The sequence below is a fragment of the Canis lupus genome, chromosome 13 (assembly GCF_011100685.1).
Source record: "Canis lupus familiaris isolate Mischka breed German Shepherd chromosome 13, alternate assembly UU_Cfam_GSD_1.0, whole genome shotgun sequence".
NCBI classification, from domain to species: Eukaryota; Metazoa; Chordata; class Mammalia; order Carnivora; family Canidae; genus Canis; species Canis lupus.
Window position 1 is genome coordinate 60022672 of NC_049234.1, and position 72089 is coordinate 60094760.

General features: G+C 37.3%; 1 protein-coding gene and 2 pseudogenes across 5 annotated transcripts in view; 2 read left to right on the forward strand and 1 right to left on the reverse strand.

Moving 5' to 3' along the window:
* LOC119876947 overlaps positions 1–1615 on the forward strand; it is a 13861-nt pseudogene extending 12246 nt beyond the window's left edge. The window contains exon 6 of the transcript XR_005369071.1: positions 942–1615. The product of XR_005369071.1 is annotated as a UDP-glucuronosyltransferase 2B31-like (transcript). The remainder of the gene's footprint in view (positions 1–941) is intronic.
* A 15194-nt stretch (positions 1616–16809) lies between these two features.
* LOC119874464 (UDP-glucuronosyltransferase 2A3-like) lies at positions 16810–51496 on the forward strand. 4 transcript variants are annotated; one of them, XM_038556232.1, is made up of 7 exons: positions 16810–17494; positions 30238–30778; positions 37508–37656; positions 40325–40456; positions 42797–42884; positions 44219–44438; positions 49975–51496. In XM_038556232.1, the coding sequence occupies exons 2-7, from the start codon at positions 30292–30294 to the stop codon at positions 50252–50254; spliced, it is 1356 nt and encodes a 451-aa protein (XP_038412160.1). In that variant the 5' UTR covers positions 16810–17494; positions 30238–30291; the 3' UTR covers positions 50255–51496. The 4 variants fall into 4 exon arrangements, with proteins under 4 accessions (XP_038412160.1, XP_038412161.1, XP_038412159.1 ...); XM_038556231.1 differs by lacking the exon at positions 16810–17494 and having other exon boundaries at positions 29912–30570; positions 30721–30778; XM_038556230.1 differs by lacking the exon at positions 16810–17494 and having other exon boundaries at positions 29912–30778.
* LOC119874475 lies at positions 44857–49148 on the reverse strand (annotated as a pseudogene).
* Positions 51497–72089: the final 20593 nt, after the last annotated feature.

Below are 72089 nucleotides of genomic sequence, written 5' to 3' on the forward strand. Positions count from 1 at the left end.
AAAATGCAGTAGAAGGGGGCCAAAGAACAAACATTCAAATTTACAGTTATAATATTGAATTTTTAAACATCTCTCTCAGTAACATAGAAAAATAAGATCAAAACAAGGGAAAAACGATAACAAGATAATGGAAGGGAGAAATACCTAAGTGTCTTGAAGGACACAATTTAAAAATGCAACCCATTGAATATATATATATGTATATCAACAGAGAATACCCATTTTTCAAGAATGGAATAGATACTGGAATTAACCATACGTGGACCATAAACCAAAAGGAATTTTGAAAAATATAAATCATCAAGAGCACACTGTTCAGCTCTACTGGGATTCACTTAGAATCATCAAAATGAAAGACAACTGAAACCTCTCTACATTTTGGAAATTCAGCAATATACTTCTACATAACTCAGCCAATAAAGAAATCCTACTCATAAATACACCTCTTCTCAGCAATTCCACTTCTACATATATACAAACACATGTACAAACATGTAAACCAAAAGATACAAGATTTTTATGGCAGCATTGGTAGTAATGGCCAAACGGTTAGTAACACAAATGGCTATTGACCGTTAAATGATGAAATCACCTGCGGTATTGCCAAACAATGGAATACCATACAGTGCGAGAAGTAACCAACAACTCTGACACAAAAGACAAAAGGAAATGAGTGCTCACTTCATATTCTAACACATAAATAATAAAAACTAATGTATGATGACTAAAAGGATCAGGGCAGACGGGGTGCTTCTGGGTAGCTTGTGACACCCCATACCAACATCTTAGTAGTAGGTACATTATTACATCCACTTCACAATAATATTCTAGCTGATTTTGAATGTATGGGTATTCCGTGAAGACTATTCCTCTCATGGGAATTCTTTGGTTTGGCAAATTAACTTCCTTTCAATGTCGGCATCTTTACGTTTCTCCCTTAGGTACAAAGAGAATGCTATGAAGTTATCAGGAATTCACCACGATCAGCCTATAAAGCCCCTGGACCGGGCAGTCTTCTGGATCGAGTATGTCATGCGCCACCAAGGAGCCAAGCACCTGCGGCCAGCCTCCCATGACCTCACCTGGTTCCAGTACCACTCCTTGGATGTGATTGGGTTTCTGCTGGCCTGTGTGGCAACTGCTATATTTGTCACCACACAATGTTGTCTGTTTTGTTGTCGGAAGGTCGCAAAAACTGGGAAGAAGATAAAAAAGGAGTAGTCGTATCTGAGGCCTCCAGCTGGTCGGCCTCCTAGACGGGCTCCTCCGGTTTCTGCCAGCAAGGAGTTATGATGCAAAGTTCCCCTCCCTGTGAAGAAACAACTCCTCAACTTAGCTTCTGAGATCAACATCTGCTCTCAAGGGATTTATTGCCTGTTTAAGAGTCAGAAATATGTCATGCCAAGAGAAAAACTGGCAAATTAAAATTAAATTTAAATAAAACTCTACGGGAATTTACAGAAACTTCTTATTCTAAATGAAAAGTCATCCCCCTCCAGAAATTACTGAGCTTACCTGTGTTTCCAACATTGGGCATGAATATAAGAACATTAAGTAGGCTATTCACAATATCACTGTTACTGTGCAAATAAATACTCAGAATATTTTCACTTCATTTTGGTGCAAAATTTGTCGTTTCTTCCTTTGCTAGAGAAACTACAGATAGTTAAAGTTGTATAAAATGACTTTTCCATCCATTTTGTTTTGGGTGACCACTAATTCTCCTGGGCTTTTATGGTGTACCCAGCCTGAGCATCACTCCTTACCCTAGGACATGGCAAGTTGATGGCCTTCAACCACCTTGTCAGTATCCTGTGCAATGTCAGTGAATTTAGAAATATAGCAGCTGTTTCCTATTATAAAACTGAGCTATTGGGCATCTCAGTCCATTAAGCTACTCACTCTCCGTTTGAGCAGAGGTCATGGTCTCAGAGTTGTGGGATCAAGCCCAGCACGCCTCTGGCAGGCCTGCCACAGCTTCCTCTTCCCTGGTCCCCTCCCACCGGGATGGTGACCAGCCTGCAGATGGATGTCGGGTGCTGGGGTCCCCTGGGGTCCTCAGCCTCTGAAGACTGTCCAAGTACCGGGGACCCCGGGGCCTGGGCCTCTCTCCAGGGAGCGGCCGGGCCGGCCCGTGGCCCTGGGAGCCTCCCCTGGCTCCTGGCCTGGAGCAGTGACAGACGCTGAAGGGCAGCGGCTTCACTCCACGAAGACATTCTTTGGCTTTTCTTTCTGCTTCAAGTGGTAGACGAAGTCCTACAGAAGTAAGCACTTAGAATGGGAATTGTTTCAGTTCTCCGGGAAGTGGTCCTTCTAGTGAATATTTTGAATTAATGCCAAAGAGAGAAAAGGGAACCGCGTCAACATTCTGTAGCTTCTCTATAAACGGCTGATTGTTTTCCTTCAAGTTAGCTTCAGGGTCCACTGTATGTTGTACACATGCAGCATTTTCTAAACTTTCCACTAGGTTTGGCTTGCTTTGCAAGTTTCCAGTCCAAGTCCCGACCTTCTGCCTCCCAGGGACCTGTTCTCCTAACACAATCTGTGGCCTTTATTTTGGCTTCCCTGTATGCTCAGAACCCCACATGCAATTTTGAGCTGAAGTGCAATTGTCACCACTCTTGTCTCCTTCCCAATCTCAGGTGAAAAACTTTGACTATTTCACCAATATTGCCTGTTATTGCCTCACGATAGATAAATACGCTTTAGCAAATTAAGAAATTTCCTTCTGCTAAAAGAGGGGGAGAAAGAATCTGAGAACACTATTTTTATGAAGTACAATGTAGTATGATGCTTTCCGATAAGATTTAAACACGCTATTTAACCCTGCAATTCCACATCTAGGAATCAGCCATCTAGAAATGCACACATACACATTGATGTACAGCATATTCCCTTAAGTACCTAAATATTTACCAAAAACACATTCGATGAGAGATGTAATGTATACAGTAATTACGGCGAAGATATGGTGACAGGCAGCATTTTTGCATGATCTCCATGTCACATTGCTACATGAACAAGTTCCAGGAAAACTATACAAGCACGATACTCTCTTTTGGAAATAAAATAAAATGTATGTAAGTTTCTATATACACAAAACAGACAGGATTTCATATTATGATAATTTAAATATTTACGTATGTCTTCATTTCTTGACATTTCACAACATGATTTTCATATGCCTATTATATGGAATAATAAATTTGTTAACAAAATAAACATATTGATGCAAGATGTCAAGTTCCAGCACTTTGATATTGTGCTATCGGCTCAGTAGTGTCATTCAGAATATTTAATTGACCAAAATCTGATGGACCATCTTCTATTACAAATTCGGGCCCTTCTTCCTTCTTTCCTGTTTAAGAAATCTTTCCTCTAAAATAACTAGTGATAAATATATGAGAGTATTTATTAAAAGTTTCAATACATGTGAAGATCTAAGTTCAACAATTCTTAACTGTTTTACCGTGTTTTTCACGTCAGTATTTCATGAATTTTATAGTAGCTTAGTAACCTCTGTTGGCTGGCTTCAAAAGATTATATTCATGGTGATTTTGAAATATGACTACCAATACCATGACAATGCTCCCATCGTGTCTCCTCCCCTTGACCTTCGGCAGGCCTCGCAGTAGTCTCAACAAAAAGAATGCAGTGTAGTGATACAGCTTAACTTCCCAGGCTCTCATAAAAAAGGCAATACATTCTTTACCTCTCACTTTCTCATTCACGCTTTTTCCCTCCATCCCCCCTCCTCTCTCTCTCAGTCCACTCACTTTAGAACCCTGTGCCAAACCCCAAGAACCCATGATGAAGGCTAAGTGGTGGAGACATTACAAAGTTGTGCCTTAGAAACTCTGTTGCTCCAGCTCCACAGCAATTTGACTATTCCCAAAGTATCACTAGAGGTGTGAATGAACATCCTCCAGTGATTACACCTCATCTACCCTATGCCTGTAACCATCTGAGAAACCCAAGAACCAACCCGAAGAACCACCTACTGGCTGAGGCCAGCTGACACCCAGAATTATGAGAGATAATAACTAAAAGATTATTGATGTTGTAGGCCTCTATACGTGAAGGCAGTTTGTTATGCAGTGAAAGAACTCTGAAATGACATTTCTACACTTTCTAAAAATTATACATTAGTAACAAAATTACAATTAAGAAATAGACTAAAAACTGGGAACTTACAAATGTTACATTTTGAAAATAACTGGAACTTAGGAATGCACACAGCATACACCTGAAACGTTCCCCAAAGCACCGGGCCCTGGACAGTATGTGACCTCTTCTTAATACAGTCATTATTCTCAGGAGTAGGAAACAAAATGGGCTTTCCTAACACAAAGATGGAGACCTAGACAAAATGCCAAGATGGAGAGATTCATCCCAAAAGAAAAAACAAGACGACATCACAGCCAGGGATCTAACAAACAGAGATATAAGTAATATGCCTGGGCAAGATTTTAAACCAACAATCACAAAGAGATGAGCTGGCCTTGGGAAAAACTTAGAAGATACCAGAAAGTCCCTTACCACAGAGATAAAAGACCTAAAAACTAGTCAAGCTGAAGTGAAAAATGCTATAAACGAGATGCAAAACCCACTGCATGGGCTTGACCACAAGGATGGAAGAAGCAGAAAAAATGAATAAGTGATACAGAAGATAAAATAATGGAAAATAATGAAGCTGAAAAGAAGAGGGGAAGAAAAATATTGGGTCAGGAAGGTAGACTTAGGGAACTCAGTGACTCCATAAAGTGTAATAATGTGCATAATGTAGGAGTCCCAGAAAAAAGAGATAGAAAAAGAGGCAGAGGTTTATCTGAGCAAATTATAGCTGAAAACTCCCCTAATATGGGAAAAGATGCAGACACCCAAATCCAGGAGACACAGAGAACTCCCATCTAAATCAGCAAAAGCAGGGAAACACTAAGGCATATTGTAATACAATTTGCAAAACACAAAAATAAAGAAAGAATCTTGAAAGCACCAAGGGAAAAGAAATCCCTAACCTCTAACAGAAGAGGAAACTGGTTAGCAACCGATTTCTCTACAGAAATTTAGCAGGTCAGAGGAGAGTGGCATGGTATATTCAACGTGCTGAATGAGAAAAATATGTAGCCAAGAATACTCTATCCAGCAAAGCCTCCATTCAGAATAGAAGAAGAAATGAAAAGTTTCCAGGACAAAAAAACAAAACAAACAAACAAAAAACCTAGAGGAGTTCATGACCACTAAACCAGTCCCACAATAAATATTAAATGGGACTCTTTTCAGTGGGAAAAAAATTCTAAAACTGTCAAAGACTAGCAACAAACAGATAGAATCTCAGGAATCAGTGAAAAAAAAAACAAGCAAAAAAATAGCACTAAGTACATATCTATGAATAATTACTCTGAATGTAAATGAACTAAATTGTAAAAAAAAAAAAAAAAGACCCAACTGTAGACTGACTACAAGAGACTCATTTTAGGCTTAACATCACCTGAAGATTAAAGTGAGGGGTTGGAGGAACATTTAACATGCAAATGAATATTTCAAAAAATAAAAGCCAGAGTAGCAATACTTCCGTCAGACAAACGAGATCTTAAAGACTGTAAAAAGAGATAAAGAAGGGCAGTATATCATAATAAAGGAGACTACCCAACATGAAGATCTAACAATTGTATATATTTATGCCCCCAACTTGGGAGCACCCAAATATATAAAACAATTAATAACAACCATAAAGGAACTCAGTGATAACAAAGCAATAACAATAGGGGACTTTAACATCACATTCCGAGCAATGGACAGATCACCTAACACAGAACATCAACAAGGAAATAATGGCCTCGAATGACACACTGGCCGAGATGGACTTCACAAATATCCTCAGATCGTTTCACCCTAAAGCAGCAGAGTACACATTCTTTGCAAGTGCACATGGGACCTTCCCCAGAATAGATCACATACTGGGTGGGAGAGGAATGGGTAAATAAGTGATGGGTATGAAGAGAGCACTTGCTGTGATGGTCTCTGGGTGTTGTGTTTAAGAACTGAATCACTAAATCGTACACCTAAAAATAATATCACAATGTATGTTAACTAGGATTTAAATAAAACTAGAAAAGAAAAGAAAAAGAATTATTGAATCCCTATATAGCACACCTGAAGCTAATATACATTAATTATACCGGAATTTAACATTTTTAAATGAATTTTACCATAAAAAGTAAAGTCTCTAGGAATTCTTGTAAGAACCTACACCAAATAAAGAAATATTTATACTATTTGCTAATACATGGTAATAAAACAGTGAGAATGGGATTCAAAGAGCTGAAAACCAAGAAACAGACACTTAAAAAAAAAAAAGAGAGAGAAAGGAGTGGGGGAGGGGGGAGGGGCAGAGAAAGGAAAAGAGAGAGAGAACCTTGAGCAGGCTCCATGCTAGCTTCAAGCCTGACACAGGGCTTGATCTCAAGAGTCTGAGATCATGACCTGAGCTGAAATCAGAAGGTGGATGCTTAAATATCTGAGCTACGCAGGTATCCCCCACCCCCCCACCCCCCGCCAAGAAACACACTCATAACCATAGAGAACCAACTGATGGTTACCAGAGGGGAAGTGGCTGAGGAATAGGTTAAATGGGAGCTGTTAAATGGCCTCCTGATGTGATGAGCACCAGATGTTCTATGGAACTGTGGAATCACTAAATTCTATACCTGAAACTAATATTACACTGTATGTTACCTAACTGGAATTTCAATAAAAACTTAGATAGGAAAAAAGATCAACAAGAACCTATAACATTTGAAATATGAGCCACTTTTTTGTCACCCACTCAACTCATTGCAACAGAAACTCCAATGCTAGTAGGTGCAGAAAATATGAACTATTGAGTAGACTCAAGATGAAAAAGAAAATCTGCATAGGTAAGTAGAAGACCTGTTTCATCTGATCCTAGGAATTCAGCTAGATAGCTATCAAATCATTCTGAACACCTGATAACTCATCTGGTGATCTAAGAAAATAGCTGCAACTCTACAAAAGTGACAACTTTCTGCAACGCCGAAGGTGCAGAGAGGTGAATCTGAGGTGATACATGAGAAGATAAACCCCAGGGGTAGGCAGCTTCTGGCAGCCAGCTGCTGAAAAGTGGTAGGGTAGCAGAGCACAAAATCAGAACTTTTTGAAGTCTGCTCTGGGGAGGGATCTCCTGGCCTGAGAGCTGCTCAGGTGGTGAAGCAGGGGCGGAATCCTAGGTGGGGTCATAGGCTCCTTGGGGGTCACAGGAAGACTGGGGTGCCCTAGTGTGAAGGAGTTCCGGGGCATAGGTGTGGGGGATACTGGGCACAATCAGCAAGTCCAGGAGCGGGCCGGCAGCTCAGGGTGGCCATAAACCACGAACCCTGCACAGAATGCATGCCCAATCTCCAAGCAGGGGCCCAACAAGTAGCAGAACCAGTGAGATGCCCTTCCCTCCCCCAGGAGGAGTAGCATGTATGGGAGCGCCATGGGAGCCTGCGTCGTTTGGAGACTCAAAACAGGGGTCATGTGCCTGAGATAGAAACAGTCACAGTCTGGGTGAACACGGAGTGTGGACGGGGACCAGGGAGACAGGAGTGAGTGTATGCTTTTCCCTGAGGGCGCACTGAACAGTGGGCTCATGAGCTCTTGGCTCCAGGGCTGGAGACTGGGAGGCCACCATTTGCAAGTCCATCCCCTGAAGCTGTGCAGAGAGCCTTCAGGGAACAAAAGCCACCTAGAGCAATCCTGAGCACATGACTTAGCCTGGCCCCCTGGCAAGGGTTCTGGGCCAAAGACACCTGAGAATCAGTGCAACGAGCCCCTCCCCCCAGAAGTTCAGCAGGAACATCCAGCCGAGATCAAGTCTACCAAACACTGAGACCTGCAAAACGCAGGCACTAGGGGAATACAGCATATAGAATGCATGGTTGTATTTTTATCTCCCCCCTACTATTATTTAGTCTTTCAATTTTATTTTTCCTCTATTTTTCTCAACCAATTTGTTATTTTATCAACTTTTTAAAAATCTTTTTTTAATTTTCATTTTTACGGTTAGTTCCATTCTACCCTTTCATTGTATTTAATTTTATCCTGTATATATATATATATATATATATGTATATATATATACACACACATATATACGTATACATATATATCCTTTGTGTGTTTGTGTGTGTGTATATATATATATATATATATATATATATATATATACAGGATTTTTTTTCCTTTCTTTAAAATTTTGGGATGCACTTTCTTCTAATAGACAGAAATACACCCAGACTCTAGTGTATGGCTGTATTCTCTTCACCTGTCTGATCATATTCACTCTTCTTGTTTTGTTTCGTTATTCTTTTATTTTATTTTTCCTGTTTTGTTAAAGTCTTCCTTAAGTTTCATTTTTACACTTACATGTTCAAGGGATTAACTTTATTTTTCATTCCCTTGCAATTTTGAGATACAAAACCCAACCAAAATATAGTTAGGATACCCTGCATTGCTCCTTTCTGTTCACCTTTCTGTTTATTCCTTCCCTTTCTTTGTCTTTTAATTTTTATTGTTACATTCTATCCTTTCATTGTATTTAATTCTTTTCGTGATATGTTTTCCTTTCCTTAGAAGTCTGGGATCTAGTTTTCTAACAAATGGACCAATATACACAGAGGATCTAGTGCTTTTTTCTATTCTGTTCACCTCTGTGATTATTTTCTCTCTCTCTCTCTCTCTCTCTCTCTCTCGGTTCAGGGTCTCTTCTGATTTGTTTTGTGTCTATTTCTCTGAGGTTGTTCTTGCCATTTTAGTATTTTAACCCTCATGTATCTATTCTTCTCTGGGTAGAACAAGAACATGGAAAAACTCACCTCAAAAAAGAGAACAAGAGGGGCACCTGGGTGGCTCAGTTGGTTTAGCATCTGCTTTTGGCCCAGGTCATGATCCCAGAGTCCAAGGATCGAGACCTGTGTCAGGCTCCCTGCTCAGTAGAGAGCCTGCTTCAACTTCTCCCCACTGCTCATGCTCTCTGTCACTATCTCTGTCTCTCTCTCTTTCTCTCTCTCTCTCTCAAGTAAATACATAAAATCTCTTTAAAAAAAAAAAGGAAGAGGAAGAAAAAAGAGAATAAGAAGCAGCACTGACTGTCAGGCCCTAATCAATATGAACATAAGTAAGATATTGGACCTAAAGTTCAGAATGATGTTTATAAAGATACTAGTGGGGCTTGCAAAAGCATGCAAGACACTACAGAACCCCTTTCTGGAGAAATAAAAGAACTGAGATCCAATCAAGTCGAAATTAAAAAGGCTATTAATGAGATGCAATAAAAAATGGAGTCTTCAACTGCTAGGATAAATGAGGCAGAAGAGAGAAATACTGATCTAGGAGATAAAATGATGGAGAATAGAGTCCCTGAGGAAAAGAGAGATAAACAAGTACTGGATCAGCAGGGGAGAGTTCGAGAGATAAGTGATGCCACAAAGCAAAACAGTATTAGAAACACTGGAATCCCAGAAGAGCCGGAAAGAGAGAGGGGCAAAAGGTATATTGGAGAAAATTATAGCAGAGAACCTCCCTAATGTGGAGAAAGAATGAGGTATCTAAGTTCAAGAGTCATAGAGAATCCCCTCAAAATCAATAAAAATAGGTCAACAGCCTGACCTATAATAGAGAAACTTACGAATCTCAGAGACCAAGAGAAAACCCTGAAAGCAGCTCAGGACAAGAGGTCTGTAACCTGCAAGGGTAGAAACATTAGACCGGCAACAGACCTATGCACAGAGACCTGTGAGGCCAGAAAGAACTGGCATGATATATTCAAGGTGTGAGATGAGAAAAATATGCAGCAGTTAAGATCTCGATCAAAATAAAAGGAGAGAGAAAAAGTTTCCAGAAACTAAAAGCTTTTGTGATCACCAAACTTGCCCTACAAGAAGTATTTTAAAAGATCCTTTAAGCAAAGAACAAGCCCCAAAGTCACGTAGGCCAAAAGGGAACAGAAACCATATACAGAAACAGTAACGTTACAAGTAACACTATGGCACTAATTTCATATCTTTCAACAGTTGCCCTGAATGTGAAGGGACTAAATGCCCCAATCAAAAGAAACAGGTATCAGACTGGACAAAAGAGCAAGCCTCATTGATATGCTGTCAACAAGAGCCTCATTTTAGACCTAAAAGTACCTCCGGATTGAAAATGAGGGGGTGGAGAACTATTTATCATGCTAATGGACATCAAAAGAAAAACGAGGTAGCAATCTTTATAGCTGACAAATTAGATTTTAAACCAAAGATGTTAATAGGAGATGAGAAAGGACAGTAATATCCTAATTTTTTATACCACATCACGATTAAAAAGTCTATGCAATAAGATCTAACAACTGTAATATTGATATCCCTAACACGGCAGCAGCCAGTTGCACAAGCCAATTAATAGCAAAGTTAAGGAAACACAACACCTATAATCACAATAATAGTAGAGGACTTTAACACCCCCCTCACTGCAACAGACAGATGGATCATCTAAGCAGAAGACCAACAAGGAAACAAGGGCTTTAAATGACACGTTGGACCAGATAGACTTAACAGATCTATTTAGAACATTTCATCCTAAAGGAACAGAATACATTCTTCTCAAGTGCACATGAAACATTCTCCAAAATAGATCACATAAAGGGTCACAAATGAGGTCTCAACCAGTACCAAAAGATTGGGATCATTCCCTGGATATTTTCACAAAACAATGCTTTGAAACTGGACCTCAGTCACAAGAGGAAACTTGAACTCAAATACGTGAAGGCTAAAGAGCATCCTACTAAAATAACGATTGGGCCAATCAGGAAATTAGAGATTAAAAAAAACTCCGTGGAAATAAACGCAAAAGAAAACACAACTGTTCAAAGCCTGTGAGATGTGGCAAAGGGCGGCTCTTAGAGGGAAGTATAGAGCAATACAAGCCTTTCTCAAGAAACTAGAAGTTTCAAATACACAACCGAATCTTACCCTGAAAAGGGAAATAACACAAATCAAACCTAAACCCAGCAGAAGAAGAATAACAAAGATTAGAGCAGAAATCAATGTACTAGAAACCTAAGAACAGTAGAACAGATCAACAAAACCAAGCTGGTACTTCGAATGAACTAATCAGATCAATAAACCCCTGGCCAGACTTATCCAAAAGAAAAGAGAATGGACCCATATGAAAAAAAAAAAAAATCAAGAATGAAAGCGGAGGGATCACAACCAACACCAAAGAAACACACACAATTATAACAGCATATTATGAGGAACTATATGCCAACAAATTGGGCAATCTGAAAGAAATGGATGCATCCCTCGAGAAGTATAAACGACCAAAACTGAAAAAGGAAGAAATAGAAAAACTGAAGAGCCATAACCACAAAGGAAATAAAAAACCCCCCAACAATCAAGAGTCCAGGGCCAGATGGCTTCCCAGAGGAATTCTACCAAACATTTAAAGAAAAATTAATATCTATTCTTCTGAAGCTATTTCCAAAAATAGAAATGGAAGGAAAACTTCTAAACTCTTTCTATGAGGGATCCCAAAACCAGACAAAGACCACACTAAAAAGGAGAATTCTAGAACAATATCCTGATGGAACATGGATGCCAAAAATCTCACCAAGATACTAGGATCCAATAGTACATTAAAAGGATTATTCCCCACGACCAAGTGCGATTTATTCCTCGCCTACAGGGATGGCTCAACATCTGCAAATCAATCAAAGTGATACACCACATTAATAAAAGAAAGAACAAGAATCATATGATCCTCTCAATAGATGCAGAAAAAGCATTTGACAAAGTACAGTCTTCCTTCTGATTACACTGTTCACAGTGTAGGGATAGAGGGAACAGACCTCAGTATTATAAAAGCCATGCATAAAACCCAAAGGCAACCATCATTCTCCATGGGGAAGAACCGAGAGCTTTTTCCCTAAGGTCAGGAACACGGCAGGGATGCCCGCTATCACCACTGCTGTTCAACATAGTACTAGAAGTCCTAGCCTCAGCAATCAGACAACAAAAAGAAATATAAGGCATCTAAATCAGCAAGGAAAATGTCAAAGTTTCAGTCTTTGCAGACAACATGATACTGTATGTGGAAAGCCCAAAAGACCTCACCCCAACATTGCTAGAACTCATACAGGAATTGGGCAAAGTGGCAGGATATAATACCAATGCACAGAAATCAGTTGCATTTTTAGACACTAACAATGAGACAGCAAAAAAGAGGAAAAGAGGATTTAAGGAGTCAATCCCATTTGTAATTGCGCTAGAAATCATGAGATGCCTCGGAATAAACCTAGCCAAAGAGGCAAAAGACCTGTACTCAGAGGACTAGAGAACTCCCATGAAAGAAACTGAGGAAGACAGAGAAATGGAAAAAGGTTCCACGCTCATAGGCTGGAAGAACAAATATTGTTAAAATGTCTATGCTACCTAGAGTAATCTATACATTCCATGCAGTCCCTATCAAAATACCATCCACTTTTTTCACAGAGCTGGGACCAATAATCCTAAAATTTGGATGGAACCAGCAAAGACCCCAAATAGCCAAACGACTATTGAAAAGGAAAACCAAAGCTGGGGCCATCACAATTTCAGACTTTAAGCTCTGTTACAGAGCTGTAATCATCAAGACAATATGGTGATCAGACACAGAGATCAAAAGAACAGAATAGAGAACCCAGAAATGGACCCTTGACTCTATGGTTAACTAATCTTTGACAGAGCAGGAAAGGATATCCAATGGTAACAATCTCTTCAACAAGTGGTTTTGAGAATATTGGACAGCCACATGCAAAAGAATGAAACTGGGCCATTTTCTTACACCACACACACAAATAGAAAGACCTAAATGCGAGACAGGAAACCATCAAAATCCTGGAGGAAAAATGCATGCAGAAATCTCTTTGACCATGGCTGCAGCTCTGGCCAGAGCCCGCTCTCCAAGGGCAAGGGAAACAAAGGCAAAAATGAACTATTGGGACTTCATCAAGATAGAAACAAACAAACAAAACTTTTGCACAGCAAAGGACTCCGTGGACAAAACCCAAAAGACAGCCTACAGGATGGGACAAGATATTTGCAAATGTCTTATCAGATAAAGGGCTAGTATCCAAAATCTATAAAGAATGTATCAAACTCAAGGCCCAAAGAATAAAGAATCCAATCAAGAAATGGGCAGAAGACAGGAACAGACATTTCTCCAAAGAAGACATACAAATGGCCAACGGACACATGACAAATGCTCCACATCACCAGCCATCAGGGAGATTCACGTCAAAATCACAATGAGATACCACTTCACACGGGTCAGAAGTCCTAATTAAAAGTCAAGAAACAACACATGTTGGCGAGGATGCAGAAGAAGGAGAACCCTCCTCTTGTGGTGGGAATGCAAGCCAGTGCAGCCACTCTCGAAAACGGTTGGAGGTTCCTCAAAAAGGTGAAAATAGAGCCACTCTATGACCCAGCAATTGCAATACTGGGTATTTACCCAAAAGTTACAAATGTAGTGAATAAAGGGACACTTGTACTCGGATATTTATAGCAGTGATGGCCACAATAGCCAAACTATAGAAAGAGCTGAGACGTTCACCAAGATGGATGGAATAAGATGTGGTGTATATATACAATGGACTATACCACTCAGCCATCAGAAAAATGCAATCTTGCCATTTGCAATGATGTGGATAGAACTAGAGGATATTATACTAAGTGAAATATGTCCATTAGAGAAAGGTAATTATCTTATGACCTCACTCATATGTGTTATTTAAGAAACAAAACAGAGGAACATAGGAGAAGAGCGGAAAAAAAATTATTAAACAAGACAAAATCAGAGAGGGAGAAAAGCCATGAGACTTTTCATCATAGGAAACAAACTGCAGGTCACTGGAGGGGAAGTGTGTGGGGGAATGGGGTGCCTGGGTGATGGACATTGAGGAGGGCATGTGGTATAATGAGCACTGGGTATTGTGTGAGACTGATGAATCACAGACTTCTTCCTCTGAAACCAATAATACATTAGATGTTAATTAATTGGACTTAGATAAAATTAACATCAAAAACAAAAGTTCTTGGGCAGCCCGGGTGTTGAGCGGTTTAGTGCCGCCTAGCCCAGGGCGTGATCCTGGAGACCTGGGATCAAGTCCCACATCTGGTTCCCTTCATGGAGCCTGTTTCTCCCTCTGCCTGTGTCTCTGCCTCTCTCTGTCCCCTCTCTGTGTCTCTCATGAATAAATAAAATCTTAAAAAAAAAAAACAAAAGTCCTCAACAAAATGCAAGGAAGCCAAGCCAAATGCAAGGTGTATGCAAAAGAAATCATACACCAAGGAAAACTGGGATTTATCCCAGGAATGCAAAAGGTGCTTTAACAGTTCAAAACCAATTATTACTACACCCTATACCAAGAGTTTGAAAAACAAAGACCGCATGATTATCTCAATAAATGCAGAAAATCATTACAAAGTCCAATACCCTTGTGATAAAAATACTCAGTAAACTACTAATAGAAATGAACCTCCTCAAATGGATAAAAGGCATCTGCAAAAACCCCACTGCTGACAGCATACTTTATGGTTAAGACTAAATGCTTTCTTTGTAAGACAACAAAGGAGAATAGGACATCGATTAGGACATGCACCCTCAACGCGTCTCTTCAACAGTTGTACTGGAGGTTCAAACCAAATGACTAGCCAAGAAAATAAGATAAAGAAGTCCACGTTGGAAAGGAAGACATCGCACTATTTCAATGGAGAGGTGACAGGATCCTATGTAGAGAAAAACCCTGGGAATTCACTAGAAAATATACAATACACAAGTGCAATAAACAATCCAGAATGAAATAAAGAAAACAATCCCCACTATAGCACCATCAAAAGAACAAAATGCCTCATCAATTTCACAAGGAAAGGGTAAAGTCTGTACTGGGGAAACTACAAAACATTGCAGGAAGATACTTTAAAATTTCTAAAAGGAAGACACCTCATATTCATGGATCTAAACAACATTGTTGTAATAGTAATTCTCCACAAATTGATACACAGTCCAACACCATCTCCTTCGCTATCACAATCCCAGCGGACCCTTTTACAATGGATTGACAAGCCAGTCTCAAATTTGTATAGATATTTCAAGGGACCTAAAAGTAGTCCAACAACCTTTATATAACTTTGAATAAAAATGGAGGAATTACACTGATTGATTTTAAAAATAACTACACTGCACCGGGTGTTGTCTGTAAGTGATGAGTCACTACGTCCTACACGTGAAACTAATATTACACTGTATGTTGACTAACTGGAATTTAAATAAAAAGCCGGAAGAGGAAAACTAATGATAAATTACAGTAACACAGGCACAGAGATAAGCATATGGAGCCACAGAATAGATTTCAGAACCCAGGAATATTCTCACACACTGATGGCTGATTCATTTTTTTTAAATTTTTTATTTATTTATGATAGTCACAGAGAGAGAGAGAGAGAGAGAGAGAGAGAGGCAGAGACACAGGTAGAGGGAGAAGCAGGCTCCATGCACCGGGAGCCCGATGTGGGATTCGATCCCGGGTCTCCAGGATCGAGCCCTGGGCCAAAGGCAGGCGCCAAACCACTGTGCCACCCAGGGATCCCTGATGCATTTTTGACAAGGAAATGAACACTCTTTTTAATCTCTCAAGCCATATGCAAAAACTACTCAAAATGGACCAAACATCTAAATGAAGAAGGAAGGCACAAGTAATGACAACAGGGAACAGCAATTTGAAAAGAAGCAAAACGTCTGTGAAACGGGTTTCAGTTTTGCTGCTGCTCCAGCTGAGCTGTTCCTTCAGCTCCGGGAGTCGTCCCGGAAAGGTGCTGCTGTGGCCACGGAATACAGCCACGGGATCAGTATAAAGGCCTTCCTGGATGAACTTGTCCAGAGGGGTCGTGAAGTGACTGTGCTGACATCTCAGCTTCCATTCTTCTTGGTCCCGACAAACAACCTGCTAGTAAGTTGGAGACATACCCTACATCTTTGGCGACAAAGGATACTGAGGTTACTATGACGCAACTGGCCAATAGATGGACACGTGATCTCCCCAAACATACATTTTGGCCCCCTTTTGCACTAATGCCAGAAACCCTTTGGAAATGTGCTGGTTGTCTTGATAAACTGTACAGATGCGTCTTTAAACGAGAACCTCATGACAAAACGACAAGGATCAGAGTTCAAGGTCATTCCTGCCGACGCTGTCGGACCCTGCGTGAGCTGTGGCTGAGCTCCTGAGAATACCTCTAGTGTACAGGCTCCGGTTCTCTGCAGGCCACGCGTTTGAGAAACACCGTGGAGGACTTCCTCTCCCTCCCTCCTAGTAGCTCTTATTCGGTCAGAATTAACTGATCAAATGACATTCATGGAGAGAGTGAAAATACGTGCTCTACGTGCTTTATTTTGACTTTTGTTTCCAAACATTTAATGAGAGGAGTTGGGATCAACCTAAGACAGTGAAGTCTTAGGGAAGTCATGGTTTTTATTCTTTTTCTATTTAAATATTTTACTTATTTATTTGAGAGAGAGAGAGAGAGAGAGAGAGAGAGAGCGCGCCCAAGCATGGGGAGCAGCAGGCCAAGGGAGAGGGAGAAGCAGGCTCCCTGCTGAGCAAGGAGCCTGATGCTGGACTCAATCCCAGGAGCCTGGGATTATGACCTGAGCCAAAGGCAGACGCTTAACCCATTGAGCCACCCAGGCTCTCCTCAGTCATGTCTTTAATTGGTAGCATGAAATCTTAATTCTCCCTGTGCCTAGGAAGGTGACTTTGTACAACCTCAACGGAAATTGTCTTTTATAAGTCAAATGATGGAATGAAAATATGAAGTGATCTCTCAAGCTCACAAATACTATGGAATGCTTAAATTATAAGGTCAGGTAGAATCCTGTGGTCCGTTGCTAATACAAAACGCTCCCAAGAAGTATAACCTACAAATGGAAACTAATGTGAATCTAATATCATTAGGGTGGAATTATACTTTTTAAAACGATTGTATGTATGTATGTGTGTATTTAAGCAGGGGGTGGGCAGAGACACAATGAGGAAGAGAGAATCCCAATCAGACTTCCTGCTGAGGGTAGGATCCTACTGGGGGGAATGACCTCACAACACTGAGATCATGACCTGTGCTGAAATTGGGACTGGAACACTTAAATGACTGAACCACCCAGGCACCCCTGGGTAGAATTTTACTTTTGAAGAAGTCTCTGGACACCATACAGTCCACAAGGTCAACATTTGAAAACTTTTTCTTTATTCTATTTTTTTAAAAAGCTTTTAGAGAAGCTATAGAACAATGAGAAAGAATGAGAAAGCATACTCTTTGTATTGGAAGGATTAATCATTATTTTCCAGAGAGAAAATAAGAAATAATGAATTTAAAACAGAGAGACCAAAAGGAAACGAAACGAAACCAAAAAGGTAAGTGTAGTTTTGATAAGATATCCAGGAAATTTTGGCTCCTTTCTATTTCTTTCTCTTCTTTCTTTGTTTCTTCTTTCCCTCTTTTGGTAGGAGAGTGCGTTGAGCAATGAGGAATTATTCTAGCATACAAAGTAGTAAATATTCTTAAATTGGCAAGGATCCGGGACTACAAGCCAGAATAATTACAAAACAATTCCAGTAGAACACGGCTTTGCCAAGAGCTTTATATAGTCTGAATTGAGCTACTCAGGAGGGTGACCACATCTCTGCTAAGCCCTGCTGTACCTCTGCCACTGTGGTGCAAGTGCTACCCTGGGCACTCACTGTGGGGATGACCAGGGCCCCTCCCCTCACTGCCACTAATGCATAGCACATTCTAATGAGACACCAATTACATAATATGATTTCAGGGCAAAAGATGTCATACTTAAGGAAGACAAAAATATGGTCATTGAAGTAAGTTACTATATATTTCTGGAGTATCAGTAGGAATCCAGAGCTACTTTATGCAAATTCCAAAAGTAGAACCAGATTCATGTACGACAGCACATCTTAACCTCTAATCCTTAAAGAGCGTTTTAAGAGGAGAGCTTGGGAAATGCTGACAAAGTTTAAGGTTAGGTATAGATGATGAAGCTAAGAGAAAAAGGATATAACGTCATCTCAATCACAATATGATTTTTTTTGGTGCTCACAGTCAAAGAGATAAAATACCAATGACTAAAGAAAAGCAACTTTTCAGAAAACCTGCCTAGACTAAACACAAGTAGTTTAATAGGACTATAATAATAAAGAAGTAAAGGTGAGTTCATATCCTGCTGTGTGGCCTCCTTTCAGGAATCTATGTTAGTCATGATAACATTATAAAGAATCCAGGTATAATCCAACACATCTAAGAGCATTTCCTCCTTGACACTGCATACTGGCTCTCCTTTGTTTCTTGCTTGTACATACAAACACACACATCCACATAGAAACGCACACTCATTTGTACAAATATACTGATAAAGGAAATCAATCTCATATCAATTGTATACTCCAAAGGAAAGAGGGATTAGATCTATTATAAATAACACTGATGAAAAGGGGATGGAGGCTCCTGAAAAGGTATAAATAGAATTACCATTTGGTCCAGCAATAAGACTTATAGGTCCATATCAAAAAAGAATTGAAATTAGGACACCCATCTTCCTGACATCGCTATTCACAAGAGCCACAAGGTAGAAACAACCCAAGTGTCCGTTGATGAAGAGATCAGTCGATGAAATGCCGTATATGCACACAATGGAATAATACTCAGAAGAAAATTTTAACATGTGCCATCATGAATGAACCTTAAGACATTATGCTGAGTGAAATGGGCCATTTACAAAAAGACAAATACTGTATGATACCAGTTCTAGAGGAATCTAGACTGGTCAGATTCATAGAAATATTATTTTTGGCGGTGTAATACTTCCTTTTTAAAATTTTTTTGTATATTTTTTATTGTAGTTCAGTTTGCCAACATATTCTATAACACCCAGTACTCATCCTGTCAAGTGTCTCCCTCACCTACTTTCACCCAGTCACCCCCCACCCACCACCCCTTCCACTTCCCCTTGATCATTTCCCAGAATTTGGAGTCTCTCATGTTCTGTCACCATCTCTGATTTTTCCCACTCATTTTATCTCTTTTCTCCTTTAATCCCTTTCACTATTTTTATATTCCCCAAATGAATGAAACCATATAATGATTGTCCTTCTCTGATTGACTTACTTTACTCAGCATAATAACCTCCATTTCCATCCTTGTTGAAATAAATCATGGGTATTTATCATTTCTAATGGCTGAGGAATATTCCATTGTATATATAGACTATGTCTTCTTTATCCATTCATCTTTTGGAGGACAGCAAGGCTCCATGGTTTGGCTATTGTGGCCATTGCTGCTATAAACATCGGGGTGCAGGTGTCCGGGCATTTCACTGCATCTTTATCTTTGGGGTAAATCCCCAGCAGGGCAATTGCTGGGTCGTAGGGCAGGTCTATTTTTAACTCTTTGAGGAACCTCCACACAGTTTTCCAGAGTGGCTGCACCAGTCCACATTCCTACCAACAGTGCAAGAGGGTTCCCCTTCTCCACATCTTCTCCAACATTTGTTGTTTCCTGTCTTGTTAATTTTCCCCATTCTCACTGGTGTGAGGTAGTATCTCATTGTGGTTTTGATTTGTGTTTCCCTGATGGCAAGTGATGCAGAGCATTTTCTAATGTGCTTGTTGGCCATGTCTATGGCTTCTTTGGTGAAATTTCTGTTCATGTCTTCTGGCCATTTCATTATTGGGTTGACATTTCTTGGATGTTGAGTTTGATAAGTTCTTTGTAGATCTTGGATACTAGCCCTTTGTCTGGTATGTCATTTGCAAATGTCTTTTCACATTTTGTAGGTTGTCTTTTAGTTTTGTTGATTGTTTCTGTTGCTGTGCAGAAGCTTTTTATCCTTATTAAGTCCCTATAGTTCATTTTGTTTGTTGCTTTTGTTTCCCTTGCCTTCGTAGAGGTATCTTGCAAGAAGTTGCTGTGGCCAAGTTCAAAGAGTGTATTGCCTGTGTTCTCCTCCAGGATTTTGATGGATTCTTGTCTCACATTTAGATATTTCATCCATTTTGAGTTTATCTTTGTGTGTGGTGTAAGAGAATTGTCTAGTTTCATTCTTCTGCACGTGGCTGTCCAATTTTCCCAGCACCATGTATTGAAGAGACTGTCCTTTTTCCAGTGGATAGTCTTTCCTGCTTTGTCGAATAGTAGTTGACAATAGAGTTGAGGGCCCATTTCTGGATTCTCTATTCTGTTCCATTGATATATGTCTGTTTTTGTGCCAGTACCACACTGTCTTGAGGATCACAGCTTGAAAACCGGCATTGTGATACCCCTGGCTCCGGTTTTCTTTCTCAATATTCCCCTGGCTATTCAGGGTCTTTTCTGATTCCACACAAATTTAAGATTTTTTTGTTCCAACTCTGAAAAAAGTCCATGGTATTTTGATAGGGATTGCATTAAATGTGTAAATTTCCCTGGGTAGCATAGACATTTTCACAATATTAATTCTTCAAATCTATAAGCATTGAATATTTTTCCATTTCTTTGTGTCTTCCTCAATTTCTTTCATAAGTGTTCTGTAGTTTTTCAGGTACAGATCCTTTATCTTTTTGGATAGGCTTATTTCTATGTATCCTAAGCTTTTGGATGCAATTGTAAATGGGATTGATTCCTTAATTTCTCTTTCTTCAATCAGTGTATAGAAATGCCACTAATTTCTGGGCATTTATTTTGTATCTTGCCACACTACCAAATTGCTATATGAGTTCTCGCAATCTTGGGGTGGAGTCTTTTGGGTTTTTTATGTGCAGTATCATGTCATCTGCGAAGAGGGAGAGTATGGCTTCTTCTTTGCCAATTTGAATGCCTTTGATGTCTTTTTGTTGTCTGATTGCTGAGGCTAGGATTTCAGTACTATGTTGAATAGCAGTGGTGAGAGTGGACATCCCCGTCTTGTTCCTGATATTAGGGGAAAGGCTTCCAGTGTTTCCCTATTCAGAATGATATTTGCTGTGGGCTTTTTGTAGATGGCTTTTAAGATGCTGAGGAATGTTCCCTCTATCCCTACATTCTGAAGACTTTTGATCAGGAATGGATGCTGTATTTTGTCAAATGCTTTCTCTGCATCTATTGAGAGGATCATATGGTTCTTGTTTTTTTTTTTTTTCCTCATTGATATGGTCTATCATGTTGATTGTTTTATGAATGTTCAACCAGCCTTGCATCCTGGGGATAAATCCTACTTGGTCATGGTGAATAATCTTCTTAATGTATTGTTGGATCCTATTGGCTAGTATCTTGGTGAGAATTTTTGCATCTATGTTCATCAGGAATATTGGTCTATAATTCTCCTTTTTGGTGGGGTCTTTGGTTTTGGAATTAAGGTAATGCTGTCCTCATAAAACAAGTTTGGAAGTATTCCATCCCTTTCCATCTTTCCAGAACTTTAGTAGAATAGGTATTGTTTCTTATTTAAACGTTTGATAGTATTCCTCTGAGAAGCCATCTGGCCCTGGACTTTTGTGTCTTGGGAGGTTTTTGATGACTGCTTCAATTTCCTTCTTGGTTATCAGCCTCTTCAGGTTTTTATTTCTTCCTATTACAGTTTAAGTAGTTTGTGGTTTTTCAGAAATGTGTCTATTTCTTCTAGATCACTTAATTTATTGGCGTATAGCTACTCATCATATGTTTTGTATTTCCTTGGTATTTGTTGTGATTTCTCCTAATTCATTCATGATTTTATTAATTTGAGTCTTTTCTCTTTTGTTTTTAATAAGGTTGGCTAAGGGTTTATCTATCTTATTAATTTTTTTTATAATAAATTTATTTTTTCTTGGTGTTCATTGGTGTTCAATTTGCCAACATACAGAATAATACCCAGTGCTCATCCCGTCAAGTGCCCTCCTCAGTGCCCATCACCCATTCACCCCCACCCCCCGCCCTCCTCCTCTTCCACCACCCCTAGTTCGTTTCCCAGAGTTAGGAGTCTTTATGTTCTGTCTCCCTTTCTCATATTAATTCTTACAAAGAACCAACTCCTGGTTTTGTTGATCTGTTCTACAGTTCTTCTGGTCTCTATTTTATTGAGTTCTTCTTGAATCTTTATTAACTCTCTTCTGCTGGGTGTAGGTTTTATTTGCTGTTCTTTCTCCAGTTCCTTTAGGTGTGATGGTAGTTTGTGTGTTTGAGTTTTTTTCCCAACTTTTTAAGGAATGCTTGTATTGCATGTATTTACCTATTAGGACTGCTTTTGCTCTATCCCGGAGATTTTGAATGGTTGTATCTTCATTTTCATTAGTTTCCATGAATCTTTTTAATTCTTCTTTAATTTCCTGGTTGACCCATTCATCTTTTAGCAGGATATTCTTTAACCTGCACGTGTGTGAGTTTCTTCCAAATTTCTTTTTGTGATTGAGTTCAAGTTTCAAAGCATTGTGGTCTGAAAATATGCAGGGGCGATCCCAATCTTTTGGTATCGGTTGAGACTTGATTTGTGACCCAACATGTGGTCTATTCTGGAGAAAATTCCATGTGCACTTGAGAAGAATGTGTATTCAGTTGCGTTCAGATGCAAAGCTTTGTAAATATCTGTAAAATTCATCTGGCCCAGTATATCATTTAAAGCCCTTGTTTCTTTGGAGATGTTGTGTTAGAATATCTGTCATTTGCAGAAAGCAATGTGTTGAAGTCTCCCAATATTAGTGTATTATTATCTAAGTATGTCTTTACTTTGGTTATTAATTGATTGATATACTTTGCAGCTCCTACATTAGCGGCATAAATATTCATGATTGTTAGATCCTCTTGTTGGATAGATCCTTTACATGTGATATAGTATCCCTCTTTCTCTCTTACTACAGTCTTTGGAATAAACTTTCACTTATCTGATATGAGGATTGCTACCCCAGCTTTCTTTTGAGGACCATTTGAATGGTAAATGGTAAATGGTTCTCCAACCTTTCATTTTTAGGCTGCAGGTGTCCTTAGGTCTAAAATGAGTCTCTTATAGACAGCAAGATGGGTCTTGCTTTTTTATCCAGTCTGACACCCTGTGTCTTCTGATGGAATCATTTAGCCATTCACGTTCACAGTTACTATTGAAAGATATGAATTTAGTGTCATCATAATACCTATTCAGTGCCTGTTTTTGTGGGTTATTTCTTTGGGCTTCCTCTTTCTTTTACTGAGTCCCCATTAATATTTCTTGCAGAGCCAGTTTGGTGTCATATTCTTTCAGTTTCTGCCTATCTTGGAAGCTCTTTATCTCTCCTTCTATTCTGAATGAGAGCCTTGCTGGATAAAGTATTCTTGGCTGCAGGTTCTTCTCATTTAGGACCCTAACTATATCCTGCCAGCCCTTTCTGGCCTGCCAGGTCTCTGTGGAGAGGTCTGCTGTTAATCTAATAGTTCTCCCCATATAAGTTAGGGATCTCTTGTCTCTTGCTGCTTTAAGGATTTTATCTTTATCTTTGGAATTTGCAAGTTTCACTATTAAATGTCGAGGTGTTGAACGGTTTTTATTGATATTAGGGGGGGACCTCTCTATCTCTGGGATCTGATTGCCTGTTTCCCTACCGAATTAGGGAAGTTCTCAGCTATGATTTGTTCAAATATGCTTTATGTCCCTCTGTCCCTCTCGGCACTTTCTGGAATCCCAATTATATGTAGATTTTTCCTTCTGAGGTTATCATTTATTTCCCTTAACTTTTTTCATGGTCTTTTAATTGTCAGCTTCTCCCTTGCCATCAATTTGTCTTCTATGTCATTCACTCATTCTTCTACCTCATTAACCCTTGTCGTTAGGACCTCCAGTTTGGATTGCATCTCATTTAATTTGTTGTTAATTTTGGCCTTATTAGATCTAAATTCTGCAGTCATGAATCTCTTGATTCCTTTATGTTTTTTTTTTTTCCAGAGCTACCAGTAGTTTTATAATTGTGCTTCTGAATTGCTTTCTGACATCGAATTATAATCCAAATTCTGTAACTCTGTGGCAGATAGTACTGTTTCTGATTCTTCCTTTTGTGGTGGGTTTTTCTTTTTAGTCATTTTGCTTATTGCAGAGTGGTGGTATGAGCGGGGTGCGTTAAGAATATCAACCACGATGTAAGTAAATTTCATCCTAGATGATTCTGCCGAGGTCAGAGACCAGAAATTGAAAACAAAGATCAGAACAAAATAAGAACAGGAGCACTAAAGTGAAAAACAAATTTTAAAACAAAGTAGTAAAAAATAAAAGACCAAGTAATCCCAAAGAAGAAGAGAAAAAAAAAAAGAAAGAAGAAAAAAAATTAGAAGAAAAAAAGGAGGGTCTGGGAGATGGTGGTGGTGACAAAGTTATATTGGAAGGAGAATGTAGTCTACATGAGGGGTTCTAGAAGGTAATCCTCTTTTTTCTGAGTGTATTAAGTCTGTATATTTGAAGATGGTCAGTCCCAAATTTATATAAACCAGAAATACTTGTAGAAGACCCCAACATTGACTGCCAAAACATAAATGAGATAAAAGAGGGGGGCAGAATGGGAATGAGGAATGTCACAGAATGAACCAGCACGGTTTACCCCCTGGTTCTGGGTGCATGCTGGTCATGTTTTAGAAGGTATTAACTTCTGTCATTATAGAACAAAATGAGGCAGAGAAAACAAAAATCACAAAACAAAACAAAAAAAATATCTTGCATATCTCCCAAAATTAAGTTGAGTGTGTTAAAGGGAATCTAGAAATGGAAAATATGTCCAGGGCCTGTAATTGTAGAAATATGAATATCAAAAAGGCAGAATCTTTAAAATGAAGAAGTGGTAAACTATTGTAGTTAAGGTGGGAAAAAAGAAAAAAAAAACATTGGAAATTTACAGTCTGATTTAAAAACGAGTTGTACGGAAAAAGGAAGAAAAAATATAAAAGAGGGGGTACTCTCTGGTTCTATATACTGTAAATCCCTCGACTTCCCCTGGCGCTTCCCAGTGCTGCTCAGTGCAGAACTTGCTCTTGCCCTGTCCTCCAGCTGGTCTTCTGGGGCAGGTGCTGCTGTGCTGGTTCTCAGGTGTGTGCACCTGGGGGGGCTGCCCCCCCACCCCCCGCCAAGTGCACGGCCCAGTGGGAGCTGTTCACCCCGTGAGGCCCCTGTTCCCTGGCGCCCACCACCCCCCCAGGCTCAGGGTGACCCCAGGAGGGACATCACCACTGGCGGTGGCCAGGTCCCCAGCCCTGGAGTCAGCTCCCCAGGAACCACCGCAGTCTCCCGGTCCGCAGGGGCCTGGGTGCTCCCGGGGCGGGGGGCGCTGCCCTGCACAGCTGGGGGCCCCGGGGCAGGAGCCTCCTCGCTGTCCTGGGCCCTCCCCGCCTCTGCCTGTCCCAGGGGGAGCAGGAGCCCTGCCGTGCCCCGGCGCCCTGGGTTGGGGCCTGTGCTGCTGGTATCATGCTCCCCGGGCCGCGGCTCCCGAAGGCAGCAGGTGCAGCACCCCCCCCAGCCCCGCCCGACCCCGGCTTCTCCCCGAGGCCCCCCCAGTCCCCGCCCTCTCCCAGCTCGGCCGCGGGGTGCAGCCTCTCCCCGGGCCCCCTCCTCCGTGAGTGACCCTGGGAGCCTGGAGGCCCCGCGGCCCCTCCCGGTCCTGCCCGAGGTCCCTGCGAGCGCTTCTCCGCGGAGGAATCGGGGGGTCGGTGAGGTTCCCGCTGCTCCGGGCGGGGCTCTCCGTCCTGGGGGCTCTCCCTGGGCCTCAGCCCGGCTCCCCGCGGGGCCTCCCCCACTGGTTCTTTTTTGCTTTATTTTTTTCTGCCTTCCTACCTTGTTAGAAGTGAAAACCCTTCTCTCTGTAGTGTTCCAGCTGTTCTCTCTGTAAATCTCAGGTCGAATTTGTATGTTTTCAGGGTAGTTTGAAAGTTATCTAGGTGAGTTCTTGGGGCCAGGTGAGGTGAGGACCCCTACTCCTCCACTATCTTGCCCTGCCCCCCCAGAATTTTTCTCTTTGAGATAAAAAGATATATTCTGTAACTAATGCTATAAGAATAAAATATCTAAGTTTTCTTTCTTTTTTAAAAGAAATTGAGTACATTTTGGGCGCCTAAGTGGCTCAGTCAGTTAAGGGCCTGATTTCAGCTTAGGTAGTCATGATCTCAGGTCCTGGGATGGACCCCCAAGTTGGGTTCCTTTCTCAGCAGGGAGTATGCTTGTCCCTCTGCTCCTCCCTCTGCTCTTGCTTCACTCTCTCAAATAAATAAATACAACCTTAAAAAAATTAAAATAAAAGAATGGAGTCATACCAAAAGGATATAGGAACCAATATATAAAAAAGTTTCCAAAATCTGGGACGCTTTGAACAATAAATTAAATAATGATAATAATTGAGTAAAATATATAAAATAAAATAAATGTATATCTTATACTGATAAAGTAAATAAATAATAAACAATCAGTTTCTTGAATTCCAATAAAAAACAGAAAGAAAAAAAACAAAAAGAATGAAAAAATTTTAATTCACTAGGTTTTCAATATTAACATTTTTACATAAATAATAAAATGTTCAAAAGTAGGAATCCTTATTCAGATGTTGTCAATTATCCTGCTAGTGTTCTTTTTTCTTTCTGATACACGATCTAGGTTCCCTTCTTGAATTATCTTGCCTAGTGTCCTCACTCTTTTCAAGTTGTGACAGTTGCCACAGTCTTTCCTTAACTCTTATTTAAGAAGAGTATTGTCTGGTTGCTATTTTTAGACACTCCTTTAATTTGGGTTTTTCTGATATTTTCTCATACTAAAGTGAGGTTATACATCTTTGGTAAGAATGCTATAGAAGCAATCTTGTGTCCTTCACTGTGTGGCACATCAGGAGGCACATAATATGGATAGATTAATCTTAGTGACAATAATTCTGATCACTTAGTTAAGATGGTGTCTGCCAGGAGCCTCCTTATGTAATTAATAAATATCTTCTAAGAAGATGCCATGAGACTATGCAAATCACAGTAACCATATGTTTATGCATATTTTTGCGACCTTTTACCGTAAAATTCCAATTAACAACTGCAGAAGAATAACAAAAGTGGTAAATCACTATTAGGCAAACACCACACTAATAATCCCTGCAGGGTATACAGAAGTCTTTATAATTCATTTGTAATTTTCATAAATCTAAAATGATTATTAAAAACTTAAAAGAAACTGGGGGATTTGGTTGAAAGAACTTTAATATAGGAATTAGTCATGCAGGCCAGTTGTAGGAAAAGGGGCCAGCTTTAAACAGCAGAAAGGGAGTTGAGAGAGGAGACACCAAGTTGGTCAAACCCAACAACTAGATTTGGTTATCTGAGTTTATTCTCCATGTTTCTTGACCAGTCTATCATATTTTCTATTCCACGTTTTTTATTCAGAACTTAATTATATATCATGTCTTTGATTTCTCTTCTGGGTTACTGTTTATTTCAATAGCTGTGTCTACTCCTTTGATTTCATTCGTTGAATTTATAATTTCTAGAAATTCTCTTTGGCTCTTTAGCAAATTATCACAATTATTCTTTTTCATCTCTTGTTCCTTGCTAATGTTTTCAGTTTCTGCGTTCATACTCAAACATATTGAACAACATAATTTTATATATTTCATTTAAATAATAATGTTTAAAATTACTGTGTTAATATTTGGGGTTTCTGTTGGTTTTGCTGGTTTGCAGTCATGAGATGTTGTTTCCTTATACACAAATTCTAATTGTGCAGGGTTGATTGGCGATTTGACCCTAGATTTATCTTTGCATCTTTTAAACAATTCTGCTTTGGATCTTCTCTTTAACACAACAGAAAAACTCTCAAGGGATTTGAAATTTCAATATGTCCCTGTCAAATATTTTGATATAATTTTGTAATTGAATATAACATTGATAAAACCATGTCATACTTCTTGGAACAGAGATACATTAGTATTCTCTGTTACTTCCAAGTGATACTCTTCAACCTGTAAATACCACTCTTAAAGACTTAGCTAAAGCATTATATCATCATTCTCTTCTTCCACTAAGCAACCTCCTTTATGGGCTTGCCCTCCCTAATTCCTTCTAACCATCTAAGATCCATCTCCCTCCTGTGTGTAGAATAAGTATTGGTTGAACTGACATTTTTGCAGCAACCTGTGAAGTCATTTTGAACTGGAAATGATTTTTCTTGTTTATGCCCTGTGCATAGTACAGAATCTGGTATACACGGTGTGCTAAAAATTGCTTTGGGAGAGTATGAAGTATTAAAGGATTTGTAAAGGAATTCAAATTGGGTTAAATATAGATGGACAATCATCATATAGTTTCATCATATGGTTTCATCATATGGGGAACTGAGTGGGAAAAATTAGAGAGGGAGACAAACCATGAGAGACCCCTAACTCTGGGAAACAAAGGGTTAAGGAAGGGGAGGTGGGTGGGGGGATGGAGCACTGAGGAGGGTACTTGATGGGATGAGCACTGGGTATTATACTATATGTTGGCAAACTGAATTTAAATTTAAAAAATGTACAAAAAAAGAAAATATAGATGGACAACTGAACATAACATGTATATTTCTAAATATTACCCCTCCGTTGAGATTTTGGTGTTTACGTCAAGTCAATATTTCCACAGACATGTCCAGTTATTAACTCACACACACTACAGGTCACAAATCTTTCCACAGACACTATTCATTTAGTGCCTCATGGTTTTGCCTGTCATTATCATACTCTGGTTGCTCAAACTATAAACTGAGAACTTCTTTGTTTTTTAATTACCAACCATTTCTCACTTCTCCTGAACTATAAGGCATCATTCTATGCTTTCCTTTCATGAACCAAAATTATATTCTCCCTGGTATTCACATCAGATTTTGTTTTCCTAATATTTACTTTTAGCCCCTTACACATGTATTTTTTCTATAACATTCAAATCCTATTTATTTATTTATTTATTTAATTTTAATAATTTTACTTTATTGATTCATGACAGATATATAAAGAGAGGCAGAGACACAGGCAGAGGGAGAAGTAAGCTTTCCATGGGGACCCAATGTGAGACCCGATCCTGGAACCCTGGGATTATGACCTGAGTTAAAGGCAGACACTCAACCACTGAGCCACCCAGGCATCCCTCAAATCCTATTTATAAGCTAGAATAGTTTCATTATAGGACACCTATGATCATGTTCTGAATCTCAGTTGCAAATCTGAGTAGACTTCTTTAATGGAAATTAAAATGGAACCCAAAGTACAAGATCCAAGGCTCTCCAAAGTGTCCTGTCTTAAATAGTATTTTCCTTGTGTGCACTGTCCTATGTTGGCTTTCACTCTAAACATACTGAACTGATAACTCTACACATAAATGGTCATGATTCCCATATCAGCATTCTTTTTTTCCTTTTCTTCAATTCACCTTCAGAACCCTCCTTCTGTCACGTTTGCTTCTGGGCTCAGGTGAAATGCACCCTCCATCTTGCAGCTTTGTGTGATTTTTTTTCACATTAGAGTGACAGCATCTTCTGAGGCCCTGAAATGCTGTACTTTAATCTACTATTTAGCACATTCCTCTTGTGACTATGTGATGTATGCATCTTACTCATATACTAGCATGTAACCAATTTTATGTCAAGGCTTACATTTTTGTTTCCCAAATTATCAATCATCATGTTCCATAAGATGTACTATATTATCTACTAGACTTGCTTAAATGGATTATTCTTTTATATTTAAAAATTGTCAATTAAAATATATCATTTTTTGTTTTAATATATTTAAAATGAACTCCTAAAATACTGCAGCCATTTCCTCTAACATATTTAAATATTTCATATCTCCTTTTAGACAAATACTCTATAAGACTGTGCCTCGTCAACAACGACAAAGTGCTGTCACATAGTGTCATTTCTTAACTCTAGAAATTAATTTTTAACTTGATCTGTATCTAAATTGCCTCTTCACTCTGTGCCCAGTAAACATTTAACTTCTGTAGAGCAGTGTGTAAGGAACCTACTGTCATGATGTCTACAAAATGGATTTCAGCAATTGTGCTGCTGCAGCTCTGCTACACTGGCTGTGGATTCTGTGGGAAGGTCCTGGTGTGGCCCTGTGACATGAGCCCTTGGCTCAATATAAAGATTATTCTGGAGAAACTCACAGAAAGGGGCCATGAGGTGACTGTGTTGGTGTCTCCACAGAGTTTCATCATTGACTACAACAAGCCTTCCACACTGAAATTTGAGGTGATCCCCATGCCACACGACAGAGAGGCTGCTGAAAAGTCGCTAGATCATTTTTTAGACATAGCTACTAATGTTATGCCAACATTGTCACACTGGCAGTCAGCATTAAAACTGGACGAATTCTTATTTCAAGATGATGGAAATTTCAAACTGTGTGAGACTGTAGTTTACAACCAGTCAATCATGAAGAAACTCCGGGAAGCTAACTACAATGTAATGGTCATAGACCCTGCATTACCCTGTGGAGAGCTGATTGCTGAACTACTGGGGGTCCCTTTTGTGTATACGGTAAGGTTCTCTATTGGTGACACTGTGGAAAAATACTGTGGGAAGCTTCCAGCTCCACTTTCCTATGTTCCTGTTACCATGGCGGCACTAACAGACAGAATGACTTTTCTGCAAAGGGTAAAAAATTTAATGTACTCCATTTTCTTTAAGTTCTGGATCCACCAACATGACAATCCATTTTGGGACCAGTTTTACAGTGAAGTATTAGGTAAGTGATTGCTTTTCATTCTAAAGTAGTTGTGTAAAGAAACTTAGGTGGTTTAAAAAAAGTCTAGGAAAATGAAGAGTATATTTTTAAAAGTTTCAATTCCACATAAACCTTTATAAGTGATAGCAATGAACTGTTATCCACAATCAATTGGGAGGACGAGGCAAGAAATATCTTGGAATGGTTACCCTGTCTTTACAGTCATCTAACCAGTTTGTAAGGTACCGTGATACTTAATAGATTGTTATCAAAACAAAATATAAAACACTAATAAATGTCAGTCTAACGGAAGGTATAATTTTTTTATCAGATATAGGATATCGCAAATGAGTCTTGTATACTGAGTTTTCATAATGGAAGAGATTTGACATTTTATTGGTTAAAGAAGTGTAATATTTGTTGTAAAAGTAAGATAATCCTTTTGCCTGACTGTGGCAACAAACTGAAGCCTGAACTGTATTAACAACGGATTAACTTTGGCATATATAATTTCCTTTGTCTGAATTTTGACCCACAAATTTTGAGACTCATTAATTATTACATTTAAAATGTATATTATTCTCTCCTGTTGGGCCAGAGTCTTTGCCATTCATCTCTCTCTCTTTTTTTTTTTTTTTTTTTTTTTAAACACGGAATGAAACTTCATTAGTCTTACGTGAACTGTTTCATCATAGCTGGTCATACTGAAAAGTTTTCTAGAAGCTTTATACTCCTTAAGGGAGTACTACACAGAAACTAGAAAAATTAAATGGAAAACTAAAAAAGTTAATAGCTTGAGTTGTTGAAAGATAGCCCTTTTTAAGTTACTAATGACACATATTCTATTTTATCTGATTGCTTTTTCTTATAAGGAATGGTTTTGCTTTGCAATTTTCATATGTTTGGCTCTCATTTGATTCCATCAACTGAGGTTGGCTTCCACTCCCAACTATTTTTGAGAATCTTGGTGTTGCCAAGTCTGGTTTCTCTGGGATATTGGATTAAGGCCCACTCTTAGGACCTCATTCTAATATAATTACTTCTTTAAGGTATCTAATTCAAAAATATGATTAGATTTCAACATGAATGTTAGAGGAACACAAGTCAGTCTGGAACACTGACTTTCCAATACATACCTTGTTTCACAAACAATATATTCAAAGGAATAAATTTTAGAACTCCTTAGCTTTATACATGATTTAAGTTTATACTGTGCTGATTTCACTGCAAATAATTTGAGAACCAGGAAGCACAACGTGGGTGTAGGTAGTGTGTTGGGTTCTATGGATTTAAAGTAAAGAAGACAGGATTTTGGTCTCAATTCTATTCTCATAAATAAATGCAAGATATAGAAAAATAAATATGTTCTGTTAATAAGAGAAACTTTTCCAGGGCTATCGATGAATTTTTAGTCCATTTGTCATATTATGCATAAAGAGGGGAAAGTTATAGGATTCTCTGTATAAATATTATGGAATAGATGTAATCCTTAGGATCTATGGCAAATGTTTAACTCTGTCATCTTTAGTAGGCTTGTTTGTTTGTTGTATGTACTTTTGTTGATTTTCAATCCTGCATTCTCTCATATTCTTTATCAGGAAATTCTGAATATACCATGACCAAAGCTTCCTTGTCAATCTCATAATAAAAATAACTAATAAAATGGCTGAAAAATTTAAACAGAACAAAAATATATATAATGAATAATAATTGGCTTCGTATTTCTCTACATAAGCACTCTTAACTATTCTGGTCTTTATATCAAGATATTATCTGTGCTTCATTAAACATAAATATTTATTAAATACATCTTTTCTTTCTTCTTTGTCATTAGGAAGGATGACTAAATATTCATTTTTGCCTTTCTTTTCACTGAATCTAGATTTGATATCTTTCTGCAGAATATTTTAAAATTTACATTATTCTTTACATTCACTTATAGTATTAGTTTTAATGGATGTAAAAATCATTGAACTAGTCTAGTCATGATAGCTACTTGGGTTGTTCCAACTCTGGTATTACAAAAAAAGTTGTCCTAAATTTATTGCACTTATATCCTTGCCACAATGTTCTCTAAAATTGCTGAATCATTTAGCCCTTATCCTGAGATCTTTTTTGAGGTTGATAAAAATTATTCCATTTTCCTCAAGCCTGTTTATCTTAGTACCTGGAAGAACATTTTAGGGAATTTAAGCCTTTTTTCTATAATATGTGTACAAATATATTTTAAGCCCAATCAATTGATGTGGAAATTTTCAACTAATTTATGCAGACATAAAAATATTTTATATATATTTCAAAATATTATGCATCTACTTTCAGATTTTAGAAAATATCATACCAACAAAAGAATATGTAAAATGTAAGTGTACCATTGAAAGAAATAATAAACTTTTGTTTACTCTATAAGTAAGTTAGGAAATAGATTGTTGTCAGTATCTTAGAAACATGTTTTTTATAGTGGAAACTATAAACCTGACTCTGGTGAACATTTTGAACATTTAACATCTGCTATCTATATGTGATTCTTTCAAAACTTTATTGTTTAGTTTTTTGAATAGTGTACAAATACAGTTTGCTATTTATGCTCAATATCCTTTGGTGATGGAATCATGTATTTTCTCTCTTTTTTAAAAAGCTCTCTATATAGTGTTTTATTGTGTAACTACACCATGCCAATCTATGAATGGACATCTGGCTGTGTAAAGTGTTTTATGTAATGCTGCTGTTATGAACATTCTTGTATTTGTCACCTGTTGTATAAAAGCAATAGTATAAATAAGGTATAAGCTATATACATTTTCCCCTACCAGATAATCTCAGAGCTTCCTAAAAAATTTATACTTCAACAAACATTATGTAAATTTGTAGTTTATCTGTTAACAGGGCATTTTAGTCCCACTGCTCCATGTCTATTTTCTTTGAGTCTATTTATCTGACTGACCTACAACTAATATTTTAGGGAATTTAAGTCTTTTTTTTCTATAATATGTCTTGCAAATACGTTTTAAGCCCATCAGTTGACTTGGGGATTTTCAACTAATTTACACAGACATAAAAATATATCTCTCTCCACACCTTTTCAACACAATACTGAAGGTTCCTAACTAAAGGAATAAGACCAGAAAAGGAAATAATACAGAGACCAGAGATAGACCCAACCAAGGTAGTCCAGTGATATTTGACAAGGAAACAAATGTGGTACAATGGATAGTCTTTTAAGAAATGATGCTGGAAGCAATTGGACATCCACATGCAAAAAAAGAACACAAGTACAGGACTTACTCCCTTCACAAAATTTAACTAAAAATAAATCATAGATCTAAATGTAAAATGCAAAACTATAAAACTCCTGGAAGATAACCTAGAAAAAAACCTAGATGATCTTGGACATGGCAATGAGCATTTGTACACAACACCAAAGGCACAAAATAGAAATAATGAATATGTCAGACTTCATTAAAATTAAAAACTTCTGCTCTGTAAAAGACAATTTCAAGAGAATGAAACAATAAGACACTGATTGAGAGAACATACCTGATAAAGAATGTTATCTAAAATATTTTATAGGAGCCCCTGCATGGCTCAGTTGGTTAAGCATCCAACTCTTGATTACAACTCAGGTCATGATCTCAGGGTTGTGAGCTTGAGCCCTGAGTCTGGCTCCACACTGGGCATGGAGATTGAACTTCCTTAAGATTCCCTTTCTCCCTCTCTCTCTGATCCCTCTCAAAATATTTATGTATATATTAAACTCTTAGAAAGCCATAAGGAGACATACAACACAATTAAAAATGAAGCGAAGCAGAAACCTCAACAAAGAAGATACACAGTTGGCAAACAAATATGTAAAAAGATGCTCCATATCATGTGTCATGAGGTGAATGCAAATTAAAATAATGATACAGCACTACACATCTGTTAGAGTGGCCAAAATGCAGAATAGTGACAAATACCAAAATCTGGCCAGTTGTGGAACAGGAATTCTCATTTATTGCTAGTGGGAATGCAAAATGCTATAGCCACTTTGGAAGACATTTTGATGGTTTCTTACAAAACTGAGCATACTCTTACCATACTATCATACTCCTTGGCATGTACCCAAATAAGCTGAAAACTTTTGTCTGTACAAAAATGAGGCATGGATATTTATAGCAGCTTTATTCATATTTGCCCAAACATGGAAGCAACCAAGCTGTTCTCCAGTAGGTGAATGGAGAAACAGGTAGATCTAGATAATTAAATGTTATTCAATACTAAAAAGAAATGAGCTATCACACCAGAAAAAGACACTGAGAATCCTAAAATGCATATTACTAGGTCAAAGAATGCCACCTTAAAGGATAAATATTGTAGAAGTCCAACTATATGACATCGTGGGAAAGGCAAAACTAAGGAGACAATAAACCATCAGTGTTTTCTAGGAGTGAGAGGGGGTGGGGGAAGAGGGATGAAAAGGGAGAACACAAGGACTTTTAGGGCAAGTGAAAATACTCTGTTACCAGAATGATGGATAGTCAGATAGATATCATCCTACCTGTGTCCAGTCTCATAGAACGAACAATACCAGGAGTGTACTATAATGTAAACTACTGACTTTAGATAATTAGAATGTGCCAGTGTAAGTTCATTAAGTAATGAACTTATACCCGATGTACCACGATGTTTGCGGATATTAATAATGGAGAGTCTATGCATGTGTGAAGGCGAGAGCATGCGAAATATATCCGCCTTGGGGCACCTGGGTGGCCCAATGGTTGAGCCTCTGCCTTTGGCTCAGGTCATGATTGCAGGGTCCTGGGACTGAGGCCCACATCAGACTCCCTGCAGGGAGCTTGCTTCTCCCTCTGCCTGTGTCTCTGCCTTTCTCTCTGGGTTTCTCATGATATATATATATCTCCACCTTTCTCTCAATTCTACTGTGATCCAGAAACTGGTCTAAATAAGTAAAGTATTACTTTTTTAAACAGTGATCCAGAAATAATGTTTTTTTCCTCACTTGTTTTCAAAGAGAAATTAATAATCTTAGCCTAGAAAAGCTGTCTCTAGGTATCAACCCAGCTAATATGACTTCTCTCTGAGAGACTGGTAACTGTCCACTGAAATTCTCTTCTATTTATCTTGCTTATAGTAAGACATTTTGCTATGAATTCAGACTCTTTGAAATTAAAAGCCACCTTAGTAGACTCATCATGTAGGTTTATAACACTCTATTCAAACATTAGCAGTATTTACATAGTAACTCCAATTTAACAGCTCATTTATGTAATTCTGCACTCTGTTCCTAACTCAGTGTGTGTGAATCATTTAATTATAGGAAGAATTTGGTGGTTAATTTTAATTCTATATTTTTGTTTTACAATTCCTCAATATAACATTCAGAATGTGTTATGAAATTATGTGCCAATATTTGCATGCTTTTGTTTAATTTTATTCTTTTTACTTTTGTTTGATTCTGTATTTGTAACTGTGCACCACTGCTTCAAATAAAGAATTCTAGCAAATATTTAAGTTAGGTACTTCTCAAAATGTGGCCTATAAGTTATATGCAATAATTTCACCTAAGGAGGTGATAATCAAGACATGACATCATACATTGAACAAGACCTCTAATGTACAGAAATATTTTGACGTGGAACCTGTGAAGTGGTGTGTTTATCCAATCTCTGGTGTTTTCAAGTTGAATGTCCTTGAGAAATTCTTCTTCATTATCAAATTAAGACATTTGACTATATAACATCAGACATAAATTCAAACACCACAAAGCAATGACTAAAAAGAGGCTCTCCTGTCTGTGTTATATATGATCACCAATTTTGGTTATGATCTTTTAGAAAGGAAATTCTCATATGAATTTTTATTTGTTTAAATGGAAAACATGGGTTTTTCTTGGTTTCCACATATGGCTGATTTTGTAACTTGCAAATAATCATTCCTCCCCTTTACAATCTTCTAAAATTAATACTCAATATCTTCCTTTCAAAAAACATCTTTTAAAGGTAACACCGAAATAACTGTGTGATGTTGATGATATGTACATGTATATTTCACATTCCGAAGGGGGTTATATTGGGTACGAATTGTTCAGAAAATTCCTACTAATGAAATATTGGCAAATCAATTGTGGTGGACAGTGATGGGATTTGATTCAGGAAGGTAAAGTAAACAAATACTGGTGGGATTCTTTATCATTATGAGTGAACCAGAGACTATAACTGGCTGGGAGGTAGAGAAACAATCTGAATTGGAAGTTAAAAAAACATTGAGAGGGAATTTGTGTTGATACAATGGGGCTAATCTATCACCTGCCATTTAACTGGAGAGAAGCAAGAAGTATTAAATTTATCATGGAGTTGTGGTTAAATTTTTTATTGAATTTGTTTTTGTGAAAGTACACTTGCACATTACTTTCCCTACCTAAATATCCTCTGACCCACCCTCCTTCTCATTTCTCATCCTTCTCTTTCTTACTTCCTCTTTATTCCCTCCCTCTCTCCCTCTCTTCTCTACCTTCCTTCCTCCCTCTCTTCATCTCTATCCCTCTTTCTTTTCCTTTCTTCCTTCCTTTTCTTTCTCTTTCCCTCCTTATCATTTTAATTTTCCCTTCCTTTTAACATCTCAATGTGATAAATAATCTAGGAGACATAGACTTATCTTTTTCCTTATTAGCCTGTCAGTAAATTAGTGTAGATTGTATTCCAACAAATATATATACTGGTAACCTTTACTCGACTTTTTTTTTTTCTCCAGGAAGACCCACTACATTATGTGAGATTATGGGGAAAGCAGAAATTTGGTTAATCCGAACATATTGGGATTTTGAATTTCCTCGCCCATACTTACCTAATTTTGAGTTTGTAGGAGGGTTGCACTGTAAACCTGCCAAGCCATTACCTAAGGTAGGTCTATTACATTGGAGGATTTCTTTCGTATCTTATGATATATAATGCTGAGTTTTCTTTAAAGTATACTTCCTTGATAACAGACATATGCTGTTTTTTTGTTCCTAATCTATTTTGCAAAACATAAAGGTCTCTTATGATTGATATTACCTTTTTAGACTTCACGTTGATATTTTGGCTGAAGAAAGAAATAATTCAAGCGGCAAGTTAAAATAGCAGTGTGTCTACAGTTTGGGTACTGAATTGATGTAACAGTAAACTAAAGCTTTGGAAATACCCCAAAAGTTTGCGATAGTCTTCCTAACTTTCTAACTATGATGGAGTTATGAATTGGGACTGTTAATAACTGGCTGAATGATAATGATTTCATGAGAACCCTCAGGTAGATCCCAGAGTTTTGTCAGTAAGAAGAAAGTGTTGACAGAAGACATGGACACAGGTAGCACTTCTTGAAGAAAAGTGATCTCTACCAAGATAAAAAAAGAATTCATGGAAAAAAAATTTTTTTTGCGATGACAATGATGAATTCAGTTTTGGACCAATTCACTTTAAAGACTCAAAAGAATTTTCAGGTGGATATTTCTAGTAACCATTTGGATCATACAAGGTCTAGGTTTTAGCAGAGAGCATTCGAAACAGATTAGGAGTCATTGAAATAAAGAAGTCATAGAACTAAAAGACAGAAACACTGAATTCATTCTTTGTTTTTAATGTTATTTATTCATGAGAAACCCACAGAGAGAGGCAGAGACATAGGCAGAGGGAGAAGCAGGCTCCCTACAGGGAACCTGATGCGGGACTCAATCCCAGGGCCCCGTGATCACGATATGAGCCAAAGGTAAATGCTTAACCAATGAGCCACACAGGTGCCCCCAAACTGAATTTATTCTTTAGGACCATGTTGTCAGGTTTTTCTGAAACGAAAAGGAAAATTGTATACCACAATCCAAAGTTATCAACAAATAAATGTGGACAGTCAAAAATGTTGGAAGAAGACAATATGAGAAGTAATAGAGAATAATAGATAAACATAATAAAAATATTGTATTTAACTATCTTTATCAATAACTACCTTTATCAAGGGATTGAAGAGGTAGAGACTCATTTGCTTAGGATGTAGGTGAGTGAACTTAACCTCTGTAGAAGATTGAGGTTGAATAGTGTTCTCAGGAGGTTCTTGATTTCTATTTTGGGTAAGATATACATTTAGGTTTAAATTTTATTTTAGGATTCTGAATATGCTTTTATTACCAGTCAAGTTATGGCTGCACGTAAGCTCTATTAAGTGTTATTATAGCAGATAATAAAAAACCAATATCAAAGAAAAGTATGGAAAGAGACAAAACATATTCCTTGGCTCACAAGACAATACCTCATGCCACACTATTATATTCATCATGCCATCTTTACTTTTCATATGCACAATTTTACAAAACAACTCAGACACGTTTTACAACGGGGGGTGGATTATTCCATTCCAAACTCAATTGCTAATACAAACATTTGGGCAATATGAACACCAACATAGCTTATATCTCTGATGAAAAAGTTGTGCCAGGGATTGCATACACAGGAAGAAAGCAATGAAAGCCAGCCAAATCAAGAATCCAAATCTAACTGCTATATATATATATATATTTTGTGTGTGTGTGTTTGTGTATATATATATATATATTCAATCACTGTTTCAGGGAGGCAAATCAAAATGGCAAAATGCCAACTCCTGGGACTTCAGAGATATTCTCCCAATATTATCTAAGCTAAAATAGCAGTCCACTTTCATGTATAACATCATCCTTTCCCTAGTAATTTTAACAGCCTTGAATTGAGAAATGCATTGAGAAATAAATAAATATAATTGAGAAATTCAATAAATATATTGAGAAATATCACACCGAAGCCAATAATACTAACACAGGGAAAGCACGACAGATCTATACATGTTGATAATCACATGTATCACAAATCAAAAGACCTCAAAGAGACTTTGCAGTACCCAACTTGCATAACTCTAAGTAGTGACCAGAGGGTTTTATTTGTATAGGAGTTTATATTAACCAATGTGCTAAGGTTCAAATTAAGGGTGTATCAGCTATTTGTGAGAAGGTAGAGAAGCACTGTCTCATAAATGTTATCCTCATTTAAAACAACAACAACAACAGTTTTTTAACTTTTAAACTGTATTACTATATTGTCAATTCTAAAAAAAATCATTTTTACTCCAATTCATCAAAGAATAAACATGAGAAAATTATCCTGAAGTCCTAATAGAGAGTTAGATTGACTTATTAACAATTTAACGCAGGTAAACTGACATGCACGTTTTAAAAGTCTAGTTAGGACCCTTTTGTAGGCTTCTTACATGGAATATTTTTGAGTTTTCAAATATCTCTGCTGGTTCATAAAATTAAGCCTTGAGCATAAGAGTTCCATGAGCCATGGGAAGAGATGTCTCTTATTGCCTATTCACTTTGTATAATGGTTCAGTTTCTGATAGTTTTCAGAAACCTATTTCCTCTTAAAGATGCTAGATTGTTCTCTGTGGCAGAGAGTAGAACCAGTCTAACATCTCGGATACTTCTCTTGATATCTATTTTAGAAGTATAAGTGAAATCTTCCCCTGTGATCCTGCAGATTTATAATAAAGATAATTTTATCACTGTAGGGAATAGAGGAATTTGTCCGAAGTTCAGGTGAAGATGGTGTTGTGGTGTTTTCTCTGGGGTCAATGGTCAAAAATCTCACAGATGAAAAGGCCAATCTCATTGCCTCGGCTCTTGCCCAGATTCCACAGAAGGTTAGTACAACTTTGGGGCCTGGTGGATAGCCACTCTGCCAATTGGATAGAAAGTGTAATGAATAGGACTCTTTCTAGATCAACTCTGAAACACTGAGCATAACTGGTACCACCTTCAAGTAAAAATTTCTTAAAACATTAAATAGTATATTGGGGCACATTTAATTATTTTCTTAGTAAGTCTCTGCATTACTATGGAAATACATCTTTTCATACAATCATTTATTTTCAGTGAAGTGGAGATGACAATGTTAAGATCCCAAAAATCTTTTACTATTTGATATCTTATGACCTGCACTGACTATTCCCCAAAGTCTCAAGTGTGTTAGCTCCAGGTCCAGGAAAAGAGTGATGGTGTACATTAGAATAGACAGGAATTATGCTCAAGGATATACTTTATATTTTGAGGTTTTACTGAGACTATATCAATATCTAGTTGGTTTAAAAGTAGAAGCCTAATCTTTCTAATTTGAAATTTCTACAGTTAAAAACAGTTAAAAATCCTAATATTATTATTGAACAATATATATTTACTGATTTATTATATTCAATTAACTTGAAGTTTGTTGTCATTATAGTTCTAGATTTCTACTTTTTATAGATTCCTCTTCGTGACATACCCTAGGACTTTTTATGTTTGTATATTAGTTAAAATATATAAACCTCCATAATGGTAAGCATTACTAATTAGGGCTGTTAAGTCTTTGCTATTTATTTCTGCACTTTTTGCCACCCAAGGATGTGGAGAAAAATGCACTCTTTTGCATGGCTGGCAGGAATGGAAACTGGTGCAGTCACTCTGGAAAACAGTATAAAGGTTCCTCAAAAAGTTAAAAATAGAACTATACTATGATCCAATAATCATGCTACCGGGTATTTACCAAAAGAATGCCAAAAGACTAATTCAAAGGGGTACATACCTAGGTGTTTATAGCAGCTTTACAATAGCCAAGTTATGGAAGCAACCCAAGTGTCCATGGACAGATGAATGGCTAAAGAAGACATGGTGTTATGTAAGTGATGAATCACTCAATAATACTCCTGTAACCAACATTACACTGCCTGTTAACTAACTAAATGTAAATAAAAATTGAAAAAAAAAGATGTGCTATACATATACAATGGAATATTTTTTTCAGCCATACAAGAGAATGAAATCTTGCCGTTTGTAAAGACATGAGAGTTGCCAGAGAATATAATGCTAGGCAAAATAAGTCAAAGAAAGACAAATATCATATGATTTCACTTGTATGTGGAATTTAAGAAACAAAACCAATGAACATGGGGCAAAAGAGTGAGAGAGACAGACAGACAGAGAAACCAAGAAACAAACTCTTATAGAGAACAAACTGATGGCTACCAGAGGAGAGGTGGATGGGGGGATGGGTTAAATAGGTGGTGGGGATTAAGGCATGCACTTATCATGATGACTACTGGATGAGGTACTGAATTGTTGAATAAACTAAAAACTTAAAAAAAAAAAAAGAGTTCACCATCTATTAATATTTAATCTGAACTTAGTTTTACAGAGCTTGTTACTCTGCAACAAGTATGTAAGAAAAGGATAACATCTTAACAAGATACTTCATTAAATAGTGAAAGAAAGCAAACCTCCAGCTCTTCCTCCCTCAAACACTACAGAAGGGGAGAGAGGGAGAGGGAGAGGGAGAGGGAGAGAGAAGAAGGAAGAAGAAGAAGAAGAAGAAGAAGAAGAAGAAGAAGAAGAAGAAGAAGAAGAAGAAGAAGAAGAAGGAAAAGAAGAAGAAGGAGGAGAAAAGGAAGGAAGGAAGGAAGGAAGGAAGGAAGGAAGGAAGGAAGGAAGGAAGGAAGGAAGGAAGAGGGATGGAAGGAAGAAGAGAGGGAAGCAGGGAAGAAGCATACACTCATTCAACAAGCATACAATAAACACTTAAAGCTAAGTATATTTTTGGAAAACATTATGTTTGAAACATGAGAGTTAAGATGTCCTTATGACATTAATAAATTACCAGTTTTCATGTTCATTTCAATGCTATTTAAAAACCCCCATGCTCTGATTAAACTAGTCTTTTTATTTTTTTAATATCTCTTCACTTATAATGTCACACCTCAAAACTTTTAAGTGAGAAATGCAAAAATGATGAAACTATACTTAATAAACTATTAGTACAAACCCCCTTTGACAGGGTTAATGTAAACAGTCCTCCTATATCTCTGTGTTTGCAAACGACCCCTTATGTCCACTTCTCTCACTATCACATAAAGTAGTGGTGGGCTACCTAACTTACAAATAATTCTACAGCCCTAAGATGCCTTCACTGTGCGTTTTTACTTGCAAAATTAAAGCACTGTCTTTGACAGGTTTTATGGAGATACAAAGGAAACAAACCAGCCACGTTGGGAACCAATACTCGGCTCTATGACTGGATACCCCAGAATGATCTTCTTGGTAAGACTGAGGGGAAGAAAACCTGTACAGTTGGATAATGGGCAAGTAAAGTGGCTGTTTAGCAGCAAATACATTCAATGAATATTTAATAGATAAAATGTCACGTTTTAGGCTAAAATCAAAAACACACAAAACGAAAAATGTTGCTGAAGATGTGAAGAAAAAGGACCTCTCTTGCACTGCTGGTGGGAATGCAAACTGGTGCAGCCACTCTGGAACACAGTATGGAGGTTCCTCAAAAAGTAAAAAATAGGACTACCCCATGATCCAGTGATCACACTACTGGAGGTTTACCCAAAGAATACAAAAGAACAAATTCAAAGAGATACATGCACCCCTATATTTATAGCAGCATTATTTACAATAGCCAAGATATGAAAGCAGCTTAAGTGCCCATCGATTGCTGAATGGATAAAGAAGAAGTGGTATGTGAATACAATGGACTATTGTTCAGTTTTAAAAAGAATGAAATCTTGCCATATGCAAGGATATGGATAGAGTGGGGAGTATAGTGCTAAGAGAAATAATTAAGTCAGAGAAAGGTAGATACCATATGATTTCATTCACATGAGGAATTTAAGGAACAATAACAACAGAAGAAGAAATGAGCAAAGGAAAAGTAAAAAAGAGAGGGAGACAAACCAAGAAATAGACTCTTAACTATAGGGAACAAACTGCTGGTCCCCAGAGGGGAATTGATTGGACGGGGCAAGGATAAATAGGTGATGAGGACTAGGGAGTGCACTTGTTGTGATGGGTACTGGGTGGTGTATGGAGGTGTTGAATCACTATATTGTACACCCCAAACTAATACAACATTGTATGTTAACTACACTGGAATCTAAAACAAAATAAGAAAGAAGAAAAAGAAAGAAAGAAAGAAAGAAAGAAAGAAAGAAAGAAAGAAAGAAAGAAAGAAAGAAAGAAAGAAAGAAAGAAAGAAAGAAAGAAAAAGAAAATCAAATGTCACATTTTACTTGCCGTCTTAAAGCAGAAATAATTCGAGAATTGGCAATTCATTTTAGAGAGTCGGTGCTTTCTTCGATTCACAAAAGAGCATCTTCAGCTGAGACTCCCATCACTCTTCAAGTTTCAGTCTCAGTTCAGATGTTTCCTCCTCAGTAAAGTCTTTGCAGACAATGCAGAGGGAACTACTGCCTCCTTTCCTGGGATCATAGTTTTCTGAGATAGGCATAGCCCAGGTGCTCTTGGCTCTTGTAGAAAACTGCTGCTCTCTTCATTGAGTTACCCCTGTAGTCTTTTCCCTCTCTCTCCAATTCTGTTAACCCATGACAATGAAATCCTCATCCACTTCTCACCCAATTCCAAACTAGGTCATCCCAAAACAAAAGCTTTTATCACTCACGGTGGAACCAATGGGATCTATGAAGCTATTTATCACGGGGTTCCTATGGTGGGAGTGCCTTTGTTTGCTGATCAGCCTGACAACATCGCTCACATGAAGGCCAAAGGAGCAGCTGTGGAGGTGAACATCAACACAATGACCAGTGCAGATCTGCTCCATGCCCTGAGAACAGTCATTAATGAACCTTCGTAAGTACGACTGCTTTAAAGGCCTACCGTGGATTAGGCTGCCCATCACACCTGGACACATTCAGCGTTTCATGCCTTGTAACTGATTTACTTTTAAATGACAACCATAACATGACCAATATCAAAACCACTTTATTTTTTCATTTTCTTTTTTTTTAATGTTTTTAAATATTTTTAAGGGTTAAAAAATGTTTAAAGTTTGTAATTCCTAGTAGGAAAACATTATCTGAATGAACACCCTAATGGCAAACCACTGTAGAGTGTTTCAGCTGTATGTGGGCAGAGGGGTAGGGATTCCCTTCACAGCAGCCCAGCTTTCTTCTTGAGGCAGAGATACGCTGGTTTGTATTACTGCGACATCCATTAGGTGATCAAAGTTGCTTTTCCTTCAACAAGGGCTTTATTTGTCAGAAGGGCATTATGCTTGACCTCCAAATTTGGCTGACAATTTACTGATGAGATTCATAACCTTTGGGTTGCTCTGATATTTTGACATATTTGCTGGGTTCTGGGCTACACCCTGAAGGCCACCATAACTTCTGGATCCTGCATGGCTGCAAGAACCTCTGGGTCACTAAGAATTTCATTGAGCCCAGGCATTCCTGCCATTCCAGGCATCCCCCCTGCCATTCCAGGCATTCTTCCAGGAAAATTACTAGGCATTCCCTACCCGCCCGCCCGTCCCTGGAAAGCCACCTGGGAAAGAGCCATACTGAGCTCCTGATTGTCATCTGGCTTCTTCCTCCCTCTGGGCTCTCTCATATTCTTCCCGAGTCTTCTTAACCTTTTCTATTCTCTTTGATCTCTTGCTCTTCACGTTTTCGTTCATACTGCCTCCGATGTTCAGCAATTTTCTGGGCCCTCGGTTGAACGTCTTTCAGCATTGCACTAACATCTTCATCATAATCCAGTTTACAAGCAAGGTCAAGATCATGTGCTGCTTCTTCCCAATGACCCAGAAGTCTGTGTGCTTTCCCTTGCCACTTGTAAGGCTGAGCTGAATCAGGATTTATTTCAATAGCTTGTCACAGTCTCAAATGGCAGCATTTGGCTTCTGTAATTTGATGAGGACACTGGCTCTCTTGGCATACAAAATGGCTAAACGAGGATTCGGTTTGATGGCATCTGTGAACAAGTCAATGACTTTCTGTAGTTCACCATCATTTTGGGCATAAATGGCAGCCACTTTTTTTTTTTTTTGGCAGCCACTTTTTTATCATTTGCCTGATCCATCATTTTGTTGGTTACCTCTACATTTTCATCTCCCGTTCCTTGAGGGGCGTCAGTATCTGGTTCAATTACACCTTCACTGTCAATTTCTAGATCACTTTCCTCATCTGATGGTTCGTCTGTCTTTATGTTTCCCTTTGCCTTCTTACTATTTGTTTTTTTCCTCCTTGGTATTGTCTTCTGATTTGGTTTTATGAGTAGCAGGTGGTATTTCACCCCCATGCACTCCACCCACTCCCGCAGGAAGCGCATTTCCTCGGTGTGCAGAACGCTCGGATCCTGCTAACGCATTTTGACGAAGGCACGAAGCTTGCTCACTTTGCGGGGGTCCGTGGTCCAGGGGCGCTGGCAGGCGGCAGGCGCTGCTGAGGTTACAGCCCCATTCCAGGCGCGGGTACTAGCTCAGCATGACTGTGTGGATGGGGCTATTTTTTCATTTTCTAAACAATGAAGTGATTTGCTGAAAATGGGGAAAAAAAGACTAATGCTTCAAATATTTTATTAATTTTTTTTCAGAATGAATAATGATCATGTGAGTTCTCAGAAATTTTTTGAATATGCTTGTTTGTATAGACAAACATACATATGCTTATTTAAATATTATGAGCATTCACTAAGTACCAAATTGGAAATGATAATTCACTCTATCATTCAAAAATGACCATCATTAACACTGACTATACCATTGATCAGTATATGCATATACACAGGGAAGAGAGATACTGAGTAGGTATTAATTTTATAAATATTGGTATTAGTATGCATGGATTTTTAAACAAAATTGTGAATTTCATCTGATTTAGCAATTGGTATTTTCAATTGATGTCATTATCTTCATCTCTTTCAGTTAATCAATCTGATTAATTGAAAATTGAAAGGAGTCCATAAATTATATTGAACTTTAGTTATATATCATTATATGCTATTTTTTCTCTGAATTGTCTCACCAAACTAAAGAATTAATATATGAATACAATTTTAAGTCTTTATTTTTATGGATTTTTTATTTTTGCAAACGTTGAATTCTAGCTATAGAAATAAATCTCATCTCAAAGAGATATGTATTACTTAAAATTTTAATTTGTGAATATTTATGCCCCTTATTTTACTTAAATTAAGTCTTTTTGCAGTATTTTAAGGGAATACACTATTTACCATTAAGTAGAGATTCATTACTCCAAAATGTTTCAGATTCATTCGTAACTGAATATATTACATGAAATTTTCATTCAATGAAGACTCATGGATATTAAATTTCCAGATCAGCCTAGAAAAAAATCATTTTTTAAAAAAATTCAGACCTAATTAATGATGTATTGTTATATATTATTTTCTATATTTTCCCTAGGTTATATTATGTTCTTTCAATACTGTTAATGTAGAACAAAAATTAAAATTTTTCTTCTCAGAGTTTTTTTTGTTACTTATAGAATGTTTGGTAGTTCCATTTTTTCTCTATTTCAGAGATGTCAAATTTCAGTGGTCTCTATGTTAAAATATCTTGGTTTGTTTTCCTTCTCTATTAGTTTCTAAGTATCCTAATCATTTTTTACCTTTCTTAAGTCACTGAGATTTCCTTAATCTCTAAATTAGTAAATTTACTTTTTTGCCACTAGAAAATACTTTTTCTAATTTCTTTATTAATCCTTGAAGGAGGTATTTTTAACAATTTATTTCAACAGCTCATCTATACGCTTTATCACCACTTTTTGTTTTATAACCTGATTTTCATAACACTTGCATTCTTATTTTACTTCAATGCTCCTCTTTTTTGAACTGTGTATTATGCCTAATTACATTCTAAGCCCATCATTTTTATGGTTCCCCCCCAACATTATATAAGTTGTTATCAAGGCATTATCTTTATCTAATACTCTCAGTATTTGCTCTGAATTTGTATAAGTGCTTTATGTGTACACTTGTTTCCAGATTATCTCAGACTCAATTATTTTTTTTTCAGAGGCAAAACTCAAGAGATTGTTACAACATTCCATTTGTATTACTCAAATCTGAAATTCATATTTCAGAGGAGAAAGTCAACTCAAATGCAATTTTGTTGGAACTAATCTACATAAAAGCATCTACTCAAAGTCCTAGTTGCAAGGTTTTTAGACAAAGGAGTTGACGTACTGATCCCCAAAAGGGAAGACACTCAATGTTTGCCTTGAATCCAACTTGAAAAATCAATGCTAGTTGTCCAGTTCCCCCTCTCACACACATTCCAATCAAGTGACTTTTATTAAGATGCACATTTAAGTCATAATTTTCAAAATATTACAAAAAATGGATATTACATCCATTTGGGAGATGGACCCAGGGTTAGGAGCTTCAGCAAGGCCATGATCTTCTGTTTCTCATAAATGATGATCTTGATGTCTAATGCATTAGACTATTACTGGGTTGTTAACTGATGCTAATTTGGTTCATTTTACTAAATATCAGAGTAAGTCCTGCAATTTTTTAGAAGTCTACCTTATTTCATACAAAACTTAAGTTCATAGAATTAAATTTTTTGATGATTTGAAAAGTATTGATGCAAAAGGCAGAAACAAAGTACTCTTAGAATTTTCCAAGAAAATACCTGAAGTTATTTATATTAAAATATCTTAACATTAACCCTAAACTTAGTTGTAACTCTGAAATTATCTAGGAACAAAAGAGTTTCATGTGGAGTGTATATATGGATGTATTTGCATCCCTTGTCTTCATGCTTAGAGGAATTAAGGAATACAAAAGATTACAATTAAATGCATAAACCATAGTGATTTTAATTGTTTATAGTATCTTGATAACAGTAATATAACATTAGTGTACAATAAAATGTTTAATGGTAATTTTAAATATGAGATAAGCCTTTCTTTTCACATTTATAGGAAAGCATACTTTTTAAAAAGATTATTTATTTATTAATTCATGAGAAAAACAGAGAGAAAGAGAGAGAGAGAGAGAGAGAGAGGCAGAGACACAGGCAGAAGGAGAAGCAGGCTCCATGCAGGAAGCCCAATGTGGGACTTGGTCACACCCTGGGCCAAAGGCAGGCTCTAAACCACTGAGCCACCCAGAAGTCCCAGCATACTTTATTTTTATTTGAATTCACAAGTACAAGTTTATCTATCTAGCATATGTGGATTTCTGGTTTTAAATCTCTATCTCTATCTCTCTATCTCTCAGTGGAGAAAATGTTGAACAAAAGTATGATTTGGGAAGAGAGTACCCACTGTAGTTTACCTAAAATGTTTTAGGATGAACCATGTGAAATTACTTCTCTAACCTTACTAACATTTCAACCCGATTGGAGAATATTCTTTCTCACCGCACACAAAAATGAACATAAGTGAATTATCCTCTCCTACTACATCTAGCATACCGTGTTCACTGGTGAATAATAACCACATTTCTCCTTCTCCAATCCCAATAATATGTAAATCACACTAGGACATCTCTTCCCAAGTCATTTATATTCTACCATCTTCACGTCATCTGGTCGAAACTTTTATCTCTAACACAAAACCCAAAGGAAATATACTAATTCTGTCTCATCAACCAAGAAATGGTTGGTGATGATATTACTTGCCTTTCAAATACATACTTCTATCGATTTTTGTTTGAGAGATTAGAGTTGTCAACTCCATATAACTATTGCTACTGTCATGCCACATGATTAGGGGGGTTTAATTCTAGCAAGATATTTCTATTTATCTAAAAAACTCAAAGTCCATGTCCTTGCCATTTCCAAAATTATCCCAGTATCTTTACCAACCTTGATATTGTCAATAGAGACACTGTCCTTTGCATCATAGAGACACAACTGTGTGCACTGGAGGAATTATCACAGTGCCAGGGTCTTAGACACTGCAGAAATTGTTTATGAATGTTGATTATCAGCTTGTCTATAATCATGATTATATATAGCCAGATATTAGAGACCATGCTTGTGAACCTACTTATGGGAGTTTCCCCACTATATTGGGTTACTCCCAGTCTTGGTTTTGGAACAACCCTGGAAACTATACTTTACGCAATCTCAAAATTCCTCCTTGGAGAAATTAGGACATACATTTGCAATAAACTTAGTCCATTTTTTTGTGTTTGCATTTCATCACATTCTGTTAAGAATATATTTCATCTACATATTCCCTTCCTGACTCTTAAGATGCTTTGCAACCAACAAAGTTTATGTCTCAGCAAGAATGAATATTTTTCTCCGTGTATCTATGGCCTTTGGCTTACATAACCTATAACGTGTATCACATGTTACCTGTAATGAAAACAGAAACGCTCTAATTTCTATATTTTTGCCTGCCAGTTATAAAGAGAATGCTACAAGATTATCGAGGATTCACCATGATCAACCTGTAAAGCCCCTGGACCGAGCAGTCTTCTGGATTGAGTTTGTCATGCGCCACAAAGGAGCCAAGCACCTGCGGCCAGCCTCCCATGACCTCACCTGGTTCCAGTACCACTCCTTGGATGTGATTGGATTCCTGCTGGCCTGTGTGGCGACTGCTATATTCTTGGTCACAAAATGTTGTTTGTTTTCTTGTCGAAAATTTAATAAAGCAGGAAAGAAGAAAAAGAGGGAGTAGATCTTTCTAAGCTGGGAAGAGGCCTTAATGGGCAATCCCGTTCAGTCTAACCACCGTGACCTTAATGAAAACACAGTATCTCCATCTCATTTTCAAAATTCCCATTCTTCTACTCTAGCCTAGAGGTAAAGCCTAAAATTCAACATGATCATTAACTAGTGAACATGCCCCAGTATTCCTTTGTCTTTTCCCAGGTGCCTTTACCCTTTCCTCTCATTTTCCTGGCACAAAGACACTAATAATTTTATGTATCTTTTTAGTCAAAATATCGTTATTTTTCATTATTCTTTTTCATAAAGATAAGGCCTTCTACTTGCCCAAATTTGCTGTGGTCAGAGACTAAATTGATAAGTACCCCAACAGTGCATCATACTAGGGAAGGTCTGCAAATTCCTATTTCATACATAGATAATCATGGCCTTTGTTTCTGCCTATAATCAACAAGTACTCCTGTGTACCTATTTTTGAAACAAGGGTATGGGGACTGCCCTCAAACAAAAGAGATTAATTGTGTCATTATTTTTCCTCAGGGACAGAGAATGTCAACAGTATTAAAGGTGAATAGATCATCTATAGAGGAAATTATTAAGAAATATGGAAAAAAATAGTACTTTTATGAGATGTTTAATTAACAGTACAAGTAATAACATTAAAGTTAAATGTCAATTTATTATATTGTAAAATCACTAATGCCCATAGTCTGTAATCAGTCTTCATAATCCAAGATTTAGTTCCCTAGCAAAAACAAATATTTCCTTGGAATGTAAGACCATCATATTATTTTTCAGTCTGTATATCTTGCAAATTTAAATGTATCAATTAAATATTATGCCAAGGATGTAAGATATTAGCAGACCTGCTTGACTAAGAGTATGTTTTAGTAAATACTTATGACACAAAACACTAATTAAAATTCATATTTGAATCAGCTTTGCATTAATTTAACAAATAAAGGCTGTACTTTCTTTACTTATACACTTAATGACGTATTCTAATTAAAGTAAAACTTTATTATTGAAATTAAAAATTTCAATAGTTGATGTATAATTGAGGTGATAAATTACAGCCCTTGACTTACTGAAATTTTTGAAATTCATATTTATTTCAATATGGCATATTGAAAATTACTTCCAATTTAAAAATAAATGCATGATATGTGGTATATAGGAATATGTGTTTCTTTTGAATATGTACATTCCTGAAAATGCAAATAAATTCTTAAATCTTTTTGTGAAGGCTAAAGATGTATTTCTTAAATGCTTGTATTTTTAAAGGTGATTCATGTTGATGTGTTTTGACTTTTACAATTTGATTATGTCCTGAGAGGAGCTCTTTATGTTTGCTCCATGCAGTTTATTCCTATTGGAATATAGCAAGTGGCTTAAGATCCAAGAGAGATGGGGTAGCCATTCGTGGTGTTGAGCACCACCCAATTCAGGCACCCATTTGGTTTCTGAGAGTGGCCACCCACAACATAGAGATTTGTTTCTTCTCAATAGCCACTGTTCACCTGCTTTCTCCTCTCCTGCTGACTACCTGCTGATTTCTTCCTTTGCCTAAATAACATCTGAAGACAGTGGGCAAAAATTTCTGGGTGATACCAACTGCATTAGTTGGCCTAACTGCAGCATATTTTTTGATAATAAACAAATAAAGAAACAAAAATAACACATACATACAAACAGTTGTAAAACTGCTCAGATGAGGAAACACTCATCCCTAATGAGCAGATACCAATTCCCATTAGGTTAGAACACAGATACACAGTTCTTACATTTTAAGACCTTGGAGAAATTCAGGAAGCTGCAGCTAATCTTTTACTTATTTTGTTCATAAACCTTCCATGTTCGCCTTACCCTCAGGGAGCATCTCCTCTGGTTAGGGTTCTTTACCTGATAGGATGATCCAAAACTTCATCCACTCCAAATAAATGTCAGTAGCCTAATTAATCTTTGGTATTTTGAATTCATGATCACAGCCAAGAGAGTAACGCTTTCTTTGAACAAATTCTGAAGCAGAGGAGCTCAAAATAATAGAGCTTAAAGTAATTCACAGTTAATAATCTATAAAATCCTGGCCATATCTCCGGGTAGAATCTTTCTCCTTGAGAAATGCAACCTCCAAACTGCCTGACCCCAAGAGGTTATAATGAAAAACAAAACCGTCTAGGGCAATAGTGAGGCATACTTATTAGGGGACTCATTCTCCCTTTCAACCCCTTGAGATCTGAACCCATGTTTTCAAATGAAAATACAGAAGGCATATATATGAGGTTATGCTTTGACGCATACACTGCTTTCTTTAAGACAGGCTCTAAAATATATAGGATATTGTCTCCTAGCTAAAACCCTGAAAAACTCTCATTAGTTAAGGAAGAATTTGGTAAAACTCAGCAAATTCTGTGAATATTAGACTGTTGAATTTCCTTAGTTGAAATATATTTCCTGGTTATACATGATGTTGACGTCAACATCAAGATTTTCACTTAAGGTCCACGTGCATTATTGGTTATCTGGCAGAAATACTACAGGGAAGGGGAAGAGGAAATCTGTTATTTGGAAATTATAATGAATTATCTGAAGGAAAAATGGTGCATCCCCGAGGATGGAAGGTGACCAATGCAATTTTTCTATTTTGTGGCTAGCTAGAACTCTTGAGAGTTTACCATATTGGGAAGGAGGAGGGCGAGATCTCTACTATTAACAAACTGAACATTTAACAGTTGGAGAAGCCAAATGAGCCTTGGTGAGGTGAAGTCCATGCTGTGCATCACATGAATTTTCCACCACGGTCTCCACTGCTCCTTGGTGCATGAGCCTTAAGATCAAATTCGGAGAGTCTGGAAAAAGACACCGACATTCACAGGGCTGATCATCCAAACCATCTTATCATTTTTAAAAGATTTTATTTATTTGAGAGAGAGAGAGATAGAGAGACAGAGACAGAGAGAGCACAAGCATGGGGAGGGACAGAGGCAGAGGGAGAGGGAGAAGCAGGCTCCCTGCTCAGGAAGGCTTGAACACACAAGTCTCATGCTCTACTGACTGAGCCCTCAGGGGGCTCCATCCCAGACCCCAAGCCAGGAGCTGAGCTGAAGGCAGTTGCTTAACCGGCTGAACCACTCGAGCATTCCCAAACCACCTTACTATTGAGATAGTTGTCTGTAGAACACGACTTCTGGAGGGAATTTCCTCAGAATGGGAATATCTTCATAATCCATGCAAACACCAAGAGGTTTATTCACATACTTCTACCTGAAACCTTCTTACCTTTAATCTTCTCTCTGGTTAGTCCCAAGTCCTTGACAACCCAGTCAATCCATTAGTCTTTGCCTATGAATCTATAGGTCTGTAAAGAAGATCACCATTTTCCCCACAAAAATGGAGTGACCTGGATCTATGCTTTATATTCTACCCATTGGGAAGATTTTGCTCCACCACTGCATTTCAGAGACACCCTTGAGTGGGGCTGTAACAATGGCTACTTCTCACTGCTTAAGAATATCGTGTGTACTCATACATAAATTGGGATATATGACAATGTTTTCTCTATTTTCAGTTGGGAAGGCCCTTGTGAATCTGAAGGGGAGGATTCACAGATTTATATCCAAACATTGGTAGGTTCCATGGGCGTCTAAGCTACCCACAGAGACAATTTGCTGGATTTTCTGGTCCTGCTCTGAACTGTTCTCATATATACCTATTTAACTGTAGAATGTTGCTGCTAATGTTCAGTCGTATTTTGGTTGTTACCACAACATAGGCCATCACAAGTAGCATAGTCACTTGGTGCCCATGGTCAGTCTCACCCAGAGCTCAGTAACAAGCCAGGGACTGTTGTTTCTATGGAGAAGAGATACTGTGAAAATAGGTCATAGTTTTGCTTCAAAAATCCTAGGATTCTCTTTTTGGAGTTTGTCAGAAATGACAAATAGCAACTTAACATTGCTATTTGCTATAGGCATGGCAGATACCCTTGGAATTTCTTTTTTTTTTTTTTTTCTTTTCTTTTCTTTCTTTCTTTTTTTTTTTTTTTTGTAGTGGTTAAAAAACAACACATGAGATCTACCCCTCTTATCAAAATTTTAATTACTTTTTTAAAAGATTTTACTTATTTATTTGACATAAAGAGAGAGCACAGGCAGGGAGAGCAGCAGAGGGAGAGGGAGAGACAGGGAGCCCGACTTGGGGCTTGATCTCAGGATGCTGGGATCATGACACAAGCCAAAGACAGACACCTAAATGACTGAGCCACCCAGGCGCCCCCACAAAATTTTAACTATACAGTCAGTGTTGGTACAACAGATCTCTAGAACTTGTATATCTTCCGTAATTGAAATGTTACACTTCTTGAACAGCAGCCCCCATTGACCTATCCGTCCAGCTTCTGGCATCTACTGCTCCACCTTCTGTTTCAATGAGTTGGATTACTTTAGACACTTCATATAAATCAGATTTAATCACTCAGTTTCCATGCAGATACCAGAGTCACCTAAAAGGTTTCAAATAGGGACATTTTGATTAAAAAAATACTTAGCAAATACCTGGACAGTATGAAGGGAACTAAAAGAAAAGATGAGGCTCCCAGACTAACAACAGTACAGGTCATTACTAACCCATTGGGCTAAGATATAAAGGAAAACAGTAACGTTCTCAAGACTAGTGAGAATAGGAACTGCGGAAGAAGAAACGTAGGCAAGAGATGTAGTAATGGAAGCTCCAAGCAGTTGCCTAAAACTAGGTCCCAAGCCAGGAAGGGAACAGCAAAATATATTTGGTCTCATCTACTACTAACTGAATTCAACCAGAAGCTACGTGGCAGAGGAATTCACATAATAGAGTGCACCGAGGTGAGCCTCCTGAAACCCAAAACTAGAAAAGAAAGTTAAGGAGAATAGATCTGGGAAGATAAATGGAGAACAACAAGAGCATTGAGGGCCACCCTTGAGAACGGATCAGAGAAATAGAAGCTATAAAGTGAGAATAAGAAAGACTAAGTATTAGTAGTAAAACTGGGGATTTTATTGTTAGGGAATCCAGGAGAGGATGGTGTTTCAAGAAGGAGAAAAGAACATCCATGAAATTATTTAAGCACTGTCATTGATACGTGATGCAAACCCAAGGAATCTTCTACAACACACTAACTTCTAGTATGCACGTGAGTTATCACTGAGGAGACCGATCTAATCAATTCTACAGATTCAACTGTTTACCTGAAAATCTAAACTTATTTAGTTGAATAATTACTAGAATTAATAGCAGCTAAATAAAATGAGCAGATACTAAAGATTTTATGAGTTTGAACTTACTGAATATAAATCTTTTGCCAGTACTTTGTGAGGTGGTTTATATATATTTCTCTAGTACCTAAAACAACTCCCTGATGCAGACATGTCTATTTTAATAGAAAGAGTAAGAAAATCATATGCACTTAAGGTTATTTTGGGGGGACATATAAGATCATAAGATAAGTGAAAACAAATGTTTGTACATAATAGTATACATGTAATTATATCTGTATAAGTGTAATTACATTTGTATAATTTATATGTGCTAATTAATAATGACTAGAAATATGAAACTTACTGTTTATTTTGTTCAGTCACTCAATAAATATCTTTACAGAAAATATGGAGGAATTTTGGAGAGTCATTGTGTTCTTACAGAGGATATGATAGTTAATAAGTTAAAAGCTGTAGTTTTCTGTGAAAAATGAGTGATTATCCAGACAAAGGAATTACAAAATGATATTGAGGACATTATGTCTTTCTGCATCTGTCTACCGTAAACACGGCTATTCTTATTCATTTACCAACAACAGAAATTTGGATATGTGTCCTTTAAGAGCTTCTACTAAATATTAAGTTCTCGTAGGGAAAAGTTCAGTGACAGGAATGTCTTCAGGGAAGAGAAAGAATTAAGGGAGACTCCAGGGTTTCCACCTTGTGAGTGTATTTGAACAGAGTCAGCTTTTACAGAAATAGGAAACAACTGGAGGAGCAACTTCTTTGAGATTAATATACTGTGTTCTCTTTTGAATTTATTTGCTTCAAGGAGCCAAAGTGACATTTAGGTGGAGGTTTTGAGAAGTCATTTGGAAAACACAAGGTCTCAACCTCAGAAAATAGCAAGAGAAACAAACTGAGGGTCAACACATAAAGGAGACTTTATAGAAATGAGAGACCTAAACATCATTTGGTTCTTTGTGAGTATGATGGTAGGTTTTTTTTTTTTTAAGTAAAAAGAAAGTTGTACAACACATTGTGAGTTTTCAAAAAAAGAAATGTGGAATGTTAGGGATTTTGGAAAGAAACCGTTTTGAGAAAGAAAAGATGGTTATGTTAAATAAGGTAACAATATTGTAGTTAGCTAATACTAGGGACCATGAGAGGGGCCATCTTTTGCTTGGGTTGTAGCATCTGAGTAAAATCTCTTTGAGAAACTTGCAAGGTAAAATAGTGTTCCCAGGGGGGCTCTTGATTTCTGCTAATGGCAATACGTGTATTGATGCTTGAAATTTTATTTCAAGATTCTGAATATCCTCTTCTTACTCCCAGTGAAGTTATCGTTGCAATCCAACCTCGATTGTGAGTTGCTGTTGCAGGAGTAATGAATCAATGTTTATTAGACTTAAAAAATGAGATATGACATCATGGGTCTCTCTAATCTACCATTCCATGTTTTTTTTCTACTTCCATTTTTCACACATCAATACACACAGATGTTCAGAAGCATGTACATATAACATAGAATGGTTCACAATTCTTCACAGTCATCTCAGTGATGGAAGAGGAGAAAAATTATACTCTTCACCTCTTCCAAATTCATCTATTAATATAAAAGCTTGTGCAGTTTGAGTACCCATCATAACGGAAAACTTTCACTTAGTAGGGGTAGAAATTGTTTATTGAATGTGTTAAAGAAAAGGATTTACATTGATGTACATTAATTATTAACATAGAGGGACAGATAAATGAGTACATGAAAGATTACCCACTACATATCTTGAAACATCATTTATCTAATCACATTTCCATAGAGTTTTCTTATTAAGTCAGTCACTGTAGGAAAAAAATTTCAAATAGATCATATTGATCCTAGACCAGCTGTGAGTTTTGTGTATGATATCACACTCCTTCCATTTTGTACAAAACCATACATCTTTGCTCTAACACATTTTTTTCTAGTCACACATTTAATCAGTATGTATAACTTTCTTTTTGTAAGATTTTATTTATTTTTTCATAAGAGTCACAGAGTGAAAGGCAGAGACATAGGCAGAGGGAGAAATGGCTCCTCATGGGGAACCCGATGCAGGACTCAAACCCTGTACCCTTGGATCATGACCTGAGCCAGAGGCAGGTGCTCAACCACTGAGCCACCCAGGTGACCCAGCAAATATAAATTTCAATGTGTTTCTAACATCTCTTATTATCAGTCTATGTTTCAGGCTGTTGTGATCCCATGTTTAAATTATTAATCCACATTTTTAATCAATTCTCTTCTTTTAAAATCCTATCTTTGGATGCCAGTATATGTTTAGCTGCCAGAACTGTTGGCTAAACGAAAAATTTGACCTTGTGATTGACTCCCCTTATAACCCGAGTAAATATTGGACAGCCAGGTGCAGAAGAATGAAACTAGACCATTCTCTTACACCATACACAAAGATAAACTCAAAATGTCTGAAAGATATAAATGTGAGACAAGAATCCATCAAAATCCTATGGGAGAACTCAGGCAACACCCTTTTTTGAACTTGGCCACAGTAACTTCTTGAAAGATACATCTATGAAGGCAACTGAAGCAAAAGCAAAAATGAACTATTGGGACTTAGGATAAAAAGTTTCTGCACAGCAATAGAAACAGTCAATAAATCTAAATGACAACCTACAGAATGGGGGGAGATATTTGCAAATGATATATCACATAAAGGGTATCTGAGATCTATAAAGAACTTATCAAACCCCACACGTAAGAAACAATCCAATCATGAAATGGGCAAAAGACACGGACAGAAATTTCACAAACACATGGCCAAAAAGCACATGAGAAAATGCTCCCTATCACTTGCCATGAGAGAAATACAAATCAAAACCACAATGAGAAACCACCTCACACCAGTGAGAATGGCAAAAATTAACAAGAGAAGAAACAAAAAATGTTGGTGAGGATGTGGAGAACGGGAAACCCTCTTGCACTTTTGATGGAAATCTGGCTCTGGACTTTTGTGTCTTGGGAGGTTTTTGATGACTGCTTCAATTATCTCGCTGATTATTGGCCTGTTCAGGTTTTCTATTTCTTCCTGTTCCAGTGTTGGTAATTTGTGGTTCTCCAGAAAAGCATCTGTTTCTTCTAGATTGCCTAATTTGTTTGTTGGCTTATAGCTGCTCATAATATATTTTTAAAATTGTTTGTATTTTCTTGGTATTGGTTGTGATTTCTCCTAATTTACTCATGATTTTATTAATCTGAGTCTTTTCTCTTTTCATTTTAATAAGACTGGCCTTGCATCAATCAATTAATAACCAACTCCTGGTTTTGTTGATCTGTTCTACAGTTCTGGTCTCTATTTCATTGTGTTCTGCTCGAATCTTTATTAACTCTCTTCTTCTGCTTGGTGTAGGTTTTATTTGCTGTTCTTTCTCCAGTTCCATTAGGTGTGAGGTTAGCTTGTGTTTTTGAGGGTTTTTTTTTCCAATTTTTTGAGGGATGCTTGTATTGCGATGTATTTCCCTCTTAGGACTATCGCAAAGAGCTATCCCTTTTAGCTTTTGCTCTATCCCAAAGATTTTGAATGGTTATATATTTATTTTTATTAGTGTCCATGAATCTTTTTTAATTCTTCTCTAATTTCCTGGTTGATGCTTTCATCTTTTAGTAAGATGCTCTTTAACCTCCATGTGTTTGAGTTTCTTCCAAGTTTCTTCTTGTGATTGAGTTCTAGTTTCAAAGCATTGTGGTCTGAAAATATGCAGGGGACAATCCCTATCTTTTAGTATCAGTTGAGACCTGATTTGTGATCCTGTATATGGTCTATTCTGGAGAAAGTTCCATGTGCACTTGAGAAGAATGTGTCTTCAGTTGTGTTTGGATGTAAAATTCTGTAAATATCTGTGAAATTCATCTGGTCCAGTGTATAATTTAAAGCTCTTGTTTCCTTGGTGATGTTGTGTTTATAATATTTGTCATTTGCAGAAAGTGCTGTGTTGAAGTCTCCTACTATTAGTATATTATTATCTAAGTATGTCTTTCATTATTAATTGATTGATAGACTTGGCAGCTCCCACATTAGGGGCATAAATATTCATGATTGCTAGGTCCTCTTGTTGGATAGACCCTTTAAGCATGATATAGTGTCCTTCTTCATTTCTTACTACACTCTTTGGGATTAAGTTTAATTGATCTGATAGGAGAATTGCTACCCCAGCTTTCTTTTGAGGACCATTTGAATGGTAAATGGTTCTCCAACCTTTCATTTTCAGGCTGGGTGTGTCCTTAGGCCTTAAAAGAGTCTCTTATAGGCAGCAAATAGATGGGTATTGCTTTTTTATCCAGTCTGAAAACTTGCATCTTTGGATGGGATCATTAAGCCCATTCACGTTCAGAGTTACTAACAAGAGATACGAATTTAGTGTAATCATAATACCTATTCAGTCCATTTTTGTAGATTATTTCTTTCAGCTTCCTCTTTCTTTTACAGAGTCCCCCTTAATATTTCTTGCAGAGCTGGTTTGGTAGTCACATATTCTTACAATTTCTGCCTATCTTGGAAGCTCTTTATCTCTCCTTCTATTCTGAATGAGAGCCTTGCTGGATAAAGTATTCTTGGCTGCATGTTCTTCTCATTTAGGACCCTGAATGTATCCTGCCAGCCCTTTCTCATCTGCCAGGTCTCCGTGGAAAGGTCTGCTGTTAATCTGATATTTCTCCCCATATGAGTTAGGGATCTCTTGTCTCTCTCTGCTTTAAGGATTTTCTCTTTATCTTTGGAACTTTCAAGTTTCACTATTAAATGTTGGGGTGTTGAACAGTTTTTATCGATTTTAGGGGGGGATCTCTCTATCTCCTGGATCTGAATGCCTTTATCCCTCCCCAGATTAGGGAAGTTCTCAGCTATGATTTGTTCAAATGTACTTTCTGGCCCTCTTTCCCTCTCAGCATCTTCTGGAACCCGAATTATATGTATATTGTTCCTTTTCTGTCTATCATGTATTTCCCTTAGGCTTTCCTCATGGTCTCTCAATGGTTTTTCTTTTTCTTTTTTTTTTTCCCCTTCAGCTTCTTTCCTTACCTGCAACGTGTCTTCTATGTCGCTCACTCTTTCTTCTACCACATTAACCCTCGTCGTTAGGACCTCCAGTTTGGATTGCATCTCATTTAATTTAGTGTTAATTTCGGCCTGAGTTGATCTAAGTTCTGCAGTAACCATGTCTCTAGAGTCCTTTACACTTTTTTCCAGAGCCACCAGTAGCCTTTTAATTGTGCTTCTGAATTGGCTTTCTGACATTGAATTGTAATCCAAATTCTCTAACTCCCTGGCAGAGAGTAATGTTTCTGATTCTTTCTTTTGTGGTGAGTTCTTCCTTCTTGTCATTTTGTTCAGTGCAGAGTAGCTGTATGAGCGGGCTGAGTCAAGAATATCAACCACAACCTAAGTAAATTTCACCCTAGATGACTCTGAGAAGGTCAGAGACCAGAAAATGAAAATGAAGATCACAACAAAATGAAACAAATGGACTACTAAAGTGAAAAACAAATTTTAAAACAAAGTAGTAAAAAATAAAAGACCAAAATCTGAAATAAGAATAAAAGAAGAAAAAAACCCAAAATTACGTGTTTGTAAAGAGTCCCCCTATGTCCTTCAGTGTTTACATCTTTATACTCTTCTCTCAATTGTCATGTAAATTAGGGTGGATGCATAACTTATAAATAACTCTACAACCTTAAAATGTCATTATCCTGTGGTTTTAATGTGAAATATATGCATTGCCTTCACAGCTTTTATGGAGATACAAAGAAAAGAAACCGGCCACATTAGGAACAAATACCTGGCTCCATGATTGGATACCTTAGAAGTTGGGGGATGGACAAGACGAAAAATTGCTTAACAGTTAATAAATTCAACTAATATTTAACAATTGTTAAGTGCCTCTCATTTTTTAAAAGATTATATGTATTTACTTAAGAGACAGAAAGCACTAGTGGCGGGGGCGGGGCAGAGGGAGAGGGAGAAGCAGACCCCCTGCTGAGCTGGGAGCAGACTGTGGGGCTAGATCCCAAGACCCTGAAATCATGATTTGAGCCAAAGGCAAATGCTTGAATGACTGAGCCACCCCGAAACGCAAATGTTTCTCATTTTACCACAATTTCAAATGATGAAATTAAATATTTGGTCATTAAATTTATGGATTCATACTTGCTATGATTCAGAAAAAATTCGGGCACACAGAATGAATTCATGCTTCCTTTTCCTGGGATAACAATTTTCTGCAGTAGCAATGTACTAAGAGAAAACACTGCCTCTTTCAGTAACTTATTCCATAGGTCCTCCCCTTTGGTCTTTCTCTGAAATTCTGTTAGCCTATTCTAATGAAATATTCACCCACTTCTCATTCTACCCTCAAACTTAATCATCCAAAACCAAAGCTTTTCTCACTAATGGTGGAATAAATGAAATCTATGAAGCTATTTATCATAGGGTCCCTATTGTGGGACTTCCCATGTTTGCTGATCAGCACAATCACATCATTCATATGGACATCAAAGGAGTAGCTGTGGAGGTGAACATGAATGAGCGACAAATGCAGATCTTCTCAGTGCTTTGAAAACAGTCATTAATGATCCTTCATAAGCACTGCTGCTTTCTGAAGGATTATTATTGGTTGTGTTATGCACCATATGAGAAAATGTTAGACATCATGCTTAAGAACCTTTTAACTGATCTTCTCCCACAATTATCTTGGGTCATTCACTAACTTGGAAATCTCCTAGAAGTGATATGATAGTTCATACAGTATCAAACTTCCTTCTTGGAAAAAAATAAGCTTAAATTAATAACAAGTATATTCTGATTTTTTTCTGTCTATGTTTCTTTGTCTATGTTATGGTTAAATCCATAATCTGTTAGAAATATATCTCTTTTTCAATTTCCCCACTATACTTGTTAAAATCCTAGGCAAAGAGTGGAGTTCATATAACAACAATTTCTATGGACCTAAGATCATTAATTTTTAGAACACATACCACATAACTAATTTTAACAAAGTTTCATTCTTTTATTTGCCTTCCAGTTATAAAAAGAATGTTATGTGGTTATCAAGGAGTCAACATGATCAACCTGTGAAGCCCCTGAACCGAGCAGTCTTCTGGAATGATTTGTCAAGTGCCACAAAAGAGCCAAACACCTCCAGCCAGCCTCCATGACCTCACCTGGTTCCAGTACCATTCTTTGTATGTGATTTGGTTCCTTCTGACCTGTGTAGCAACAGCTATATTCTTGGTCACAAAATGTTTTCTTTTCAAAAATTTGGTAAAACCGGAAAAGGAGGGATTAGATCCTTCCAAGTTTGGCAAAAGCCTGAGTGGACACAACTGTTAGTTCTGGCGATAAGGAGCTTAATGAGACAACAGAACTCCCTTCTTGTTTTCAAATATCCCTTTCCTGTACTTTAGCCTAAAGAAAAGCTTGGATTTCAGCATGACCGCTGACTAGCGAGCAAGTCTCATTCTTCCTTTGTCGTTTCCCAAGTATCTTTTTCTTTTAATATTATATTTATTTATTTGAGAGAGAGGCATAAACAGAGAGAGGGGACGAGGGAGAAGGAGAGGCAGACTCCTTGCAGAATGAGGAGCCTGACTGAGGGCTCATTTTTAGGAACCTGAGACCATGACTTGAGACAAAGTCAAATGTTTAACCAAATGTTTAACCAAAGTCAAATGTTTAACCAAATCTTTTCTCAACTGTCTTTACACACTTCCTCTTTGCTCACTTTCTGACACGGGTACATTAATAACTCCAAAAGTTCTACTCAGAGTATCAGTATTTTCATTTTATGACCTTTAGTGATATGCTGACTCACAATATGGTGATTGCTGGAGAGAAGGAATCCACTGTATGGAGTGATTTATTCTAATTACCAAAGAGAAGTTTAGTTGCCGCTACACAATGGAGGTAAATAGGACTACATCTGGAACCCAGGGGATTCTCTGGAATGTCTCTTTCACTTCCATGCCAAATTGTAAATGGGATAGGAGAGCTAACAGCAACCAAAGAAGGCAGGCTGACTAAAGACTCAGACCTTCCTGAAATAAACATTTGGGTCACTCCACTAGGTAAAGAACCCAGAGTGGTTTCTGGTTGAAGACAAGGGAAGTATGAGGTGGGTGCTAAAGAGGGAAGTCATAGATATCAACTATGGCATCATGACCAATTTACAGAAATGAAGACTAGTAGCTTTGATAGTTTCTCTTTGCTTCTCACATGCACGCGTTATTCATATATACTAAGCATTATCCTCCTTCTCTCATTTTATGCCATATATAAGTTCTAAGATGTTAACTCACAATATATAAACTTTGGATAACAGAGCATTTGCTGGGACTGGGACTGAATATGGAGAGTAGAGTGATTTTTAAATTTTTATTTAGGGGAAATTATATCTACACAAAGTCAAATAGTTATATACATTTGAATGTAAATCTTAAGTGAACAGAAGCCAGGGCACAGAATAAGTACAACAGGACTGAAGTAAGAATATTATTTTGTGCTGAATAAGTCTAGTTCTTATGCAACCATTACCTCTAATGATTAATTATCTTAGTCACTCATCTTGGTTTCATGATCAGATGGCCCATCATGTGAGAAGTTCTATGACTTGGGGCAAAATACTTTTTATTACCTATAACGTATGGATCACTTAGGGTTGTTTTTGGTTCTTTTTGGAAAAGTCTACATGCATCAATCTCTTGTTTCTCTGTCCCCTCCCTTTTGTTTTTTTTGTTTTAATCTAAAATGCTCCCTAAGCTTCTTTGTGACTCTGGACTATTAGTTTTAGTCTTTAATCTCACAGAACCACCAACCCACTGACCCATTTCACTCATCATCCCGATTTCTACTTTGTTTGCCATTTGATACCCTGTTCTCCTTCACATTACCTTGCTTGCCTTTGCTATGGAATCTCTTCGAAAAGCTTATTTTCTATGACCTATGATACTTGATTAATTTTAGCAGACTTCTATCCGGCTTTCATCTTGGCCTATGCTTCAAGTCACTGGCACTGGTATCTTCATATAATTTATATACAGCCAGAGTCGATGTTTTTATTATAACTATTTTTATATCCTCTGTAATCTTAAGCTAACTTTGCATATCTTCTTAGCCTTTTAGAGTAATTGTTACGTTTGTGCTAAAGATAGTTAAGTTCCATTCAAAAAGGATATTTTTCTGAGATTTCTAGAGTTTTTACAATCATGTCCCTCCAAAAGATGCTTTACATATATTGGTAAATGTCAATGGAGGAACATCTTTCTTAGCAAAGATAAATTTGGGTTGGTGAGTGATATATTCTAGCAATGGAAGGTGTGTGTTAAAGATGCCACCCTGCTCAAGGAAAACTAACCTTTTTGATCTTCTATAACACAAAGTAGCTTGATGCTTGGTAAAGTATTTTCATGTAATGTGTGGAATATTGAAGTCAGGTTTCCTCTCTTCCCTTTTATTTAATGCAATATGCAAGCCATTAGGTGCAGAAGCCACACTGCTCTGTTTTAATCCCATCTCTATCACATTCTCTCCATGAAATCGAGGGTAAGTTACCTGAACTTTCTGTACTTCAGTTTCCACATTTGTAAAATGAAAAGAATAATAGTAACTGTTAGTTACTATAGTAGAAAGTATAATATAGTAGCATAATATAGTAGTATTATAGTAGTAATATAGTAGTAACTATAATAGTAACTACAATAGTAGACAAAAATTCTTGTGTGTGTCTTTCATGAGTTAAAATTATAAAGGACTTAAAAGATTTCCTGGGAGAGAATAAATTCTCAAGAATTTTTAGGTTTACCTCCCAGATGATGTTTAATCCAGTAAGAAGGAAGGAATAATGCTAAATCCTCCCCAGAGACAACTCATCCACAGGTAGACAATGTCCCTTCCTCGTGGAGATAGCAGATGATTAGATCAGTCATAATAGTGATAGAATAACTGAAAAATTGAATCCAGAGGACAGATATCAGAGACCCTGATTCTGAAAGTTGAATCTACACGCTTATAGAAATGTTTCATAGGAAAGGCAAGTAAACTTAAACTTCACACAAAGTAGTCATACTGCTTACACATAAAGTTTATTATTTTTTTTATTAAAAACAGGTTTAGGTTTCTAAAAGTACATTTTTCCTGTGACTGACTTTTACTTGATTTCATAAATATATTTAATAAAGCTTCTTGCCGTAGTATATTAAAAATGGCTATGTCTTCTCTGCAACTCCTGTTATCAAGGGGTGCAGGCTATTTCTCCAACTTTGAATTGGCCTTGCTTCTTGACCTTCTTACCAATAGAAGTGTCAGAGTGACATAGTGCAAATTCAAACCCTAGACCTAGCACTTCCATGTGAGCTTGTGTGGATTTCTGTACCACTGGAAGAGGCCCAGGCTTGCTCATGGGAGAGGCATAGGAAGTGATCATCAAAGTGTCCTGCTAACCCAGCAAACCCAAGCCATGTGAGTGACGCTTTCCTGGACCATTTGTCCTTAGCCAAGCTGATAGCTAACTGCATCATAACGAGTGAGCCCAGGAAAGCCCCCAAGAGGAAATATTTCCCTGAGCCCAGCCCAAATTGCTGGTCCACAGGATCACGAGCAAATGCTTCTTGCTGGTTTAACCCTAAGTTGTGAAATGGTGGGTTATATAGCAGGAAATATCACAGACATTAGGATTTATAAAAAACACAGTGCACATGTTGCTTTTTAAATAAACAAGTTCTAAGAATTTAAATATTGTGGATCAATGTGTAACTGAGGGAGGTAGAAAGTATTAGAAGATACTTTGCACAAGTGGTCTACAATGGTTAAATTTCCTTTTTCTAACTTTTAAAGCTTTATATTTATTTTGTTTTTATATTCAATTTTAAAATTTCAAAATAAAAATTTTTAAATATTTTAATTTTTATTCTTTTTAAATTATTTTCTAATATATGTTTATTTTAATATATATGACTATATATTATATACATAACATATAAATAAACAACATGTATAACATGTTATATATAACATGTAGCATGCATAACATGTCACATACATGTCACATTGCATACATTTTATATGTTACATATAATATTATATAATATTGTATACATAACATCTATTTATTGATAATAGAGGGAATAAAATGGAATAAACATTACTAAAAGGGTTATTTAAAATGGAGCGAGGAATGTCCGGGTGGCTCAGCAATTGAGCATCTGCCTTCAGCTCAGGGCGTGATCTCCAGGTCCCAGATCGAGTCCCACATCCGGCTCCCTGCAGGGAGCCTGCTTCTCCCTCTGCCTGTGTCTCTGCCTCTCTCTCTGTGTCTCTCATGAATAAGTAAATAAAACCTTTAAAAATAAATAAATATAATAAAATGGAGTCAGAAGGACATGGAAGAAGTTGGGCTCATGCACATCTTCTATCTCTAATTCTCAGAATGTTGCAGAACTCAGCTGAAAGCCAACATATCTGCTTCATGTTAGAACAGATCTAAGTGGACTTTCTGCCAGCAACCAATCGCATATAGATTACACTGTAACCGTACCTATACCAGCAGATTTCATTCAGATTCAATTTGATTTCATTCAATTTCAATCTGATTTCAATCAGATTTCATTCAAAACAACCTATTCTCCTTCCTGTTTTAAAACCCTAATCTCCTTTCTCTCTCCAAAACACACTATCAACTTTAATCAACTGTATGTTTCCCAGATTGCAATTCCTAAGATCCCAAATAAATGCACACATTTTCTTTTGTGGCTTGTAATCTTGCTGTTCACTGCTTGATACCGTTAAAAGGAAGACAGTGATTTGTAGGTCTTCTCAGGAGTTAAAGAAGTCCTAGCATATTACATTGCTGTCAGAGATGGAACGCTGAACCATGAGATACCATGTTGATGTCCACCGGAGAACATCCATCACAGCAGAGATTCTAAACAATAAAAAAGGCAAAATGAGTCTGAAATGTGGCTGTAGTTGGAAAGCACAAGAGATCTTAGAGTTCACCTCATTCATTTACCCTGTCTTAGTTATCATATCTTTGTGATATCTATAGTCCATATGAAAATAGTTGTTAAAAATGTCCCAGTTTTCTAGTTTTTTATAGCAGATTGTTAGTCTGGCCCCAGTTATGGCATCAGAGCCAGAAAAGGAAGTCAATATCTTCTTAAGCAGTTCAGATGACTTGGGATAGTCTTCAAATAGACAAAATGGCCAACACTCAGGCCAGGATGTGCCCAATAACACTGTGAGAGTAATATTGATAATGGATGGATTCATTGACTAAAGATCAAAGGTTTTAGCTCTTCTATGGTGCATAACATCCATAATTTCAGAAAAATGTTTTATTTAGGGGATTTTTAAAATCACATACTAGTGTTATTTTGAAATCGTAAATATTTTCCAGCTTTACTAAAATAGAATTACATATAACATTGTGTTAATTTGAGATGATTTATAGACTTTAAAATTTTTATTTAAATTCAATTATTTGGCATATGATGCATTAGTGGCTTCAGAGGTAGAGATCAGTGGTTCATCAGTCTTATATAGCACCCAATGCTCATTATATCATGTGCCTTCCTTAGTGTTCATCACCGAATTACCCCTTGCCCTCACCTCCATCCTCTTCAGTGACCCTCAGTTTGTTTCCTATGATTTAGAGTCTCTAACGGTTTTTCTCCCTCTCTGGTTTTGTCTTGTTGTATTTTTTCCTATCTTCCCTATGATCCTTTGTTTTGTTTCTTAAATTCCACATATGAATGAGTTCATATGATAATTGTCTTTCTCTGATTGACTTATTTCACATACTATAATATCCTCTAGTACCATCCACATCATTGCAAATGGTAAGACATCTTTGATGACTGCATAATATTCCATTCTGTATATATATACACACATATATATATATATGTATATATATATACCACATCTTCTTTATCTATTCATCAGTTGGTGGACATCTGGGCTCTTTCCATAGTTTGGCTATTGTGGACATTGCTGCTATAAACATTTGGGTGCAGGTACACCATTATATTCTTTGGGGGTAAACACCCAGTAATGCAATTGCTGGGTCATAGGGTAGCTCTATTTTCAACTTTTTGAGGGATCTCTATCCTATTTTCCAGAGTGGCTGCACCAGCACGCATTCCCACCAACAGCAGAAGAGGGTTCTCCTTTCTCTGCATCCTTGCCAACATCTGTCCTTTCCTTACTTGTTAATTTTAGCCTTTCTGACTGGTGTGAGGTGGTATCTTATCACGGTTTTGATTTATATTTCCCTGATGTCAAGTGCTGTTGAGTATCTTCTCATGTGTCTGTTGGCCATTTGTATGTCTTCTTTGGAAAAATGTCTGTTCATGTTTTCTGCCCATTTCTTGACTGGATTATTTGTTCTTTGGGTGTTGAGATTGATAGGTTTTTTTTTTATTAATCTTAGTTATTAGTCTTTTATCTGATGTGTCACGTAAATATCTTCTCCTATACTGTAGGCTGCCTTTTGGTTTTTTTGACTATTTTGTTTGCTGTGCAGAAGCTTTTTAACTTGATGAAGTCCCAATAGTTCATTTTTGCCCTTGTTTCCTTTGCTTTTGGAGACATGTCTAGCAAGAAGTTACTGTGGCCAAAGTCAAAGAGGTTGCTGCCTGTATTATTCTCTAGGATTTTGATTGTTTCCTGTCTCATGTTAGGTCTCCCAACCATTTTTGAATCTATTTTTATGTATGGTGTGAGGAAATGGTTCTCATTCTTCTGCATGTGGTTGTCCAATTTTCCCAACACTATTTGTTGCAGAAACAGTCTTTTTTTCTACTGAATATTCTTTCCTGCTTTGATAAAGATTAGTTGACCATGGAATTGAGGGTCCATTTCTGGGTTCTGTATTCTATTATATTGATCTATTACCACTGTTGTTCAACATAGTACTAGAAGTCATAGCCTCAGCAATCAGACAACAAAAAGAAATAAAAGGCATCCAAAATGGCAAAGAAGAAGTCAAACTCTCACTCTACAAACGACATGATACTCTATATGGAAAACCCAAAAGACTCCACCCCAAAATTGCTAGAACTCATACAAGAATTAAGTAAAAAGGCAAGATATAAAATCAATGCACAGAAATCAGCTACATTTCTATATCTAACAATAAGATAGAAGAAAAAGAAATTAAGGAGTCAATCACATTTACAATTGCACTGAAAACCATAAAATACCTGGGAATAAACTTAAGCAAAGAAACAAATGATCTGTACTCAGAAAACTCAGAATGATCTGTACTCAGAACACTCATAAGTGTTCTTATAAAAGAAGTTGAGGAAAACACAAGAAATGGAAAAATACTACATGCTTATGAATTGGAAGAAAAATATTGGTAAAATGTCTATGCTACTTAGAGTAATCTATACATGTATTGCAATCCCTATCAAAATACCATCAACTTATCTCTCATAGTAGGAACAAATAATCCTAAAACTTGTATGGAACCAGAAAAGACCCTGAATAGCCAAAGAATTGTTGTAAAAGAAAACCAAAAACTGGTGGCATCACAATTCCAGACTTCAACCTCTAGTACAAAGCTGTAATCATTGAGACAGTATAATACTGTTATACTTTTATATTGCAAATGATTACCATCTTAGCATTAGTTAACACTTCTCTCACATCACATGATTACCATTTCTTTTTTGTGGTGATAAAATATAAAATTTATTTACTTAGCAACTTTCAAGTATAATGCAGCATTATTAATAATAACCACTATGCTGCACATTAGATCCCAGAACTTATTCATCTTATAACTCAAAGTTTGTACCCTTTGACCATCATCTTCCTATTTCTTCCAGTCCTCAATCTCTGGAAATCATCATTTCATTCTCTGTGTCTATAAGATCACCTTTTTAGATACCACATATATGTGACATACAAAGTATTTGTCTTAGAAGGGAGTGAAGATGACAGAGGAGTAGGAGGACTCTGAACTTTTCCCACCCCTTGAACACAGCTAGATAGTTATCAGACACTTCTGAACACTCACAAAGTCAATCAAAGGTCCGAAAGAACAAAAACTAGAAGACTACAAGTAGAACCTTTTGGAAGGTAGGAGATGTGCAAGTTCACTTAGGGAGACATAGCTGTGGGTGTCTGGTGGGGATGGAGCATGATTACGGAGGCTACTGCAAAGTATTAGTAGTGGTGGAGCACAAAATCTGAACTTCTAAGTTCACTACCATGGGGGACATTTGCTTTTTTTTTTTTCTTTTTTCTTTTTTGTTTGTTTTTGTTTTCTTTCTTCTTTTCTGGAAAAAAAATGATGAGATGGAGGAATTCACCCCAAAAGAAAGAATTCATGGCCAGCGATATAATCAATATAGATATAAGTAAGATGTCTTAATCAGAATTTAAAACAACAATTATAAGGATACTAGCTGGGCTTGAAAAAAAAAAAAGCATAGAAGAGACTACAGAATGCCTACTACAGAGATAAAAGAACTAAAATCTAGTCAGTTTGAAATGTTGAACGATATAACTGACATGCAAACATAAAGGCAATCCATAAAAATGAGGATGGATGAAGCAGAGGATATCACCAGTGATATAGAAGATAAAAATGTGGAAAATAATGAAGCTGAAAAAAAGAGGGAAAGAAAGATAATGAACTATAAAGACAGACTTAGAGAACTAAGTGACTTAGTAAAATATAAGATTCATATCATAGGAATCCCAGAAGATGAAAAGAGAGAGAGGTAAAGGCACAGAAGTTTTATTCAAACAAATTATAGCTGAAAATGCCCCTCATCTGGAGAAGGACACAGACATCAAAATCCAAAAAGCGCAGAGAACTCCCATTAAATTCAACAAAAGCCAGCCATCACCAAGCCATATAATAGTCAAATTCACAAAATATACAGAAAAGGAAAGAATCCTGGAAGTAACAAGGGAAAAAAGGTCTTTAACCTACAACAGAAGATAGATGAGGTTAGCAATGGATCTGTCCACAAAAATCTGGCAGGCCAGAAAGGAGTGGAAGGATACATTCAACATGCTAAATTGGAAAAATATGCAGCCAAGAATTCTTTATCCAGCAAGGTTGTCATTCAAACTAAAGGGAGAAATAGTGTTTCCTAGGCAAACAAAAACTAAAGGAGTTTGGAACCGCTAAACCAGTCCTGCAAGAAATTTTAAGGGATTCTAGAGAAAAACAGACCAAAAGCAACAAAGATTAGAAAGGACCAGAGAACATCACAAGAAACACCAACTCTAAAGGTAACACATTGGCACTAGATTTATATCTCTCAATAATCACTCTGAATGTGAATGGACTAAATGTGACAATCAAAAGACATAGAGAATCAGAATGAATAAGTAAAAACAAGATCCAGGAATGCCTGAGCATCTGCCTTTGGCTCAAGGTGTGATCCCAGGGTCTGGGATTGAGTCCTGCAGCAGGCTCCTTGTGTGTGTGTGGAGGTGGGGGTGGGGGGGGGTCTGCTTCTCCCTCTGCCTATGTCTCTGCCTCTCTGTCTGTATTTCTTGTGAATAAATATATAAAATCTTTTTAAAAAACTGAAAAAAAAAATCAAGA

Bases quoted from the DNA above. Each gene is read 5' to 3' on its own strand.
- LOC119874464 (XM_038556230.1), top strand. From the start codon at position 30,058: ATGATGTCTACAAAATGGATTTCAGCAATTGTGCTGCTGCAGCTCTGC. The intron at 42,885-44,218 runs GTAAGACTGAGG...ATTCCAAACTAG, and splicing joins ACCCCAGAATGATCTTCTTG to GTCATCCCAAAACAAAAGCT. The intron at 44,439-49,974 runs GTAAGTACGACT...TTTGCCTGCCAG, and splicing joins ACAGTCATTAATGAACCTTC to TTATAAAGAGAATGCTACAA.